We start from the raw sequence: 72,089 nt of genomic DNA, 5'->3' as shown, positions 1-72,089 counted from the left end.
TTTTCCTATCCCCACCATGGTAAAACAATTTGAACCCTAATCCTAAGCTTCTAGCCTTGCTACCTTTTTACCTGGTCTCCTGGATGCACAGTATATCCACCTTCCTTCTCTGCATCATATGAACCAACTCTCTTGTCCCTGTCATAGTCCCAACATTCAAAGTCCTTACTATCACTCTTAAACTCTTGCCTTTCCTTTTCTTTCTGCTTTCGTCCTTCCTCCTCTCCTTTTTTGACCAACAGTAGCCCAATTTCCAATGGCACCCTGTAGGTCAACAGCACCGGTGGCGGTCATTGTTTACCCGCGCCGCGACCGATCCAGTATGGAAATGGTATTTGTGATTCGCATCATTGATTTGGCCATTGATTTCTCTTTCCCAGAAATATAACACATTTATACGTGTTAAATGCATGCATGTACACACTAAAAAATGCTGGGTTGTTTTTTCTACCCAAGCGCTGGGTTGCCACTGTTGGGTCATTTTTCTGGGTTATTTACAGAGAGTTGGGTAGTTTTTGTGTAACCCAGCTGCTGGGTTAAAGTTTGCTTGGCTCCTCCCCCCCGCCCCCCAAAGTTCACCGGTGTATTCAGCGGCTGTCAGTCATCTACGTGTCTTCTCCCACACCGCTGATGACAGTTCATCCTCCTCGGGAATTTAAGGGAAAATGACGTTAAATACAAGGTCTGTATACACATGTTCACTCACCTAAGTCACATATGACTGAAAAATTATTACTATATTTAACATTTATAACTGTTACCGTGTTAAGGTTACACACAAACTTTCCGGCTGGTCTGTAGTACTGTATGATAATTGAGCTGAGAATAGCGTCAGGGCTATTATAATCAGTATGTCACATTTTGCTAGGTGTTGGACTGTGGGCATGGTGTGGCAGGCATAAACGCAGAGGGGGATGATTTTGAACAATTATTTTTCATATAACTTAAACGGCTGAATGAAGTTAAATATACACAATACATTAATAATTGCGTTTGCTTTACATTTGAGCACTCATTGAGCTTTAGTTGGATTTCATATCTTTTTTATTTACTTTATGGGCATTCGCATTATACTTCCTCTATGTTATTTATCTCTCTATATATTCTCTAATTATGACTTAAATAAATCAGCTTACATCGGAGCGCGCTGGCCTGTTGGAAACGCCAGGGTTTATCTATCGAGTAGCCTATATAAGTGCAAGTCGTAGGTTTATAAACGCCGATTAATGAATTTTAGATGGATTTTAAAGCATCCTTTTAGGCCTAAATATTTGTTTTATATGGCGTTATATTCCTGCCACAATTCTGAGCGCGTGGTTTGACATTTTGAGGGCAGACAAAGCACTCTATGCGCGTGCAGTGTCCCCACTGCACGCTCAACAGCTTGATTCTGTGCGTGCAGAGACTTTCCCGCTCGCTTAACATATTCTCCGCGCACGCGCAACTGCTCGATTCTGTGCGCGCTTAATGGCCAGCTCATCAATACACACTTACAAAGTGTGTATTGATGAGTTGTTCTCTGCACGGTGTATCTGCACGGAAAGATTGTGTGTGTGTCCACGGAGAGTTTGTGTGTGTATGCACGGAGAGTTTGTGTGTGTATTTGTGACGTTATCTTCTCCTTCAAACATGCTTCCAACCAACCAACCAACCCTGGCCTCCAAACTCAGAAGGCTACGTGTCATAGCCGATAACTGCTCCTTTGATCTGCTGGTTACGGCGGGGTGTCGACTGCTGATCAGTGTAAAGTAGCCTGTACAAGCCAAGCTCTTCGCCAAAAATAGTGTTAATGTCTGCAACAAACACTAACCATTACAATGTTAGGAATTTAATTAAACACAAATATATAAATTAGATTTTCTTTATACATAATATTTCATTATATATAGACTCATGCTAGGGTACTTTTACTACACTGAAGTACCATTTAAAGCTATTTATTCATTTCTCTTTTATTTGCTTACTTACTTACTTACTAACTAGAGAATGCTTTAGTAAAGAGCTCTAAAACGCCGTCAATATGAATGACAATGGAATAGGACAGAACGTGCGAGTTGACGCTCAAGCACCGATCACTAACCATTAAAATGTTGGATTTAAATTAAAATGGCACTTATATATATTCTTGTTTAATTAAATTCTTAACTCATTGTATTTACCCATGGGTTTACTGCATAAACACCGTATTTTGCATTGAGTTTAATCATGCAGCACTTTTAGTATTCATAGCATAAGCAACCCAACAGTGTGATTAAAGTACCCGAAATAACACAGAATTTTGACCCAGAATAAACAACCTAACGATGTGTTTACAAAAAAAAACAGCATTTTTCCTACTACTAATGAATGGAGGAAGCGCAGTTGAAGCCCGGGGATTCTGCATGCTGTCGTGTTGTACTCGGCGAGTAGCATATATTTTTGTGTTTGTTTTATTTCATGTCTGTAGTATTATCCATAAATCTGCTCATATCTGCGCACGCGTTTATCAGCCCTTTGATTAAAAAGCCGCACGCGCAACTCACTTTCACTTTGCACAAGGCAGTGTTGATTGTTTAGTGTATATTTAAAGCGCATAAACACAATAAAACAATAATATTTTAGGCTAACACATCATACATCTGTGTAGTTTTTGCACACACGCGCGGGTGCGTTAGAATAGTAATAAGAATAATAACAATAATAAATTCGGAGCACTACTACCACTAATAATAATAATAATTCTGAATGGAGAAAGTGCAGTCAAAGAAGTACCATCATCAAAGGAGAGAAGAAAATGAAGAATAAATACATATCAGTTTGAGCTTGACACGTTTATGAGCTCTGTCGCTTGCTGTGAATGGGCGCTTAAGAGACATGACACATTTTTCGGCTTCAGTAGACACACAATACTTCAGACTGAAAGACGACTGCCCCCTACAGGTAATGAAGGGCATTCTCACAGCTTGCGGCAAGTCGCGGGATCCCTTTTCTCAAAATGTGCGTTTTTAAAGGCCAGGGGCTTCATGTACAAAGACTTGCGTTGAATTCATACTAAAACATCGCATACGGACAAAGCTGTAAATGTGCGCAGTAAAAAAATCTGATGTATGAAACACTGCGTACGCGGAATCCCACGCATATTCTCTTTGTACATTCGAATTAACGTGAAATTGAGCGCACGTGCACGAGCGCAAAACCCCTCCCTGCCTCCTCCTCCGTATAAATATGTTAATGACTCCACTTTGGCAAAACCAAATGAAAAAGCAATAGCAAAAACAAGCAAGAAGAGAAACTTCACAGAATGTGAATTGGAGGTGCTCCTACTGGAGGTAGACCGGATATAAACTGTTCTTTGCAAGTTTGTCCTCCAGAATTAATAACAAAATAAAATAAAAACTTAGCTGGAATAATATCTTTAAATACATCACTCACTAAGAAGCCACCCATCGCGCACCCTGCCACCCTGGAGCCTCATCCCAACCATGCTGTTTGTGAGGATAAATGAATCATGGGTTGACCCCGACCACCTTGCCACAATATTTGTTAGGCGCATTTAAGCATCACATATTATTTGCACATTTATTGCTTGGAAATGTTTCCGATTCACGTATGCAAATTCGTCTTCAGATGGCGCCTTTATAGCAGTGTGCGTGTAGTCGATCGCTCCGATTATATCTGGAAAACCAGCGATCGCTGCAAATTGCGCTTTATTGTTTGGCTGGTCAATTGCATGGTATGGAAACCTTATATAACTGCTAGACATGCGGATGATCCCGTCCCATACAGCTGGCATTGCACGGCTTAAAGACGACTGGCTTAACCCTGAGCGGTCTGCCAGTTCCCTTTGGAAAGGACTAGTTGCCAGAACACCAAGCGTTGTCAGCACCTGTAAGGGAACGGGTAATGCGTGGCTCCTCGCTGTCTCTCTTTCCAAATTTGGACCCACCTCAGCACAGAGCTCCAAGAGGATAGCTCTTGGAAATCTGAAACGGCTAATAAGCCAGTCATCATCGTGGGCCAGAAAATCACTGTGATCCCTAAAAACGCGTTCCTTTTGGATTCGGCCATTGACAATGTCCTCTATTAAGGCCAACACTGCCATTGCCATAGACTAAGGGTTGTATACATTTGCAAATGCTTTTATATGTTCTAAATCAAATAATTGGTAGAAAAATATTGTGTTTATTAACCCATTTTATCAATTATAAATTAATAGCAATGTTTTTCACACGTGTTGGTGCGATACTTTGTAGTGTGCAATTTAACATAAAGGAGTCGCCAACGGAAATAAAACAAACGCACACAAGAAATACACGTACGCCAGACATGAAGTTGGCGTGGAAGAACGCGCATTCTCACGTTAATTTCACTGTTAGTAAATCCGGCCATGAGCGTGAAAACTGGCGTAAGCAAAGTTTTTGTGCGTACGCAGCGTTGATACATGAGGCCCCTGTGATCTGTATGTGCTATTGTCACACCTGGTCCACCTCAGCCCTGGGGAATAAGATCTGGCTCGCCGGATTACTGAGCCGCCGCTTTGTCTCTCCCTAGTGTGTCTATGTGTGTACTTGTTTTCCTTTATTTCTTTAGCACGAAATCAAGTTCACCTGTGTCTACCCCGTGTGTCTACCTATTTATTCCAGCCAAACCCGTAGGCCTTTGTCTGTTCACAGTTGTGCACCTGCATGCTTCACGTTGATATGCAAGCATGTTTGTTTCGTCTCTTCCCCAGTACTGAACAGTGTCTGCAGAGCTGGGCTAACGTCGGTTAAGAGGACCAGCATCAAGGGCAAGGTCAAGGCTGAGAGATTCTTCTATAGTTCAATCGGATTTCTCTAGTGACTTTCTTTAGTTTATTTCTTCCGAGCCTGTCTGCAGACCCAGCCTAGGAAGTGAACCGTTTCTTTTGGTTTCTTTTGTGTTTTGGACTCTTGCTCACGCTTGCTACCTTTGAAAATAAATCACTTTTGTCCAAGTCACCCTGCATCTGCGTCCGACCTCATTGTAGACAGACATGACAGACATGTATCCCTTTAAATACGTACAGGGATGCAGTATACAGTATATACAAGCTCAATCAGGGGGTTAAATCATGTCAGGGATCTGAATCAGTGTCTCCAATTTCAGCATTGAAATTGTAAAAGAAAGTAAAAAAAAATAATTTTTAAAAAGGACTGTACATGCTCTACTTTATTTGTAATAAAGTTTTCAATCAAACTTTAATTGGAACATTGGGAATCTTGTTTGAAATTCTTTATTTCTTCAGTGTGCTTTTAGATGGAGATATTTCACACTAAAGTTTGTGAGAGAGAATATTATATACATTTTGTTTTTAATTTTACGATTCTACTATAACACTATAAAAACTTATTTATTTGTATTTTGTATTATACTTGTACTGTGTCACAGTTCTTCAGGTTATTTTTTTCTTTCAAAATAAATATATTACAATCTCGAGTTTTTGTTAACACTTTATTGAACACATGTGTTTATAGGAATTTATAAAAAATGAGTGAAATAACAGGATTTATTTTCTAAACTTGTGTTGTTGCTTCATTTAAAGTTGTTTGATATTATAAATTTAGAAAACCTATAAAATAACAGTTTCTCTGCTAAATGTCTAATGCTGTTGCTTTATTGAAAGTGTTTGTAATAATTTAGGAAAATGAAAGCATGTTGCTGCTAAATGTGTTGTTAGTTTAATGAAGGTGTTAAATTTTATTAATTAAAAAAAATAAAATCTGTAAAATAGCGTCTTTTACCTGCTAAACGTATAGTGGTGTTTTTTCTCGATCTCTTGTTAATGAAGACCCTTCACTGATTGACATTTACAAGAGTCTTCAAGCACAGTACAGTAATAAAACATTTAGCCGCAGTGTAACGGTGCAAACGTTTTAAAGAGGTTCGTACATCCATGAATGATGGTCCCAGTTGAGGTGGATCAGTTGTTCCTGTGAACTGTCAGCAAGAAGAACACTGATCCTTGAAAAGCGAAAAAAAAACTTGCAGCCAACTTGTGGAAGACATGCATCTGTCTACAGGAACGATAGAGAATATCATTCACAAACACCACTAGTACATTACAGGAACTGTTCTGGGAGTTACTGCCACATTCCCTGTACAGTCCTGCCGTTTGGACCATTAAAGGAGTTCCTGGGAGGCCAGTGTTCGAGACATGAAGCAGACAGTCCTGGTGTACGGAGAAATCTTTCTACCTTGATGGTATCCAAGCACTAGTGAAAAGCTGGGAAAAGTGCATTAGTGAATGAGGAGATTATATAGAGAAATAAAGGGAGTTTTTACACTCATAACTGAGGGTAAAACAGTCCCAGTTTGACTTGAACACCCCTTGTGTATTTTCTGTATGTTTTTAGTGTCCAATTATGAAAGATAAACATTTAATTTGATAAACATTATGAGAAAACTGATTTCATTGCACTTTATAGTTTATTTATATATTTTTTTCTTTTATTAAAGTGTTACATCAAATGATCACCTAATGCAGGATTAACATACAAATCTTTCTGATCTTCCAAAAAAAAAAATGCTGGTGGAGGGAAACTTACAGCTTAAAATCTCCTCCACTGCACAGTTTTACACACAACACACACAGCCAGTTAAACATCTCACCCAAGATTAACAGCACAGCGCTAACAAGTACAAATACAGTAAAGACATAAACTTTTAACGTCTGTTTATTATTCATTTGAAAACATCAAAATTAAATAATCAATTTCAGATTTAATTGGGTAGCACGGTGGTGTAGTGGTTAGCACTGTCGCCTTGCACCTGCAGGGTCCGGGTTCGATCCCCATCTCTGTGTGTATGGAGTTTGCGTGTTCTCCCTGTTCTTGGTGGGTTTCCTCCGGGTACTCCGGTTTCCTCCCACAGTCCGAAGATATGCAGGTTAGGCTAATTGGCGATCACAAATTGCCTGGAGTGTGTGTAGGTGTGTGTAGGTGTGTGTGCCATGCGATAGATTGGCACGCTGTCCAGGGTGTACCCGCCTCGTGCCCTAAGTCTCCTGGGATAGGCTCCGCCCCCACAACCCTGAATACAGGATAAAGCGGTGTAGATGATGAGTGAGTAAGTGAAATTGTGTACATCAAAACAGACTTTTATTTTCCTCCTGTGGTTTATTTGGTTTTGAAGCCCTGAACTGAACATTTAGAGGAAAAGTGCTCTGTAGTTATTAAAACTTAATATCACTTTTTTTTTTTATTTAACATCTCTTTATTTTAACAGAGTTAAATGACATGTTGACATGTTAAGTTTGCCCAAGATAAATACATAAAAATAATTTTAAAAAAATAATTTCCGCCATTACAAACATTCTATCAAGCACCCCAGTTTGGGAACCACTGCTGTAGAGGTATAACACCTGTTACATTTGTAACTGTTAAGAACAGCAACATGTGGCACAACAAAGCCTTAAAAGACCACACGAATATTTGTCTATGACAAATTACATTAAACCACAGTAACAATATGTCAAATATAGTAATCATGGTTACTTTGACATCCTCAGTCAATTACAATACACATTTAAATAAGCTATTGTGTGTGTGTGTGTGTGTGCACAATGGAGCACCGAACACTTTGTTAGGGCCTTCCTCTCTCTCTCTCTTTCTCTCTATACATCAGCAGTTTAGTAATAATAAAACCAGCCTGTCTGGCAGATCAATCGTGAAATGGTTTATTAGAATTACCGTAATTGGATTAAAAAAAAACCCATCTAATGCATTATTAAAACCTGGAAAGATAATGAGGAACCTTCAAAAGAAATGTGGTTGCAAAAAAAAAAAAAGAAAGAAAGAAACCCTGAATGATCATGATTGGTGAAGATGCATTTTTGCAGGGAAAAAAACAGACAGTTTTACAATCACTGCTAAACAATCACTACTATGTTGAATAATGAAAGTAAGAGCACTCCACACATGATAAGGAGAGAATACAAAACACAATTAGAAGAAAGAAGTGGAGCTAAATAGTAGTGTGCCCATGGGAAAATCACTTGTTAGTAAGACTAATCAGAAAAATAAAGCTTCAGTTTAAAAGGTAACATAAAGATTGGATTTCGGAGCAATGGAAAAAGATCATGTGAGAGTGATGAGGCCAGATTAACCCTATTCCAGAGTGATGGGCGTGTCTGGGTAAGAAGGGAAGCTCATGAAGCGATGCACCATCATGCATAGTGTCCACTGTACAAGCCTCTGGAGGCAGTATTATGATCTAGTGTTGCATTAGTTACTCAGGTCTAGACTCAGCAACTTTATGTGTCAATAAAATAAAGTCCGCTGACGACCTGAATGTACTGAATCACCAGGTTATCACATCTATGGAGGGTTTCTTCCTTAATCGCCATCTTCTAGGACGCAAATTGTGGGAGCAATGGATTGACCACCACACTGTGTGCAATAATAACAGTTTTGTTTATAATAGCAAAATCTGAGTTGTAAGATTTATGGTTAAGTTAGAATAGGATGACTGAACAAAAATTTTAAATGTAATTTTACCGGGCAGACGAGCAAACTTCTTCTTAAGCTCAGTCATGATGTCCGCAGCACAGACTGGACTTGTCTCTTTTTGCTGTAATTTCATCTGTAAAGACAAACAGAAAGTTATGTTTAAGTTAAAAGACACACACAGCTTTATGGGCAATGATAAAATGAATATACCAAATAAAAGATGACTTTGCATGCTTTACATGACTAATATGTACATTTTATGTAAAGATTTACATATACTGCATGTGGGAGAGAATGTTTCCGTATGTTTTTTTTGTAGTGTGTATTTTGCTCAGAGGGGCTCCCATGCACCACCCCAGACAGCAGGTAAAGATAGGGCATTGTACTGTATAAAGAACACCACCCCTCCTTCACCTCAGGACAAAAAACTGAAGGAGATGCTGTATGACTTGAAACACACCACATTGATTTCTGAATATTTGAATATTTACATGGATACACACACACACACACACACACACACACACACACACACACACACACACAGAGGGGCTCAGAACTTCCATTCAGCTACTGTTACAGCGGTCACTAGAGCCCAGTTAACTGCCTTGAGTAAGTGAGTCTCACAGGCATATCCCTTTTCCTATTCTCATAGACGCACAACCACAAAATGAATTATAACACAAAATTCAAAACTCTAAATATGCATATTTTTCAGTATAGTTTTGAGAGCTTTGTGTCAAGCTATTTTTCTCTAAGGTTAACACCAAAATTTTCAAATTATCAAAATTTCATGGCTAAATATTTTATAGACCACATTCAAATAACAAAACAGTGACCAAAATAATGTGATATGGTCAAATAAGATTTTAGACAAATCACTCACTTGAAAAAGAGAGAAAACCTAAAAAAAAGGTACGCAAATCCTAACTAAAAATAAACAAAATAAATACAATTTAATATTTAAAACCTTTTTTGGTGTGTGTGTACAGACTGGGCAACATAATCCGTAAGCATGGTATTAGTTTTCATTGTTATGCTGACGATACACAGTTATATGTCTCAGCAAAACCTGATGAGAAAAAACAGCTTACTAAAATTGAGCAATGTGTGCAGGACATAAGAAATTGGATGCTAATTAACTTCCTTCTGCTAAATCCTGATAAGACAGAAGTTCTAGTCATAGGACCGCATACAGCAAGGAGTGCAGCAGCGAGAGTCCTCACTAGAACCATAAGATATGAGCACATCACCCCTATCTTATCTTCACTGCATTGGCTCCCTGTGAAATTTCGCATTGATTTTAAAATACTACTCTTGACATATAAAGCATTAAATGGTCTCGCGCCGCAGTACCTGAGCGAACTGCTAGTGTCTTACGATCCGCCACGCCTACTTCGATCAAAGGATGCAGGCTGCTTGTCAGTGCTGCGTATTATGAAAAATACAGCTGGGGGCGGAGCTTTTTCTTACAAAGTCCCAAAATTATGGAATAGTCTTCCAAATAGTGTTCGGGACTCAGACACAGTCTCAGTGTTTAAGTCCAGGCTAAAAACCTATTTATTTAGCCAAGCATTTTTATAAATAGATTTGGAGCAGATCTGGGGGACTCATGGACGTAGAGTATTATGGTGAACTGGTATGTTTAGATGTTGTCCTCCTCACTCTCATTGATCACTCAGGTTTGCTGACGGTGAGGTGATTGTTTGCTTTACATCTCAGTTCCCCCTCATGTCTGTGTTTCCTTCTGGCTCCTCCCTTTTAGTTATGCTGTCATAGTTAGTCCTGCCGGAGTCTCTGCTCGCACTCTACAGTTAATATACATTCACATTATACATTGTGTGACTGTGACCATACCTAACTGCCATCTCTCCTCTTCTTCTCTTTCCTCCCTCTTTCTCTTTCTTCTCTCCCCCTGTCTCCCCCTTTCACTCTTTCTCTCTCTCTGTCGAGCTACACATGTCGTTCCTGAGCTGCCAGTGATCCAGACTGCCCCGCTTCTGGTTGAAGATCTTGTCACATGGATGCCCTGTGTGTCTCTCTGGGATGCGTCTGGTGTCTAGGAATGATTCTCTCTACCTAGAAGACGGTTCTGGCCTTGACTGGTGTTGGCAACTGTTTCTCTGAGGACTTGACAGTTCGATAGTTCAGGACTGGAACTTCTTACAGGTCTATCTGGGTCTTCAATAACTACCTGGACTTCATATTAACATCAATAAACATCAGCTATTATAGCTGAACTGCCTCAAACCCTACACACTGTATAAATGCAGATCATTTACTGCTTTCTGTTTCACCCAGATGAGGATGGGTTCCCTGTTGAGTCTGGTTCCTCTCAAGGTTTCTTCCTATTACCATCTCAGGGAGTTTTTCCTTGCCTCTGTTACCCTCGGCTTGATCACCAGGGACAAACTGACCATTTTGATTCATACAAATTCACATTTCATACAAACTTAAATAATTCTTTTGACTGTGTAAAGCTGCTTTGCGGCAATGAAAATTGCTAAAAGCGCTATACAAATAAAATTGAATTGAATTGTAAAATTTGCTTTATTAGATAAGAAAGCTTAGGAAAGTATATGCAAAAGGGACAAAGCTGTCTATTTGTCCTTTTATAACTTACTGTAGAGGTGACCAGGGGCGCTGCTAAGGATTTTAGGCCCCATGAAAAGAATCTTGACAGGGCCCCCCACACAGCTGAGACTTTTTTCATATTAATTTACATAAAATCATGCGGTTTTATGGTATTTTGACTATCATTTTCATATATTTAAGTCAATCAGACAATTGAACTCCATCCCATATCCACACCCGTAATTTGTCCTCTGTAATACTGCACATTAAACTAATACTAATAGCCGCTCACCTTCTTCTTCATGTGGGAGCGCAGGGGCTGATTCAGGGGATGCTGAGGTTAGGGGTTGGGAGACAGCCGGACCAGTTGCTGCTGCTGGTTCATTTGACTCTGTTTGGAACGAGGCATGATTTTCACAAAGTGCGTTTGACTGCATTGAACGTTTAACTAAAACTGTGTATTGTTATTTTTTCCAGTGTTTTTCTTGATCTAACATGGGGAGAAAATTAAGTTCCCTTATCATGCACTTTTAACACTAGAATGGCCACCAGCAGTCATTTTAACCTCAACATTTAAACTTAGGGTAATTATCTTTAACACTAGAACGAACAAGGCGTCATTTTGACCGTTTTAAATTTGCATATTCAATAACTTTGTCTAAATAAATCACAAAGCCTTGCTGCTCCCTGACTTTCACTACTAAAACTACATGAATTTTCATTAAAACTAGTTTAAATATTTGTGTAAATAAATATTTAAACCGTAGGCTACGATCATTGGCACACGGGCGGTCCCCTAACAATTTAGTCCTACTTACAAACCCACCTTTTCTTCTGAAATATTGGGTAACATACTGTCAACCCTTTGCCTCTTTCACTTGTCTTATTTTTTTCTCTTTACGTTTTCGGCTTCCAGATTTTTCAGGCTGTTACGTCCCTGACGTATGATACACATATTATTTTCTATGTTGCCTGCTCTCTTTGGTGTTTCCCTCTCTCTGTTTGTGAAGCAGGTTTAATTGGCTTCTACCATGGAGTGTGGTGCTGATTGGAGGATCCGTCAGTGGTGTGGACAAGCACTTCCTGAACCTGTGTGCCTTACTCCCGCCTCCTGTGTTGCCATTGGACTAGCACTTTGTGCAGCAGTATTTAAACGCCATCCTGCCTGCTGCTCGAGAGACAACTGCTTGACTTGTTATGGTGTTTTGCTTGTTATATTGGAATTATTGTGTATCGACTTTTGCTGCCCTTTTCGACCTCGATTTTTGTTATTGCCCTTTGTACATAACTTTGTATACTGTGTAAATATCCTGTATATAGTGGTAAGTAGGGAGTCGACGCCCTTTTTGTTCTCCCCCCTTTTTCTCCTGGTTATGCTAGTTAGGGAGTTAGTTAAGTTGATGTATTTTGGTATGTTTTTGGTTGTTAGGTTAGGTAGACTTTTGTGACTCTAGTTAGTGGGTTTGGCTTATTATTTTGGCATTGTCGGCTCCTGAAGATATTACCACGTTTGTAAATATTTGTATATAGAATTAAACTACAGTTGATCTCACCCCGCCCCCCCCCCGGTTATTTCCCCATTATCTTCTTTCCTTTTCCTAATTTATTTTATTGTCTGTTGCGGCCTGACCCTAGACCAGGACGTAACACAGGCATTTTCACTTCTGCCGGCGCTATCAGTGAAGTCAAGCTGTTGCCTGGATACAATTTGGACGAACTGAACCATTTTATGATAATCGAGAGGGGGAGAGGGACTCACAGACGTTTGTGTTACCTAAACAAACACATGTTTTGACACCAGGAAACAACAAATAGAATAATTTTAAGTCAATAATTTTTACTATCAGAGCCACAATTTTATTGGGGGCTTCTATGGGCCCCCTTATAGCGCCCCTGTTGCCGTCACCTCTAGAGAGTCAAGCGGCGGTATTTTTCTGCTTCTTTCAGGGGAATGTGTACGCTTTGTCGTCTGTGTGGTACATCCATCTCTTATGACTGTTCTGCAACTCAAAGCTTCTGGTCTAATATGAAACAGCACTTAGCCACATCCAGCTTGTGTGGGAACTCGCTACCTGAGACAGGTGCTTCAATCTCTTCCTCTCTCTCTCTTCCTCTATGTCTAAATGCTTTTACTAAATGCTACACCCCCTATAATAGGAAACGCTTTTTCCTGACAGTCATTAAAGAATGGACGTCTCTGTGTGTGTGTGTGTGTGTGTGTGTGTGTTTGATCTCATCAGCGCAAGTGATATAACAAAGGCTGGATTCAGGCCATTCAAATGATGTTGTGTGCTGCCTGTGGCGAACATGGTGAAAGTTGCAAACCACAGACTCTTAAACACAGTCCATCTCTTTACTATCTTTTTATTTATTTGTACAGAAAAATAAAATCACAATGGCAAAGTTGTAAGTTGCTGTTTTCCTCTTACCACAAATGTAGTCGATCAGCCATGTTTCACTGGATCCACGAGACTAATGTTGCTAATGAACAAAATCAAGTTTTTCCTTTTTTAGTTTAACTATCTGATACTTTAATTATATTTGGACCAACAACTAACCAATCTAACTTTTAACCGTTGATCAAAACAAGTTCAAAGTATGAAAACCTAGGTTCAAAACATGTCACTTATTTTTATTTTTAGTTATTTATTTTGTTTTATTATAATTCTTTTAGATGCTGCAAATGAACAAATATAGCATGCTACCAATCTAATTAATCTTTTTATTTCTAAAAACATATTTGTTCGAGATTAGTTTGTACATGGGTAGGTGAGATTGTAACAGCACTTATGTCCTTGAATGACGTAACTCAGGGTTATACCGTATATACAGGATATATAACCTTTTGTTATCAGTAATAACTAAGGGATCAATATGCAGAAGTCGCATGTAGAACAAATTCTGTAAAGCGAAGGTGTAACGTTTGTTTCTTTAGTTTAGCTGTCTGACATGCTAATAATATTTGGATCAAACATTAACCAAGCTAGCGCTTAACCTTGGTTCGAAGTGACAAAATGATTTTTTTAGTTTGTTTTTTGTAATTTGTTGTAAATTATCAAATATGGTGTGATACAAATCATATGGTTTAAATATGTGATTTTCTTTATCTTCCTCTTTGCTAAGATTAAACTGTTTTAATAGAGCCTATTATAGTAGATATAAGTTACTGTATTAGATATAATAACTATATTTCTTTGATATCATGGGTGTTTCTTATCTGTTACTGAACGATATGAGCACTTATTATATGAGACTCTTCTTTCTGGTTTATCTTTTAAAGAATACAGCAATTATAAAGAATATATATCTCTTCTGAGAAAAAGAAATATCCTCTGAACTGCATATTAAAAGCTGTTTTTTTTAATCTTATCATGGTTTTAGATAAAATTGTGACTTATAGTGTTTTTTAAAGCACCACTATAAACATATAAACTTCTTATTAGCTGTGTAATAAAAAACAAAAAAGAAACCACCTCAGACACCCTTGGTTGATTGACTGAATTTAATTAAAAAATGCAAAAAAAAATGATCCATTTGATGAAAATCGTGTCTAATTCATTTTTGGTCAAACTGATGATTAAAACTGAAACTGACTGATTGAACTCTGCCTCAAACAACATACTAATAGTAATCAAGATTCAATACGCAATTATCTGTCACTTTTAACGCTTTTCATTTTATTTCGTCATCATTGTTAGCTTTTCTATGTGGGATTGAAGTCATGACCACTGGCTGGTTTAATTAATTCCTGCAGACTGACATTTTCCTATGTATGTACACTTCTGTTTCACTTTAACAGTAGACGCTGTTGTACAGCAGGGTTTGTTTGGTGTTTCTAGTGCTTGTTTTTGGGCCCTTGTTTGCAGGAACCTTCTTCAGTCATAGTAGCTAGAAAGGGCTTATGGCCAGGGGGTAACAATAAGAACACTTTTCAATCACAGCTTCTACATTATTTACCATGCTGAACTCAAGCTGAAAAAGAACTGAATTTGTAAGGATGCAATTTGTCATCTCTAAATCCTCTGTTGCCTGCAAGGTGAATGATATTTTCCCCTACTGATTCCACCAACACACTGTGACTACATTAAGCGTGGCTTTTTTAAGAAAAAGAGTAGTTTTTTTTTTCTCCAACAAACTGTAGAAATAATTATATTGTATGTACAGTATACTGTATGTAACTCTGAGTTATGTGCAATAATAAAGGGACCTATATTCCAAAGATGTGATGAAATTACATGGAAATTAATTATCAGTGGAAAATAATGAAAAAGTAATAAACTATTTAAAAATCAGTTTAGGATGATCACCCTTTTCCTCAAGCCTCTTTTTGAGGAAAAAAAAAAAGGCTGGACTATTACTTTTAATGTTTTAAAATAAGCACTACTCGGTCAACTTTGCATTTCATTTATATGAGTATACAAATACCTGAAGGAAGCTATTCAGGGGAAATTAGTACTTCTCACTCTAATAAGTAACTTCCTTGTGATATTCATATACTGTACCATGTCTATTCAACAAGAAACATTTGATGTAGAGTACAATACAGACTTACCCTTTCCATGTTAAGTTAATGTTACTGTGTTTTTGTTGTTGGTTGTTTTTATTTTGGTTTTTCTCACATAGTTTTGCACTTACAGATGCTGCAGTTGTCCAAGTAGTGACTTTCCTCAAAATCTACTAAACTGTTGTGATTTTAGCACAGGTATAACCTGCATGAGGTGGAGTATAAACATCAGAGAGCACTAGTGACTATACTTTCGTTTTGCATTCTTATATATAATTTCACTTTGTTTTTAATGCGTTCAGTCAAAACATGGTATTGTTGTTAAAAATTGTCTTACCTAAGTAATGAAGTGAATTTTCAGATAGGATCATATAACACCATTTTTCCTAATATTTAATGCTTCTATAAATACGCATATACACATTTATATTTTTATTAGATAAAAAGAAAGACATTTGCTAAATATAATTTCATTCCCTTTTATGTAGTGTTTAATTCAAATCTTAATTGTCATTTAGATGAAACTTGGCCAATTTAGATTTCACATGAAAAGACATAAATCTAAAAAAATTATATTATTCTTAGATTGTTAAAATATTTCAAAATGAATTGGTTACTGACACTACAGATTGTTTGCTTTTTAAGCTTTTACTAAAAAACTACTCAATTTTTACACCATTTTTTGTGTTAATATGAATAATTTGCTTTTTAAATTATTATTGTTTGAAGCAAGACAGTAAAACTATAAATTTACATTTTTGAAGCATATGTAAAATCATCCATCCAACAACTTTTAGGAGATTTAAAAAAAGAAATTTAGGAAGCAAAATTTGTCACTTGTCGCCAGACTATATTTGCTATAGTAAATACCACAGCAACCCATTTACGTTGACAGTGTGGAAAGAAAGACATTATATAGACTTCTAAATAGCACCTGTAGATTCAGTCACTTCTAGATTTTTTCCAATCTGTTATTAGACATCTTGCATGACCCCAAATTCTTTTCCCAAATTCATACTTACGCTGTTATTGAAAGTTTATTAAAAGCAGTTCTGTATTCCCATATACTACAGGTATAACAAAATGTCCCTAATGACCTGTATCTAAATATAAGTGTGACATCATTTAATTCTGACAGTAGCTGTAATCTCACAGTGGGCTTGATTAGCTACTCTCTCTGTGAAAACACACACACACACACACACACACACACGCACACACACGGAAAGGCACACATGAAGAGAATATATATATATATATAAAAAAAAAAAAAACACTTATCAGTTAACATTATTTGTCTGTATTATTTGTCACAGACCACATGGAAATGGAATAAATTCAAGGGGCATGTTTCTTTTTCCAGGAACATTTTATTAATTATTTATTTATTTTAAACACACATCAAATTTGTAATTATATAACAAATACATATATGTTTCTCTGTCAATTTTTAAAACAACAACTATGCCCTTGAATTCATAAACAGAGCTCTGGATGAATACCTAACAGAGACAGAATGTACGTCATAAAAAAGAAAGAAAGAAATACAGCACTGAGTGTGAGAGAGAGAGAAGGGCAGAGACATCTACACACGTAGAGTCCATAGGAAAAGACACGCATGTGCATAAAACCTCAAGAGCACAGCCTGTGATATGGTGCCACCTTTAATACTATAGCTGCCCCTACACCCTGCCTCTGAAAGAAGACAGTAAGGCTTATGGAGATTTTTAGGTCAGATAAGATAAAATATCCAAAATGTTATCATTTTTTTGCACTTGAGTCATGTCTAAAAAGAGTTAGAAAATGAATTGAATACCAGTGGAACCACTGGTATTTTTATATGGATTAAAGTAAATTTACTTTAAATTCAAATTGAAGTAATCTATATAGATTGAAGTAAATTTTAGATAGATTAAAGATCATTCTTAAATGATCATTATAAGAGCCACATAAGAGTCATATGTAAAACTATAAATAAACTTTAAATAATATTCACTTGTATTTTATTAATTTTACTATTTCATTCATTTATTATTTGTCCTTCTTTTGGACAAATAATAGGAGGCCTGAAGCATGTCCAAGGGAATCTAGGGGCAGAAAGTGGGGTGTAAACCCATTGCAGAATATAGGCACCATATTTACTTTAGGCAAGTTGGAAACATTTAAAAATACCTGAAGGTATATACAAAAAAGTATACCATTCAATCTCCACTCACACATACCCCAAATTAAAAGATTAGGCATGGTTTAAATCCCCAACATTAAAGATGTGTGTAGGACCAGGGAGCCTGAAGCCCATCCCAGGAGACATAGGGCCTGAGGCAGGGTACACCCTGGACGGGGAGCCAATCCATCGCAGGGCACCAAAACCCAGACTCTGGAGGTCCAAGGTGACAGTGCGAACTAATTTAAAATAAGTTACTTCTACTCTTTTTCCCTCTTCCTTGTGGACATGTTAAATCTTCCAGCTACCACCTTCCTGTGTCCTCTTGAATCTGATATTAATGTGCTAACTCTTCCTCTCTCTTACTGTTCCCCTCCCTTGAACTAACATTTTGTGGTTTGTATCCAGATGCACATCTGTACAATTTTCAGTCTTTATTCTTTAGGATTTCACCAGGACATTTTAAAATGGTTTATGTTCTTTGTAGTAACAGATGTACGTCATACCAAGCATTTGGCCAAACATATATGCTGTTAATTAATAGAGACCTTTCTGACAGACGTTTGTGTGTTTGACTGTGTCTCCCCAGGCATCAGTAAGCTTATCAAAGCACAGCGGACAGACCCAGTACCTCAGAAACGTTACAGTGTGAGGCAAACATGCTAATCTCCAAGCCATCACGCATCCCCTCTCCAGTTTATCTTACTGTTTAGTCTGTTAGCTTTGGTCATAGGGTGAGTGAGTGAGTGAGTAAGTATGAAATGTGTGAGAAAATATATAATGTATAAATCAGAATTGTCAGGCAGGCCGAGGGCAATGGTGGAAAGGGAAGCTCTCTGAGGTGGAAATAGGAAGAAACCTTGAGAGGAACCAGACTCCCAGCCAGAAGGAAACATAGACATGAGGGAACCCTGAGATGTAAAGCAACCAGTCAACAAACCTGAGGGATCAATAAAATGACAACAAGACTTTATCAGTGTACAGTAATAATATTTATTATAGCAGTCTATTATAGAAGTCTAAAACTTCAGCATTAAAAAAAGGGGAAAAAAGCAGGTCTTTCTGTTAAAAATTCTGTAAAATGTTTCTGCCAGGACTTTGCTGAGGAAGAGAGGCTGAGCTTCAGGTTTAACTACATTCCCCAGAATACATAGCGGAAGTCGTATTGTGTTTCCGGTCTCGCGCGGGCTTCGTTTTTGTGATGGCGGTTTTTTTTTCTTTCTAAACCATCTCAAGGTACAGTACGCGATAGACCTGAGTGTTAACTTAGAGGCTTGGGCTGAATAAAGAGTCGTGTTACCAGAAAAGTTTGTGTAGTAGTGCTAAGGAGCGAAAAGTTGTGTGTTTGGGTTGTTGCTACTGGAGGGTGTGTTTTAACGACTTAGCGGTTTGTTAGCCAGCTAGCGTTGGTTACATGCACGTGCACACATAGAGATCAAAGGGGGCTTGAGCACCTGCCCTTTTTATCCCTGGAGAGAAAGTGCCCTTTTTTCTGGGGTGTTTTTTTTTTTTTGAAAAATAATATATATTCCTGTTTGCGCACAGCTTCCCTGTCAAACAAATATATTTATTGAAGAATAGTCTAAATATCTAAATATCAGGTCAGGAGTTCTGAAGCGAACACTCCCCCGAAAACGATAATAAATCAGTTTGTGTGACTCTGTGTGTGTGTTTCAGGAGTATGTCCTTTCCAGCTGGACCTCAGTCTCATTTTCTGCGGCGCTGGACGGCGAGCAGCTCCCGGGCCGGAGTGTTTCTCAGCGGTTCCCCAGGAGAAGCGGGCTCTGTCAGGGGCAGCTGCAGCTCTCCAGGTGTCAAAGTGTCTTTAGAGGACTCCTTAAGTCACTGCCTGAGTGTGGACGCCCCCTGTCCTTCATCGTCCAGCACTGATCCCTTCTCCGAACCCCCCACTACTGAAGTGGACATCAGACACCTTGCTGCGAGAAACCCCCAAGGTCAGTTGTCTCTCAATTGGCTGAGCACATGAAACAATATTATTGTGATGACTCAAAATACATGAGTGCACGTCCACGTCACCATTCTGTGTTCCACCAGCCTGGAAATACAGTGAAACCTCGGATTATGAGTAACGCAGTTTACGAGTTTCCCGCAAGACGAGCAAAAATTTTTAATACATTTTGACTTGGAAAACGAACAAGTCTTGGTTTACGTGCACCGAGTATCATGTATCACGCATGCGCTTGATACATGAAAAGAAAGAACGAAGTCTTATGGATCCAGCAACAGCAGTAACACCAAGACAACAAAATCCAAGGTGCGGAAAGAAAGGCCATCATCTGAAAATTGTGTGTCAGAAAAATAGAGTTAAAAAAAATAAGTTAATTTAGATTCTTCTGTGTTTCTAGAGCCCGTCCTCCAGCAGCCCACCTGAAAACAGCAAGAAGATGGAAAGCCTACAGGCTCAGAATCCTACTAAAATTCCAGCCAAGTTCTCAAGCACCACATGCCCCACAGGTTTGAACTAGGGATGCACCGAAATGAAAATTCTGGGCCGAAAACGAAACCGAAATTTTTGGATGCACTTGGCCGAAAACCGATACCGAAACCGAAAATGGCTTCATTAAAAAACATGTTTAAAATATTTTTTTTTTTGTTTGTATTAAAAAAATGTTGCATATTGCAACTTTGCTGTCCTCATCTGAAACTTTGAAGTGCTTCCAAACCGCCGACATACTCCGTGTTTGATGCGTAATGACAGCGCGAACGAGACGGGAGGATGGGAGAGGCGTGGCGACAATTTCGGCTTTTATTTTCGGCGCTTTCTTACGTTTCGGCCGAAACCGATAATGCTATTTCGGCCGAAAATTTTCGGCGGCCGAAATTTCGGTGCATCCCTAGTTTGAACGGATGTTTTCTTTTCTGGAACATGTGCAAAAGCTCAGCGGTACAGTGGTTAATACCAGTTTAATGCAAGTATATGATGCATTATAACAATATAATGCTACAAAACAGATTTCATCTAGGACTAGAATGATGCTTTAATATAATCGCATGAGTTACAGAAATATGTCAACTTGCATGGTGTTTGCATATTAATTTTATTTTTTGTGATGCTTTTCTGTGTCTCAGAAAGGGGCAAAGCTATGTGCAAGAATTATTTCTTCTGTATAAATATTTCCACATGGCTGTTGGACGATTCTTAACTGGGGATTCGTTTTTTTTTTTTTTTTTTTTAGATAAAGATTAAAAGATCAGTTTTCAAATGTCTCATAATTGTATAGTTTATTGTCAAGTTAAGCAATGATTTAATGATTTAATTATTTGATAGATGATAATAATGGTAATGATAATGGGAAAATGACTTGGATTTATCTACTAATGGAGGGACACTAATACTGTAAATAATCATAATGATGACCGGTTAATGAATGAATTATGAACATTATACACAGTGGTAGACCAAAAACTGCCTGTCAGAAATTTAAAAACAATGCTTTTTTTTTTTTTTTTTTTTTTTTTTTTTTTAAACTGTGCTGTAGCGGTTTTTTTGTATCACCTCACAAGAATTCCAGAATTTTTTTTTCTCCCTAGAGGAAAAGGACACAAGTAATGTTTAATTCCATGCTTCAGATATAAATATATTATTCATACTTGGATATAATAATAATAATTATAATAATAATAATACTCTTGACATATAAAGCATTAAATAGTCTCGTGCCGCAGTATCTGAGTGAACTGCTAGTGTCTTACGATCCGCCACGCCTACTTCAATCAAAGGATGCAGGCTGCTTGTCAGTACTGCGTATTATGAAAACTACAGCTGGGGGCAGAGCTTTTTCTTACAAAGCCCCAAAATTATGGAATAGTCTTCCAAATAGTGTTCGGGACTCAGACACAGTCTCAGTGTTTAAGTCCAGGCTAAAAACCTATTTATTTAATCAAACATTTCTATAAATAGATTAGCCATAGGTAAAGGAGCAGATCTGGGGGACTCATGGACGTAGAGTATTATGGTGAACTGGTATGTTTAGATGCTGTCTTCCTCACTCTCATTGATCACTCAGGTTTGCTGACGGTAAAGGTGATTGTTTGCCTCTACATCTCAGTTCCCCCTCATGTTTGTGTTTCCTTCTGGCTCCTCCCTTTTAGTTATGATGTCATAGTTAGTCCTGCTGGAGTCTCTGCTTGCACTCTACAGTTAATATACATTCATGTTATACATTGTGTGACTGTGACCATACCTAACTGTTATCTCTCTTCTTCTGCTCTCTCTTCCCCTTCTCTTTCTTTCCTCTCTCCTTCCCTCGCTCTGTCGAGCTACACATGTCGTTCCCGAGCTGCCAGTGATCCAGACTCCCTCTGCCCTCCGGACCTGTCTGACCCATTCTGGTGCTCCGCTTCTGGTTGGAGATCTCGTTACATGGATGCCCCGTGTGTCTCGTGGGATGCGTCTGGTGTCTGGGAATGATTCTCTCTACCTAGAAGATGGTTCTGGCCTTGACTGGTGTTGGCAACTGTTTCTCTGGGGACTTGACAGTTCGATAGTTCAGGACTGGAACTTCCTACAAGTCTACCTGGGTCTTCAATAACTACCTGGACTCCATATTAACATCAATTAACATCAGCTATTATAGCTGAACTGCCTGCCACCCTACACACTGTATAAATGCAGATCATTTACTCTTTCTGTTTCACCCAGATGAGGATGGGTTCCCTGTTGAGTCTGGTTCCTCTCAAGGTTTCTTCCTATTACCATCTCAGGGAGTTTTTCCTTGCCACTGTCGCCCTCGGCTTGCTCACCAGGGACAAACTGACCATTTAGATTCATACACATTCACATTTCATACAGACTTAAATAATTCTTTTGACTGTGTAAAGCTGCTTTGCGGCAATGACAGTTGCTAAAAGCGCTCTTCAAATAAAATTGAATTGAATATAATTTCGTGCCTCAGAATGTTTCAGAAGTTAATGTCTACTCACTTTTTTTTTTCCTTGTTTCATAATATCTAGACTCTTAAAAGGAGCCTTGCTCAGTAGCTGGTCCACACCACATCTCAGACAGTTTAATTGTATCTAAGGCAAAAATCCAGGATCCTCAGCTGATCAAAAACAACACGCACTCAGTGTTGGTGAGTACACGAATTATTATTACTACAGAAGAATCCTGAAAACTGAAATGCGTACTGTTCCATTTCGTATATGTTTATATGGTGGTGTCCCCCTTTAGGAAATGGACCATTCTAGGGACATCACCGGAAAATCTGAACTTGAAGAGGAAGACATCACACATACAGATGGCAAGGTGACGTGAATTCAGAGGGAATGATTTGAGTGAGATTTATTAGTACAAACTTGTTGCCTTCAGCGGTGGGATGGTATAATTCAGTTCAGTTAATATCACTCTTTTAACAATGGTGATTATCGTGAAATAGCTTTTCAGCATCAAAGTAAAATTAGAGAAGTGAGCTTGAAGTGTGTGTATAAATCAGAAATATCTGATTGTCCCTGATGAGCAAGCCGAGGGTGATGGTGCTGAGGGAAAAGCTCCCTGAGATAAGGCAATAAGAAGAAACCTTGAGAGGAACCAGACTCAACAGGGAACCCATCCTCGTTCGGGTGTTCTTAGGTAGCAGGAATTGATTTGTAGTCAGTTGCTCTAGAATGTAAATTACACATTAACAAAGAAGGGAGAGTCCTGCATGATTTAATGTGTTTCTACTACCCATTCTTGGGAGGTAAAAGAGTGCATGGTTGTATATTTTTATTATTTTATAGTATAATTTTAAATGCTATGACACATAATTTTACATTAATAAGTAATATAGTATTTAAAAACAATATAAATGTAATTTTATTATCTTTACCTTTTGTTGCCTTTATCAGATTGAAAAGACGTTGCCTGATGGAGGACAACTTACGGCACACGGATAGAAGTGTCTGCCGACGGACTGTCAGTCAGAGTCGCTTTTTTCAATGGAGCAGATATTGCCAGATCAAAGAGTGGTGAGAAATTATGATTTCATTATTTATTTAGTCTAAAGTTATGCTCCCATGTTGCTATAGCATTTAAAAGTTTATGAAAATGTGCTTATATATTGAATAAGTCTATATAATGGTATATTGAGTAGTGTCACCAATGCTCTTTGAGTTTGAGGTACTTGAGACATTAGAGGATTATTATAGGAGTATTATATTGTAGGTGGTTTGATAGAACTCTGGTGGTTTGTTTGTTATATTTTTCTCATGGATGTTTCTGTATACATCCCTTAATTAATTAATTGCAGATTTACTATTATGCAAAAGCTCAAACCACACACACCACCTACCCTGATGGTATAGAAGTGCTCCAGTTCCCAAACAATGATGATAATGTAAAGTAATGGAATGGTTCAGGTGAAAGTCCAGTTTTTTTTTTTTTTGTTGTTGTATTTCAGAAAAACACTTTATAGACGGTCATAAGGATAGGGCTGTAGCGATACACTAATCTCACGATACGATACGATACACGATATTCAGCTCACGATACGATATATATCACGATATTTAGCCAACGATACGATTCGATATAATTCGATACGATTCTATATAATTCGATACACTTACATCATTTTCTGATCGATTTAAAAGAGACAGAGTGATTTTGGTGACATCATGTGAGTGTTTCATTTACTTGGATTGAATTAATTGAAATAAACTCAAAAAACATCAGACAGCTTGAAAAATAAATGCTGGACAAAATTAATCAAAGATGTGTTGAGAAAATTAGTTCCATTTATTGAAACAGTGCAAACTGTAGCTTACAAGTAAATAAAGTGCAACATTGCAATTTGCAATTAACAATGGAGAGTTAAAGTACAAATTAAATAATAATGTAATTAATAAATTAATAATTAATAAAAAACCAAACTATTGAAAAGTAACCACACACTAACCTGGTAACTACATCCGTCATCAACTTGTGCTCTGGTAGTCGTAGAAGCCTCTGTTTCTCTTTCAGCATGTGGTTGGCTGTGGTGCTCCGTCTGAATAAACTCACAATGCGTCTCACCCTTCCCAGCAGGCGTGCGACTGCTGTGATTTTGAGGGCACGTTGTGCAGCTAGATTTAGTGTATGAGCATAACATTTGACATGAAGTGTGAATGCTGCCTCCTCAGCTGCGATTGTCATATTTGACGCATTGTCAGTGACGATTACTGGATCCATTTCTGCGATTCCCCACTCAGCGATGGCCTTTTTCAGATGTTTTGCCAGGTTGTGTCCGGTGTGGCTCTCGGGCATGTCCCTGGTTTGTAAAACATACGTAACGAGCTCCCATTCCTCGTTGATAAAGTGGGCCGTGATGGTGACATATGCTTCAGTTGTGTGCGAGGTCCAGCCGTCGCACGTCAGGGCAACTCTCTCCGCGCTGGCCAGGGAGGCTTTAACGTGTGCCCTTATCTGAGCGTACAGCCGGGGAACGCAAACCTTGGTGAGGTGTTCGCGGGTTGGAATAGGATAGCGGGGCTCCATCGCGTTCACCATGCGCCTAAAGCCGGGGTTTTCCACCACTGAATACGGTCTCAAATCCTGACAAATAAAGTAGGCAATGGATTCTGTAATTTTCTGCGACCTTGGTGAAGCAGATGGAAACTTGTGGGAACAACCGGCATCGATGTCCAGAGTAGTTTGTTTTGAGTCACGCGGCTGCTGCTGCTTTGGGTCCTCCGTAAGCATAAACTTGTCTAGGTGGTGACGTTTTAGGTGTGCTCGGAAATTTGTGGTATTGCCGGAATATTTAACGTTAGTGCCACATAGCTTACAAACCGCGATGCTTTTATCCAAGTCGTTGCTTTCCTTCTTTTTTTTAAAACCAAAGTGCTCCCACACATCTGCTTTTAAGCAGGCAGGTGCTGGATTTATATTCGCCGCCATTCTCTGAATATAGGTAGACATCTGCGTCTGTGTAAAGTTAGTACGGGTAACTTGCTCTACAGCAACACTAGCGACTGGCTGACCAAATCGCTCTTCCTGCAACGCGAATGGGGGTAAACAACACGGGGGATTTGAATGGGACGTATGTATTGATACTCGCGGCTAAAAAAATCAATACTTTCTTTGGAAAAAAAATATCAATTTATATCGCCAGTTATGCATGGTTGTGATGCATGCAGAGATGGCACTAAGCAGATCCAGTTCAACACGGGTCAGCGAGAGCTCCATACCGCAGAATTTAAGAGAGGAGTATACAGACGACAGGAGACTCGGTACCCCACCGGCCGAGTGAGGCTCAAAAATCCTGATAGGCCTTGGCGTCCATGATGACCTGTCCAAGTCCTGAAAAATTTAGAAACTTTAAAGTTTAGTTTGCAGAAAAGAAAAAAAGAATTGTGTTTTATTGTTTAATGATCGTTAATTTATTTGTAGTTTACATTTTTGTTAAATAAATGTAGTAATAATTAATTGAATTAAGTGTTGGAGTTTCTAAATATTTAACATTAGGAATTGACCTGTTCCATATCAAGCATACAGACGTACAGGGACAAAATAAGCAGCAAACAAGACTAAAATAAAGTCAGAAAATGCAACCTCAAAAAAGTTGCAGTTCCTTGCAAACCGTTTTTCCCTTGTTGATTAAAACTGACCAAGTCTTAAGATAATGAATAACAAAATAGCAAATTAAGGAACAAGAAACAAATGTCCTAATCTCACTTTTTTCACAACATAAAGCTCTTGAAACAAACACCTACTGTAGGTGACATATGTATGTTTGAACAGTGTAAACTATTTCCAGTGTAAGATATACTGTATATTCAGTTGCCCTGCAAATGACTCAGCAGCAGATAGAAAATAACAGAACATGTACAAGAGGTCTCACTTTACCATAAACTGTGTCCAGTGTATATGAGGCCAGGGCTGTTTATCCTCTTCTGTTGTAGCATTAAAAACACTGTCTCAAGATGTCTGCCATTTTTATGCTTTCATTTGCAGTCTACCACGGCCACTTTGTGTGTGGTCATGTTATTGCGGCGTATTGGTTCGAATGGAGTCATGTGATTATTGTTGCTATGTCTGATTGGTGAAAAACACTCATGTGGTAGATAATATCCACCAGCTGCATTTCTCTGGCAAAAATAAAGAATATCTAATGTATAGAGTAAATGGTTAAGGTCAAAAGTAACAAGTCAAGTGTAGCAGAGTAAGAGTAGCGTTGTTCTTCGCAAATCTACTCCAGTAAAAGTACAAAGTATGGTGCAGGAAAAAAAACCCTCATAGAACTACATTCTTTTTTCAAAAAGTTACTTAAGTAAATGTAACGGAGTAAATTTAACTCATTACTACCCACCTCTGATGATGTGGTAGGCATGCTGGTTTTACGTGTTACCTCAGTTTTGACACTATCCTCTTTCAATTTACACCACGTTCCAAATTATTATGCAAATTGGATGCAAGTGTCAAACATTAAATGTTTGTTTTTTAAATTAAACTCATGGATGGGGTTGTGTCTCAGAGCTCTTTGGATCACTGAAATGAATCTCAGACACCTGTGATAATTACTTTGGCAGATAAGCCCAATTAAAGGAAAAGTACTGAAGAAGGTTGTTCCACATTATTAAGCAGGCCACAGGTTTCAAGCAATATGGGAAAGAAAAAGAATCTCTCTGCTGCCGAAAAGCGTCAAATATTGCAATGCCTTGGACAAGGTATATAAACATTAGATATTTCATGAAAACTTAAGCGTGATCATCGTACTGTGAAGACATTTGTGGCTGTTTCAGAGCACAGACAGGTTCGTGCAGATGAAGGCAGAATGAGGAAGGTTTCTGCCAGACAAATTCATCAAATTAAAAGAGCAGCTGCTGAAATGCCATTAGTTCAAGTTCAAGTAGGCTTTGTCACTTCAACCATATACAGTTAGTACACAGTGAAACGAAACATAAATTAACTGAGAAACTAAACTAGCTAACTAAGAGGCCTAGTTAGCTGGCTAGCGGAGACAAGAGAGATAGTCCTAACATAAATTACAACATAAATTAACAAAAAAATTAACTAACTAAGGAAGACTATCTACAGGTTTTACAGACAACATAAAGTGCATGTGCAAATGTGCAAACGAGCAACAACAAAGTGACAGTGTGACAACGACATATCAGAACATAAAATATGGTGTTGAGGTAGTAAACATAGCAGCAAGAAATGAGGAATTAGTGCAAAAAGTAATGAATATTGTGTAAAAGAAACAGTGAAGCATTTACAGATTGATGTGTACGATAGTTTGGTGGTGTAGGTCAGTGTGTCTGCGCTTGTGTTGATTAGTCAGTCCAGTCTCAAAGTTTTGATGTTTTGAGGTAGTTGAGTTAAGCTGAGTGATAATGTTTGTGTGTGTGTGTTTATCAGTTCAGTCCCTTTTTGTTGAGGAGACGGATGGCTTGTGGAAAAAAGCTGTTGCACAGTCTGGATGTGTGTGCCCGAATGCTTCTTTACCTTTTTCCAGATGGCAGGAGTGTGAAGTGTGTGTGAGAGGGGTGTGTCCGATCAGCCACAATGCTGGTGGCTTTGCGGATGAAGCGTGTGGTGTAGATGTCTTCAATAGAGGGAAGAGAGACCCCGATGATAGACCCTCTCTATCCGCTGTAGGGTTTTTGCAGTCTGATATGGCACAATTCCCAAACCAGACAGTGATACAGCTGCTCAGGATGCTCTCGATAGTCCCTCTATAGAAGGTGGTCAGGATCGGTGGTGGAAGCTGGGCCTTTCTCAGTCTTCTCAGAAAGAAGAGACGCTATTGGGCTTTCTTTTGCAGGGAGCTGGTGTTGAGGGACCAGTTGAGGTCCTTATCCAGGTGGACACCCAGGAATTTGGTGTTTTTTTTCATCAATTTCCACAGAGGAGCCGTTGATGCTCAGCGGAGAATCTATGAGGGTGGGAGGCATTTCACATCAAAACAGCAGCTCTGGGAGGCTATTTTGACATCCTGCAAAAAAATTCAAGCAGAAACTGTCCAAAAGAGAGATATCATTTGCGTAATAATTTGAAACACTGTGTATTTCTAAACAAACTTGGCAAATAATTCACTCCTAACACACGGATCAGAGTGCGCCACCTGTAGGATAATATAGATACAGTGATGCTTAACGCGGGTTAAATGCCTAAAAAACACGCGATTTTAGACTAATTTGCGCTCGCTGTGTCCGAGACTTATGTAAGCATGTGTAAGTGGGTTAGTGACTAACTTGGGATTTTCGATGATGTAATGCCATAAAAACGTTACTTGTATTGTCACATTTGTGTGTTACAGGTGCGATATGTGGACCAGGGGACTGTCAAGAATATTCGAATGTGCCATGTGTATCCATTGGTGCTTTGTAAGAATGTTCCTCAGCTGTGTGTGCCTTGCCAGATAAATGGAATACTTCCTGTGAGCAAATCTAGCTATCTGTCTTTCTGCCTCAGTGTAGAATTTGTTGACATGGCATTTGCTTCTCACCTGATTCTCACCAGGCTTGGTGACCGTGGAGATAATACTGGGTGGGATGCCACTAAACCAACTCATGGTGCACCACCAGCACGCCACCTTCGACCCGTCTTTCGGAAACACTGAGGTCTGATACTGGGTGTGAAGTTGAAGTCTGGATGTGTAGATTTAAAGTTTTTTTACATTGTGTTTGTACATCTAGAACTATGTGGAACATTGAGGTGAAACTTCAGTACTTTTGTCATTCGTTCATTAATAATGAGCACAGCTGAGATAGAAAAAGTATTTGTAAATGCTTTTATAAAAAGTTCATTTCTATATATCATTAATAGATAGATAGATAGAAATGTATGTATTTATATATACTCGTTATAAAACATTATATTATATAAAATCAATCAGTACCCACAGACTCAACACAATAAGCGTAACGGTTGCTCCTAAGGCATTTGACCTGTTATGTTTAATGAGAGAGAAATAATGTCATTTTTATTATATTATATCTTCACAGGGCTTGGAGAAACCGCCAGCCATTTTAAGGGTGTACACTGACCTCAGACTTCCAGACAAGGGGATGTCCTGCTGGGTCAAAATTAAGCACGTTCGCACCCCTAACGCGGTTAGAAAGATGCTTTCAGAGATATTGTTGGTGATAATTTAAAAAAATGTTGATATAATACGGGTCCTCATTATTGTTTTGGGGTCTCTTACAGGTGTTTTTGAGTGTGTTGGATGCAGTGGAACAGGAAGCCCCAGAGGAAGCTTTGAGCCAAGAGAACAGTGATATTGATTTTTTTTTTTATATATATATATATACACACATACATTTATTTATTTATTTTTATTTTTTTTTAAACAAGAACTAGTGTTAATACAGCAGACTGATAACCAATTTGACACATGTTTGTGTGATGAATGTCCAGGTTCTTAAATTTTTTTGTAATTTCTCCAACATTTTTATAATTCTCTCAGCAATAAATATAGAAGCGTCTACGTTGGAAACAAACAAGAAATTAACTTTTGTAACAAGCGTATTCACAATACAAGCACATCTGTAACAACATGGAACATGTTTTCTAAAAACTAACTTTTTTTCCAAACTTGGGCAAACAGTTTTATCTTAAAGAATTAACATAACATAAGGGAAATAATGGGAAAAAAGGACGGAAATAAACAAAGCTAGACACTAGCTTATACAGTGCTTTCAGCAGTTACTTTAAGGAAAATATGCCCACAACTTACTGGATTAAGTAACCTACAGAATACGGCCTCTTCACTTTTGCTGCATTAGTAGGAGCATCCAGCAAAGGCATTTTTACAGACTTTATAACTTAAATGTAAACAACACAGGGAAACATTTTGGTTCAACTTCCTCTTACACTAAATCCTTTACTGTTTATGGACAAAAGTATGTGGACATCCTACCATCAAACACAAATGTGCTTTCTAGAAATACCTTTTGAAAACCATGGATTTCAAACTTTTAGCTAGTCCTCTATGCTGGGAAAACAGCATTCATTAGTTACACTGTTAGGATTTGTGCCTATTCAGCCCCAAAAGCTGATGTTTGGGGAAAAAAATGCCCTGAGTGGAATCAGAGACCAAGAGATGCTTAGCGGGGTTAAGATCAGGTCTCTGTGCACATCTGTCACTCATGCTGCTCCACACCAACCAGTGACAAACATTATTTCTATTAGGGATGCACCAATACCACTTTTTTGGAAAACGAGTACTTGCATTTCAGTACTCGCCGATACTGAGTACTTAATAAAAACATGATTTAAATTTACAGAAACAGACGCGGAATTGTTTCGCATGTAATATGGCTCGTTGTGGCGTGAAACTCTCGTGCTTAATTAAATTACTTGTGTTAAATGCGGTACCTTTTGAGCCTCCTCTGGACAAGTTCGCTGAGCACAATTTGCAGTCCGCCTTTGTTTTCTTGTCTTCATTCACTTTGAAATAGTTCCACACGGCTGACATGTCTCAACTAACCTTTCCCCGCTGAGCTGGGGGCGGGCTCTCGGCACCTGTGATTAACCCCTTACACGCCGCTCAAACATAGACATTTTTTAGACCGTGGTATTGGGGGACTTTTAACGAGTATGAGTACTTTACAAAATGTGGTATCGAGGACGATACCGGTATCGGTGCATCCCTAATTATTATGTATGTTGCTCTGTGAACAGAGGCACTGTGATCCTGGAACAAGTTTGGGCACTTAGTTTTAGTTGAACAGGTCCAGAGCTTACATTCTGCACTCCTACTCTGATATTCTGATGACCTCCATGAACATTAGCTTTCGCAACAGCTTTTGTTATTGGTGCTGAACACTTCTGAGAAAAGGAATTTTTGTTCAATACAGTGCTCTTACAATGAGTTACAATGTTTGTTGAACTTAAAGAATTGGGAAAAGTTCGTTTTGGCTTAGAGCTCTGTTGGGATCTGATGGTCGAACACTGAATGGCTGAATGATTGATGCCTGTTGTGGGTTTGGTGTCTGACCATGTTGCCCTGGCTCTGACTGAGCCTTTAATGAATCTGGCCAAGCCTTCCCCTCGCCTGAGAAACGGCCTCTTCACTTTTGCTGCATTCTTGGCTGAATGGTTGATGCCTGTTGTGGGTTTGGTGTCTGAACATGTTGCCCTGGCTCTGACTGAGCCTTTAATGATTCTGGCCAAGCCTTCCCCTCGCCTCAGAAACGACCTCTTCACCTTTGCTGCATTAGTAGGAGCATCCTGCAAAGCAGAATGTAAAGGCATTTTTACAGATCTTATAACTTAAATGTAAACAACACAGGGAAACATTTTGGTTCAACTTCCTCTTACGCTAAATCCTTTACTGTTTATGGACAAAAGTATGTGGACATCCTACCATCAAACACAAAAGTGCTTTCTAGAAATACCTTTTGAAAACCATGGATTTCAAACTTTTAGCTAGTCCTCTATGCTGGGAAAACAGCATTCATTAGTTACACTGTTAGGATTTGTGCCTATTCAGCCCCAAAAGCTGATGTTTGGGGGAAAAAATGCCCTGAGTGGAATCAGAGACCAAGAGATGCTTAGCGGGGTTAAGATCAGGTCTCTGTGCACATCTGTCACTCATGTTGCTCCACATCAACCAGTGACAAACATTATTATGGATGTTGCTCTGTGAACAGAGGCACTGTGATCCTGGAACAGGTTTGGGGCACTTATTTTATGTGAAGGGGAAATAAGCATGATGCATATAAAGATGTATTGTACATAATTATGCGCTTCTACCTGTTATAAGTGTGATGGTCATGTGTACACATAGGTCTTGGAAACAGAAACTGAAAGTTATTCTTGTCGGATTAGGCAAAAAAGTTACTCTGGCATATTCTGCTGACAGGAAGCCTAATTTATGTCTTACAGATATCTTGTTCATCTTTTCATTCTCCAGCTTGAGCTGCTCTTCAAACATTTCTTTCAACGTCTTTCCACTTACACCTAACATGATCTTCCTGGAGAGACAATACCACGTCACAATCACACTTGTATGTCGCTATTTTTATATTTTGTCCACACTGATAATACCTACCGGTCATGTGGATTTGTTTTACTGTCTTGTCTGCTCAAGCTTTTGTGCTTCTGTTCGAGTAATAAATTGATTGTGATGTTTTTCTTTGTCCTCAGTACACTAAAATGAGCAGGTCAGTGGTAGATCACTGGACTGAAAAACACATCAAGTATTTTTAAGCAGAAAACACACTGAGAAAGTAATTAATGCTTTACCAATCGTCCTTTCCACTTCTTTGGGTTGCTGATGTACCTGCTGAACTGGTGAAACTCTGGTCCTTGTGTGTGAAAATGTGGATCCTGACTGACCAGGCTGCTCAGTAGTTTTGAGACATGACTCTCTTATATTGTTATACCCTGTTAAAAAACACAAAAGTTACAAACACATGAAATACAAAGGTCAGAGGTGTATTAAATTGAACATTGAAGTGAGGCAGTGTATTATACCTGTGGCAGCCGGCACCATTCCCACTAGCTTTGACTGCTCACGCTGCAGTTTTTGCAGCTGCTCCTGTTTGAGGGCTTTTAGTTGCTCTTGCATGCGCTGCTGCAGCTGCTTCATCTAGAAGAACATTGGATGCATATTTCAGTCTTACAATACATGTCTAATTGGGACAAACTGACCATTTTGATTCATACAAATTCACATTTCATACAAACTTAAATAATTCTTTTGACTGTGTAAAGCTGCTTTGCGGCAATAAAAATTGCTAAAAGCGCTATACAAATAAAATTTTATTGAATTGAATTAATTAAAAAATAATAATCCCTCCATTTTGTAAGTGACCTTGCAAAGTGCTAGTAAGAAAAACTTTTATTATTATTAATTTGTGGATTTTGCACAATTCTCTCCATAATTTAGTTGTAGCCTATTCCCAATCACCCACCTACCAATCAGAGAACACAAAGAACAAGCTTTCTCTGAGACATCAGCTGATTGCATCTTTTCTAATCTTTTTCCTTGATCCTGTAAAGGTGCTTAGTGACAATGACAACTGTTATATAGCAAGTGCTATACAAATAACATTGAATTGAATTAATAGCTGCTAACAAAATGTTGGGGACATTAGGCACAACATACTCAAGGGAAAGGGGTATCTGCTCCTTCCACTTGCTCAAGCACACAGACACTCACGATTGGCTAGTGTTATGATGATTATGAAAAGAGTGTGGGTGCACGGTCAATCGATTACTGGCTACAGCTGGCTGTCACATCACCCAACTGAACTCTGAACCTGCCTAGAACAAATGACAAAATCTAAGTCTAAGTATCTGATGGTGACAACATACTTTAAATATTTGGTCTTGACATCTTTTTTTTTAATCATATCTCACCTTTTTCTTCTTAGTAATATCAGATAGTCCAGTGGGAATATATAGAGGGTCTATATATATAGAGATCTATATATAGAGGGCAAAAACCTTAATTTTGCTATTTTTCCTTGACTACAAAGAAAGATTAGCGTGTCTTTCTGCATGACTGTGTATGTGATAAATAAAATTTTAATTTGATTGTATTTGACAGGTAAAAATCAGCTCGCCGACCGTAACAGTAGGCAGCATCAACAACTTTTATGTCATACAGTGACAGGCATTCGTTGCCAAAGTAACATTAGGTAGAATCATCAGCAGCGAAAACGAGTACAGTCAGACTGCAGAGCATCTACAGCGACAGGCGCTCACGCCAATCAGAAGTAAGGGTCGCCGAAACATTGGAGCAGCGTGATGAACGGCAGCAAGTTGACCGCACACACTGTTCCTTCTCCATTCCACGTAATTCCTTTTCTTCCGTTCGTCCACTATTAACTGCTGTCTTCCTATACTTGCTATATAAAATATATATTTATTTGTATGTGGAAGCCAGTTTGTTCCTCCATAACTTGCTAGATACTTATTTATTGCTCTTGAAATTCATAAATTTTGCTAAATATTAGCCCAAATGTAATATAATTGGGCCGAATGTTCTAATGTGTATTTGATTAAGGGGTCCCTCAATCAGGCTTTTTGGGACAGGTCACGGATCCCTTATCATAGAAATAAGATCAATACTGATCACAATTGTGTGATTGTGATCTATTTAAAGTGTTTTTTTTATTGTGTAGTATTGTTTATTAGTTTTCTATTTATATCTGTTAAAATAACTATTCTAAACCAATAGAAACTTATTTAAAAACTGAAACCAATAGAATAGCCTATGCTTGAATGAGAAAAAATTACATCAAGGCACTCTCACACATGCCGAAATGCTTATCTAAAATGCGACTGTCCTCGTTATAACATGCAGCACAAGGAAAAGGCTGCATCAATTATAAACAAATGAAAACTCTGCACCGAACGTTCGGTCACTTTGCCTTTGGTGAGCTAATCATGGCTACTCATTAGTAAGCATCGAAGGCAGGCATTTCTTTATAAAGATCAGAATGTTTGCATTTTTAAGAGACAGTCTATTCCTCTTGTCATCCAGAATGTGTGCAGTCGCGCTGAACAGTTGCTTACCGCCAGCCTGCCTGAATTCGAGCAGTAAGGTAAACTTGGGCTGCCTTGGCCAGAGCTGGCAACCACTCTTTATTTCTCTCTTCATTATTATTTTTGTGATAACAGTTTTTGATGGGTTCACACGATTAAGCTGCTGCCTTTGCATATAACTTTTCATACTCAAATTATTCTTAAGCTAGCAAATTACGTGTGTTCTGTTAAAGCTTTATGATGTAACCCCACATGGTTTTGCTTCAGGAAAAAGTCTGACATGGTAATACCGTGGAACCTCGGATTACGAGCATAATTCGTTCCGAAGGTGGGCTCATATTCCAAAACACTCGTAAACCAAATTTAATTTTCCCATAAGAAATAAAGGAAACTCTTTAAAATAAAACATTGTTCGTTCTACAGCCCAAAAAAAAATAAATACATAAAAGTAATTAACATAAAATATAAAGTAAAAATAAAACAAATGAACCTGCACTTTACCTTTTTTAAAAAGTAAAAAGAAATCCAGACAGATAAGTGTTAAGCGTTTAAGCGTTTTACGCTCTGTGTGTGTGTGTGTGTGTGTGTGTGTGTGTGTGTGTGTGTGAAGCCCCTCCCGTCCCGAGAGAGAATGTATGATACCAAGTGTATCAACGCGCGAATTTAACATAAACACACATTAACAGAGACTGTTTTGTCTAAAAAATTAACAAGGAACATCGCTAAGACACTCGTGTGAGCGCTTAACGGAATCACTGCTGTAAAGTAAAACAAACGAACCGCATGTTACCTTTAAAAAAAGCAGAGTTTCTGTGTGTGTGTCTTTCACACACACACTCTATATGCGAGCTCGAGAGAGAAAGTGTGTGTGTCACACACACACTCACTCACACTCTCTCTCTCCCACGTTTAGAGTGTGTGCACACAGCTCCTCACAGAAACTGACCCCCAGGCACGGTGTTAAATTACGCGCCGCACACACATAGGCTCACACAGGCTGAGGGAGAGAGAGGGGTACACACGCGCTTACAAACACAAAATTGAATGTTTTAAACACACACGTGGTCACAGTGTTCTAGTAAACAGTACACGTGTGCACGGATGTTGATTATACCAGTAAGAGACGAGCACTAAGACCCAGCAGGGGAGATGGATACCCACAATTCCGCAGCTCGGCGTCAAATCAAGAAGCGCATGCGTGATACATGATACTCGGTGCTCGTAAACCAAGACTTGTTTGTTTTCCAAGTCAAAATGTATTAAAAATCTTTGCTCGTCTTGCGGAACACTCGTAAACTGCGTTACTCATAATCCGAGGTTTCACTGTATTTCCAGGCTGGTGGAACACAGAATGGTGACGTGGATGTGCACTCATGTATTTTGAGTCATCACAATAATATTGTTTCATGTGCTCAGCCAATTGAGAGACAACTGACCTGTATAAATGAAGAGACTATATTTCACATTGACTTACTTCTCGGAGCCGATCAATGAGCGGTTGGGGGTTTGTCGCAGCACGGTGTCTGATGTCCACTTCAGTGGGGGGTTCGGAGAAGGCATCAGTGCTGGACGATGAAGAACAGGGGGGGTCCACACTCAGGCAGTGACTGCTGCGGGACACAGGTAAAAGGGAAAACGAGTCACTGAAGGAGTCCTCTAAAGACATTTTGACACCTGGAGAGCTGCAGCTGCCCCTGACAGAGCCCGCTTCTCCTGGGGAACCGCTGAGAAACACCCCGGCCCGGGAGCTGCTTGCCGTCCAGCGCCGCAGAAAATGAGACTGAGGTGCAGCTGGAAAGGACATACTCCTGAAACACACACACACAGAGTCTCACAAACTGATTTATTATCGTTTTTTTCTGGTTAATTGGATAAAATCATTTTGGTGTGTACAGTGTACATGTCAGTGTGCTAACGCCATTGAAACCAACCAGGGACTTGCACAGACATTTTGAGGGGCAGGGGCTCAAGTGAAATAAAGGGCACTTCTCATAATTACGTTTTTTTTTGTTTTTTTTTAAACAAAAAAGTATATATATTAACGCAACACTGACTTCCTTTTTTAAAAAATAATTTAAAAAGTTCATTTTATCTTCCTCAAACCCATGCAATTGTCCTTGCATGGCCCTGCACTGCAAGCATAATTAAAATTAACTGTTTAAATACTTTTTGTTTTACAAGCAAAAAACCTTTTAAACTTCACACAACCAAGCATCAGAATACTGCCTTAATGTTTTAATCAAATACATTAATATTATTATTGCTATGCATGTACACATACACAATAACTGATGGTGACTGACATGGACTTAGTTTCACATTTGAGGGAGGACTGTATCACCATCATCAAATAAAACCTTCAAAATCCACATTTAGATGGAGTTTGTTTTAAACCTACTAAACTCTAAAAAATATTCTGTAGCTTAGTAAATATTAGAGAAATATTTAACTTTATTAACTTAACAAAATCTCCGAAAATCTTACTTGATTGTTTGAATTAAACTTACCAAAATAATTGAGAAAAATTCAATAAAAGCCAATGTCATGTATGTATTTGTGGTTGTATGGACTACTATTTTATAAAGGTTTAGAGGAAATTAAAAGTTAAATTACTCATAAATAAAAAGTTAATTTATAAATATTGTTATTTTTAATGTTTAATGTTAACTTATTTCTACTTAGTTTTATTGATTAATGTACCAGATGCAGTTACTCAGATTTACTACATTTTTTAGAGTGTATCTATTCTCCATCTGTTTGCATCTGTAGATTTCTTCTAAATATGCTTATTAGTAACTTTATTAAGCTTATTACTAACTTATTGTAGCGTTTTTCACTGCTACGAAGGAACTTTGAGAGACGAGTGAGCTTCCTTGCTGCCCAATGCAAATAGCTGGGAGTATTTTATTCAGCACGGCACGAAAATCACATAAACAGCACATTCACAAATCTCACACACACACACAAATCACACACACACATGTTCGCTTCAGAACTCCTGACCTGATATTTAGGTATACTATTCTTCAATAAATATATTTGTTTGACAGGGAAGCTGTGCGCAAACAGGAATATATTATTTTCTTTAAAAAAAAAAGAAGAAAAAAAAAGCACTTTCCCTCCAGGAATAAAAAGGGCAGGTGCTCAAGCCCCCTTTGATCTCTATGTGTGCACGCGCCTGTAACCAACGCTAGCTGGCTAACAAACCGCTAAGTCGTTAAAACACACCCTCCAGTAGCAACAACCCAAACACACAACTTTTCTGTTAACACGACTCTTTATTCAGCCCAAGCCTCTAAGTTAACACTCAGGTCTATCGCGTACTGTACCTTGAGATGGTTTAGCCGCTCCTGGATTTACTTCTTCTTCTTCTTTTGGAGTTTTACGGCGGCTTGCATCCGAACTTGTTGCACTACCGCCACCTTCTGGTTAATTTTCCTGTGATGTTTCTTCACTCTATTTCCAGATTATTTCTTTCATCGCTTATATTCTATCCATCAAACCAGTTGCAACTAAGAAGTTACAGATATTATTCTTTCCTCGCCCAATCATCCCACTTTTCAATACCTCTTTTATCTCTGTCCCAACCAATCCACCTTTTCTTAGTTCTTCCATCATTTTCCTCCTTTGTTCTTTATATCTTCTGCAATTTATAAGTACATGTTCTATGGTTTCAAGAGTCTGACAAACCTCACAAAAACCTGTGGGATGCTTCCCTATAATGTATAGTGTACTATTCAGGTTGCTGTGTCCAATTCTTAATCTTGTCATTATTGTTTCCTCTCTTCCAGTCCCTCCCCAGTTCCTCTCAACTTTATTTTGAATGCCATATAAATGTCTCCCTTTAATTTCTCTATCCCACTGCTGTTGCCATTCTCTCACAGCTTCTTTCCAAACTATGCATTTCCCTTCCGCCTTTGACATTTTTATATTTACTTCAATTCTATCTTTTTTAATTGCTTGCTTGGCTAATTTATCCACCCTCTCGTTTCCCAATACACCTATGTGGGCTGGCGTCCAAATAAGCTGAATCTCTTTACCTTTTTCTTTTATTCTCATATATGTTATCAATATTGTATATACCAAATCCTGACGGCTATTGGATACCCCTGATCTGAGACTGATCAGAGCAGACAATGAATCACTTCCAATTAAGTATTTGCTTATTTTTCCTCCTTTCCAATCCATTCTAATGCCATCACGATAGCATACAGTTCAACTGTATACACACTCAGATTATTCGATGTTCGTTTGCTTTCTTCATTTCCCTGGTTACTTATAACATTTTCAGATCCAGTCCTTCCAGTTTCAGGTTCTTTTGATCAGTCTGTGTAAATCTGAATATGGTCTTTATACTTTTGTTCCACATATCTATAAAATTCATCTACTAGGTCTATATTATTATTTATTGACTTGATTTGACGCAATTTAAAATCAACTTTCATGGTTTCCATTTTCCACACTGGATAGTCAGGCCATATCACAGTTGGACAGAATTCTTCTTCACTCACCCCCAAATCTCTAGCTGACTCATCTCCTACCCACCCAAAACTATTCTTTTGTACTTTTTCCTTTTCCCAACAAGTTCGTAATACTTTCTTAGTGGGGTGATTGTCTCTGTGTCCCTTTAAATTAATCCAATAATTTACCAGCAGTTGCTTACGTCGAATGTTTAATGGCATTTCTCCTGCTTCCACCTGAAGCGCACATACTGGAGATGTTTTTACTGCACCTAAGCATAATCTCAAAGCTCTAGCCTGTATTTTATCAAGACTTGTAAGTACAGTTTTGGCTGCTGATCCGTACACCATACTCCCATAGTCAATTCTTGATCTTATTAAACTTACATATATATATTTCAGTGATTGATAGTCTGCACCCCATTCAAGTCCTGTTAAACACCTCATTGTGTTTATTACTTTTTTGCATTTATCCTCCACCTTCCTTATATGTTCTGCCCAGGTTAGCCTTGGATCAAAATGTACTCCCAGAAAGCAAAATTTATTAACCTTCTCCAGACCATTTGCATATAATTTTAAATTAATCCCCTCATAAATGTTCTTTAACAGAGAATTTAAAGCCCCATTTTATTCCCCACCTCTCAACCTGCTGGATACCTTCTTGCATTTTCTTAACTATATACTCCACATTTCTTCCTCTTTTCCATATTGCCCCATCATCCGCAAACAAAGATCTCCCCATGTCCCCTTGTACATTTTCATATATATCATTTATCATAATTGAAAATAACGTGGGACTTATTACACTCCCTTGAGGGGTTTTATTCTCTGCCACATGTTTGCTAGACATTACTTCTCCTATCCTAACCTGTATTGTTCTGCCTTTCAGAAAATCCCTAATCCATTTAAAAATTCTTCCTTTAATTCCCATTTTATATAATTTAATCATCAACCCCTCTTTCCACATCGAAAAATACAGCTACAAATTTCTCTTTATTTATTTGAGCTTTCCGTATCTCATCTTCCAAGCATAACAGCTCCTGGATGTATAAAGCTCTCAGCAGCTTTATACATCCAAAAACCGCCATCACAAAAACGAAGCCCGCGCGAGACCGGAAACACAATACGACTTCCGCTATGTATTCTGGGGAATGTAGTTAAACCTGAAGCTCAGCCTCTCTTCCTCAGCAAAGTCCTGGCAGAAACATTTTACAGACTTTTTGACAGAAAGACCTGCCTTTTTTTTCTTTTTTTTTTTAAATGATGAAGTTTTAGACTTCTATAATAGACTGCTATAATAAAAATTATTACTGTGCATTGATAAAGTCTTGTTGTCATTTTATTTATCCCTCAGGTTTGTTGACTGGTTGCTTTACATCTCAGGGTTCCCTCATGTCTATGTTTCCTTCTGGCTGGGAGTCTGGTTCCTCTCAAGGTTTCTTCCTATTTCCACCTCAAAGAGCTTCCCTTTCCCTTTCCACCATTGCCCTCGGCCTGCCTGACAATTCTGATTTATACATTATATATTTTCTCACACAAGCTAACAGACTAAACAGTAAGATAAACTGGAGAGGGGATGCGTGATGGCTTGGAGATTAGCATGTTTGCCTCACACTGTAAAGTTTCTGAGGTACTGGGTCTGTCCGCTGTGCTTTGATAAGCTTACTGATGCCTGGGGAGACACAGTCAAACACGCAAACGTCTGTCAGAAAGGTCTCTATTAATTAACAGCATATATGTTTGGCCAAATGCTTGGTATGACGTGCTTGGTATGACTCTGTTACTACAAAGAACATAAACCATTTTAAAATGTCCTCGTGAAATCCTAAAGAATAAAGACTGAAAATTGTACAGATGTGCATCCGGATACAAATCACAAAACGTTAGTTCAAGGGAGGGGAACAGTAAGAGAGAGGAAGAGTTAGCACATTAATATCAGATTCAAGAGGACACAGGAAGGTGGTAGCATGGAAGATTTAACATGTCCACAAGGAAGAGGGAAAAAGAGTAGAAGTAACTTATTTTAAATTAGTTCGCACTGTCAACTTGGACCTCCAGAGTCTGGGTTCTGGTGCCCTGCGATGGATTGGCTCCCCGTCCAGGGTGTACCCTGCCTCAGGCCCTATGTCTCCTGGGATGGGCTTCAGGCTCCCTGATCCTACACACATCTTTAATGTTGGGGATTTAAACCATGCCTAATCTTTTAATTTGGGGTATGTGTGAGTGAAGATTGAATGGTATACTTTTTTGGGGTACCTTCAGGTATTTTTAAATGTTTCCAACTTGCCTAAAGTAAATATGGTGCCTATATTCTGCAATGGGTTTACACCCCACTTTCTGCCCCTAGATTTCCTTCGACATGCTTCAGGCCTCCTATTATTTGTCCAAAAGAAGGACAAATAATAAATGAATGAAATAGTAAAATTAATAAAATACAAGTGAATATTATTTAAAGTTTATTTATAGTTTTACATATGACTCTTATGTGGCTCTTATAATGATCATTTAAGAATTATCTTTAATCTATCTAAAATTTACTTCAATCTATATAGATTACTTCAATTTGAATTTAAAGTAAATTTACTTTAATCCATGTAAAAATACCAGTGGTTCCACTGGTATTCAATTCATTTTCTAACTCTTTTTAGACATGACTCAAGTGCAAAAAAATGATAACATTTTGGATGTTTTATCTTATCTGACTTTAAAATCTCCATAAGCCTTACTGTCTTCTTTCAGAGGCAGGGTGTAGGGGCAGCTATGGTACTGAAGGTGGCACCATATCACAGGCTGTGCTCTTGAGGTTTCATGCACATGCGTGTCTTTTCCTATGGACTCTACGTGTGTAGATGTCTCTGCCCTTCTCTCTCTCACACATTCACACTCTTCCTTGCACTCCTTTCCCTTTGTGCTTTGCAATTAGCTATGCGAGACTGCAATACCAGTATTTAAGGTACAGCAGGGTGCTTTTTGCTCCGCTTTCCTCTTCCCTTTGCATCCCATCCTCCTCTCTCATCTATTTCTCCTGGTCTCGACTGGAGGATGGCGATGGTCTGGGTGAACACTAAGAAGGGGGTTGTGCAAGAGCTGTTGCGTAGACTGAGCTATTTCACTCATAACATTGGTAAGGATGTCTATGTGGGAGTTAACATCACATTTTCTTGTGTTGTGCTGTATTTCTTTCTTTCTTTTTTATGACGTACATTCTGTCTCTGTTAGGTATTCATCCACCCTCTGTTTATGAATTCAAGGGCATAGTTGTTGTTTTAAAAATTGAAAGAGAAACATATATGTATTTGTTATATAATTACAAATTTGATGTGTGTTTAAAATAAATAAATAATTAATAAAAATGTTCCTGGAAAAAGAAACATGCCCCTTGAGTTTATTCCATTTCCATGTGGTCTGTGTTTTGTGGCTACAGACAAATAATGTTAACTGATAAGTGGTTTTTTTATCTATATATATAGAGTGGAACCTCGGATTACGAGTAACGCGGTTTACGAGTGTTCCGGAAGACGAGCAAAGATTTTTAATAAATTTTGACTTAAAAAACGAGTGTTGTCGTGGTTTACGAGCTCCGAGTATCATGTATAACGCATGTGCTTCTTGTTTTGACACTGAGCGTCACGTCATCACATCTGAGCCAACAGTTTTTCTCTCTCTTGCGCTGCGGGTGTTCATCTCCCCTGCTGGGACTTAGTGCTCGTCTCTTACTGGTATAATCAACATCTGTGCACGCGTGTACTGTTTACTATAACACTGTGACTACGTGTGTGTGAAACATATTTTATTATGTGTTCGGAAGCGCGTGTGTACAGCGCGTGTACTGTTTCTTATAACACACGTGTGTGCGCGCGAGTAAGGCAAAAGAAATTCTCAATACAGAGGTTAAAAATCTATTTTCTTCCTCATCGCGGTGTGCGTGTGCGTGTGTGCGTGCGCGAGCGTAATTAGACACTGTGCCGGCTGTGTGTGTGTGAAACCCCTTATTCACAAACACACACGCGCGCACAGAAATGAAGACAAAAGACACACACTCTGCTTTCCGGAGATACTCCGTCGCAAATCTTTTCAGAGGTGAGGTCCTGGGTCATTTGTTTGTTTGTTTTACTTTACAGCAGTGATTCTGTTAGTTTGCGCTCACACGAGTGTCTTTAGCGATGTTTATTGCTTTTAAACGGTGTAGCGGGAAAGAGACGTTGATTTATGACCCCTGTTTACGGAAGTGTAGTCCAGTGCGGGAGATGCATTGTGGGTAATGCAGTTCGCTGTGTGTAAACGCGAATGTAAAATTTAGGTCAGGATATAGACCGTTTATAGAGAGTTTTGTTCTTCAGTAGTTTTTTTAGTTGGATTTAAGTGCAGGATCCACCCGAAAGTTTGTACTATAACCTGACAATGCAGAAAATAAAAGAACGGGCATCAAGCAGTTTGTCCATCTCATCATTACACGAGCATGGATTAACGAGCTGTTACGCTGTCGCGAGCAACATTAAAACTTTCATCTGTCCTCATCCTCCTGGACCTGTCAGCTGCATTTGACACGGTGAACCACAAGATTCTATTATCTATTCTTACAAGCCTTGGAATTTGTGGAACAGCGTGGCAATGGTTTGCTTCTTACCTAAAAGATAGGTCATATGAGGTAACATGGAGGGGATCTACATCTGCCCCACGTAGACTCTCTACTGGTGTCCCGCAGGGCTCAGTACTTGGTCCTCTTCTGTTCTCCCTCTATACCCGGTCTCTTGGTAAGGTCATATCATCGCATGGATTCTCATACCACTGTTATGCAGACGACACCTAACTTGTTCTCTCCTTTCCTCCCTCTGACACTCAGGTTTTCACCCAGATCTCAGCATGTCTGGCAGACATCTCATTTTGGATGGCTGCTCATCAGCTGAAGCTCAATCTCAGTAAAACTGAACTGTTGTTTATCCCTTGTGACTCATCTCCAGGTCAAGACCTTGTGATATCCATGGACAACAACCAAATCACTCCTTCAGCCACCGCCCGCAATCTTGGGGTAACCGTGGACAATCATTTGTCATTTTCCCCACACATTGCTAACCTTACTCGCTCTTGTCGATTTCTTCTTTACAATATCAGAAGAATTCGCCCATTTCTTTCTTCACAGGCTACTCAGGTGCTTGTTCAGTCCCTTGTTATTTCAAGACTGGGCTACTGCAACTCACTCCTGGCAGGTCTGCCTCTGTCCACAATTCGTCCTCTGCAACTGATCCAGAATGCAGCAGCACGTCTCGTTTTTAACCTCCCCAAGTTTTCCCACACCACCCCACTCCTCCGTTCCCTGCACTGGCTTCCCGCATCAAATTAAAAACACTGATGCTTGCCTACAAAGCTAAAAATGGCCCAGCACCCACTTACCTCTCTGCGCTAATTACACCACGCACTGCACCACGTTCCCTCCGATCCTCCAGCACTACTCGCCTCATCCCACCATCTCTCAGGGATCGAGGGCGGCATTCATCCAGGCTCTTTTCTGTTCTGGCACCTAGGTAGTGGAATGAACTTCCTCTAGATGTCCGTACATCAGAGACTTTGATTATCTTTAAACGATGACTCAAGACGCACTTATTTTTCCAGTACTTGGACTAACCCCCCCGAAAAAAGAAAAAAAAAAACTCTTCTCAGATGTGTTGGACTAATGGCACTTAGTTATTAACCTAGTTAACCCAGTGTAAGTATGTATCCAATGATGTAAACATTAAAGCACTTTTTGTAAGTCGCTCTGGATAAGAGCGTCTGCCAAATGCCTAAATTTAAATGTAAATGTAAATAAAGCGGAGAAGCTTTAATAATTTAGACCAGAACAACAGTCTTTCCGTTAATGTGTGTGTGTGAGTGTGTTTAAACGAGAGAAAAAAGTTTTAATGTGTAAGATGAGGAAAGAGAGACAGGAGGGGCTGAAAGCAAGAGTCTCCACTTACTCTAGCCTCACACACACACACGCGCACACACACACAGCGCCTGCATGCCCAAAGGAAAACGCTTATCTGCCGGGATTTATTTTTAACTTTTTTAAAAGGTAACGTGCAGGTTAATCTGTTTTATTTTTACTTCTATTTTGTTTTATTTTTTACTTTTATTTTGTTTTATTTTTTACTTTTATTTTGTTTTATTTTGTATTAATTATTTTTATGTATTTATTTTTTTGGGCTGTAAAACGAATAATTTAAATTTCCATTATTTCCCATGGGAAAATTACATTTGGTTTACGAGCGTTTTGGAATACGAGCCCACTTCCAGAACGAATTATGCTCGTAATCTGAGGTTCCACTGTATATATATTCTCTTCATGTGTGCCTTTCCGTGTGTGTGTGTGTGTGTGTGTGTGTGTGTATGTGTGTGTGTGTGTGTGTTTTCACAGAGAGAGTAGCTAATCAAGCCCACTGTGAGATTACAGCTAGTGTCAGAATTAAATGATGTCACACTTATATTTAGATACAGGTCATTAGGGACATTTTGTTATACCTGTAGTATTTGGAGATACAGAACTGCTTTTAATAAACTTCCAAAAACAGCGTAAGTATGAATTTGGAAAAAGAATTTGGGGTCATGCAAGATGTCTAATAACAGATTGGAAAAAATCTAGAAGTGACTGAATCTACAGGTGCTATTTAGAAGTCTATATAATGTCTTTCTTTCCACACTGTCAACATAAATGGGTTGCTGTGGTATTTACTATACTACAGCTATACTACTATACTATACTACTGACAAATTTTGCCTCCTAAATTTCTTTTTTTTAAATCTCCTAAAAGTTGTTGGATGGATGATTTTACATATGCTCCAAAAATGTAAATTTATAGTTTTACTGTCTTGCTTCAAACAATAATAATTTAAAATGCAAATTATTCATATTAACACAAAAAAATGGTGTAAAAATTTTTCCTTGAGTAGTTTTTTAGTAAAAGCTTAAAAAGCAAACAATCTGTAGTGTCAGTAACCAATTCATTTTGAAATATCTTAACAATCTAAGAATAATATAATTGTTTTAGATTTATGTCTTTTCATGTGAAATCTAAATTGGCCAAGTTTCATCTAAATGACAATTAAGATTTGAATTAAACACTACATAAAAGGGAATGAAATTATATTTAGCAAATGTCTTTCTTTTTATCTAATAAAAATATAAATGTGTATGCGTATTCATAGAAGCAATAAATATTAGGAAAAAATGGTGTTATATGATCCTTTCTGAAAATTCACTTCATTACTTAGGTAAGACAAGTTTTAACAACAATACCATGTTTTGACTGAACGCATTAAAAAAAAGTGAAATTATATATAAGAATGCAAAACGAAAGTATATTCACTAGTGCTCTCTGCACTATGAGTGCATCTGTAAGTGCAAAACTATGTGAGAAAAACCAAAATAAAAACAACCAACAACAAAAACACAGTAACATTAACTTAACATGGAAAGGGTAAGTCTGTATTGTACTCTACATCAAATGTTTCTAGTTGAATAGACATGGTACAGTATATGAATATCACAAGGAAGTTACTTATTAGAGTGAGAAGTACTAATTTCTCCTGAATAGCTTCCTTCAGGTATTTGTATACTCATATAAATGAAATGCAAAGTTGACAGAGTAGTGCTTATTTTAAAACATTGAAAGTAATAGTTCGGCCTTTTTTTTTCCATGTAATTTCATCACATCTTTGGAATATAGGTCCCTTTATTATTGCACATAACTCAGAGTTACATACAGTATACTGTACATACAATATAATTATTTCTCCAGTTTTCTTTACAGAGTTGTTACAATCTCACCCACCTAAAAAATCTTAAACAAAAAAGTTTTATTTTCAAGTATGGCCCAACTGCCCAACTGAAAAAAAACTACTCTTTTTCTTAAAAAAGCCACGCTTAATGTAGTTAAATATCATTCACCTTGCAGGCAACAGAGGACTCAGAGATGACAAATTGCATCTTTACAAAGTCTTTTCAGTTCTTTTTCAGCTTGAGTTCAGCATGGTAAATAATGTAGAAGCTGTGATTGAAAAGTCTTCTTATTTTTACCCCCTGGCCATAAGCCCTTTCTAGCTGCTATGACTGAAGAGGGTTCCTGCAAACAAGGGCCTAAAAACAAGCACTAGAAACACCAAACAAACCCTGCTGTACAACAGCGTCTACTGTTAAAGTGAAACAGAAGTGTACATACATAGGAAAATGTCAGTCTGCAGGAATTAATGAAACCAGCCAGTGGTCATGACTTCAATCCCACATAGAAAAGCTAACAATGATGATGAAATAAAATGAAAAGTGTTAAAAGCGGCGAATCAAATGGCGCAGCTACAGTATGTACAGTAGAAGAGTTTCCTCCTATGACGTTAACACAGGGTCTGGGTGAGTGTTATTAAAATGCATTTACATTATTTCTACACCACTTTAAATGTAGTACTGGTGCATAGTTAAAGTATAAAAACATGCACAAAGAAGGTGAAAAATGATCACTATATCAGAAAATATTGATGTGCCCATTGCTTAAAAAAAACTAATGATGCCATTTCTACATCTAAGCAATTTGTCACAGTTTTTTTTATTACCCTATATACCATGGTCACATTTTATTTTTCTTGTTAGTTTTCTTTCTCTCTCTTCCTTTTATCCTTCTATGTTGTCCTCTGTTTTTATCATTATAAAATCCCAAATCATCAGTTTGACCAAAAATGAATTAGACCCGATTTTCATCAAATGAATAATTTTTTGGCATTTTTTATGTCATGATTATGGTGGGAATGAACGCAAACGCAGGGCTAGAAATAATGAGAATATTTATTAAGTCTTAAAGACCAAACAAAACACAGAACATAACGAAACCAAATATAACGAAACTGAATGGGGACGAGCTTCCCCAGGCCGGGTCTGCAGGCGGGAAATAATGAAGAGTACTTAGGTCACACCAAACGGCTGGATTTACAGCCTTGCGAGGAACTCAGCGCTGCCTCAGGGTCAGCCTTGAACTTGAACTTCCCGTGAGCGAAACAAAAAGGTCTTCCGCCTGCAGACTCCCTCAGTCCTGGGTTGACACAAAAATACACAAAGGTTAGACACATGGGGGAACACAAAGCATGATGAAACAGTGAACAGACGAGGGACTACGGGTTCGGCTGGAATAAATAGGGACACACACGGGGTAGACACAGGTGCAGGTAATCTAAGAATTAGGGAGGACATGTTACACACGCAGACACACTAGGGGGAGACAAAGCGACGGCTCAGTAGACGGGTGAGCCAGATCTTACTCCCCAGGTCTGAGGTGGCTCAGATGTGACATTACCCCCCCTCCCAGGACCGGCTGCCCGGGAGAGGTGTGGGCGCGCTCTCTGCGTTACCGGAGGGAGTCGGGACCCACCGACCCGCTGGATTTGCCGGCGGGGGGGTCGGCCCGGAGGTCGGGGTGCTGGGCGATCCGGCCGTGTCAGGTGGAATTCTGTAATGAGCTCTCTGCTCAGCACATCACGGGCCGGGACCCAGCTGCGCTCCTCCGGTCCGTACCCCTCCCAATCTACCAAGTATTGCAGAACACCTCCTCTCCTCCGGGAGTCTAGAAGTTTTTTGACTCTAAACGCAGCGGCGCCCGCTATTTCCACAGCCCCGGGGAGCGAAGGCTCTGCGACGCCTCCGTCCAAGGGCCCTCGTACTACTGGCCTGAGAAGGGACACATGAAAGACAGGGTTAATACGCATATGTGCAGGTAGCTGTAACTTAAAGGAGACAGGGTTAATGCATGTGACAATGGGAAAGGGGCCGATGTATTTAGGGGAGAGTTTGCGGCATGGGAGGTTGAGGGAAAGGTCCTTTGTCGAGAGCCACACTCGATCTCCTACCTGGAGCGGAGGACTTTCCCTTCTCCGTCTATCGGCGAATTTTTTAAAACGGCGAACTGCTTGGGAGATTTTTGTGTGCGCATCCTCCCATACTTTTTCCGCTTTCTTGAACCACTGATCCACCACGGGGATATCGGTGGGAGTGGCATCCCATGGACAAAGCGGTGGTTGGTGCCCCAGTACACATTGAAACGGCGTTAAGCCGGTCGAGGAGTGTTTCAGTGAGTTTTGTGCATATTCCGCCCAGAATAAGCAGTCTGCCCACTCATGTTGTCGACTACTACAATATGCCCGGAGGTACCTCCCGAGATCCTGGACAGTCCGCTCTGCCTGCCCATTAGATTCGGGGTGATAACCCGACGTTAGGCTAACTGTGGTCCCCAACTTCTGGAAGAAAGCTTTCCAGACCCTCGCGATGAATTGGGGACCACGATCTGAAACAATGTCCTCCGGAATACCGTAGTAGCGAAACACCGAATCGAATAGGGTTTCTGCCACCTGGAGGGCGGTTGGAAGCGAGCCAAATGGGAGAAATCTGCATCCCTTAGAGAAGCGATCTACCACGACTAATATTGTAGTGTACCCTTTTGACACCGGCAGATCCGTTACAAAATCCACGGCGACGTGGGACCATGGTCTGTTCGGTGTGGGCAGGGGCATTAATTTTCCAACTGGCAAGCATCGAGGGGTTTTGGTTGTTGCGCAAACAGCACAAGACGAAACTACTGTTTTCACGGTTTCCCGCATGTTTGGCCACCAGAACTTTGGTTCCAGGAGATGGTAGGTTCTCAAAACGCCGGGGTGTCCTGAAGAAAAGTTGGAATGTGCCTCTATCGTCACTCGTTCCCGAAGTGATTCCGGGACGTAGGTTCGGCCCGGTGGACACCCCGGCGGCACGGGTTGGGACCGCGTCGCCTGGGTGATCTCCGAGTCGATATCCCACAGTACCGGAGCCACGACAAGTGACGGAGGCAGTATGGGTTCAGGATCCGAATTCGGATCCGGCGCCGGGAAACAGCGGGATAGCGCATCCGCTTTTATATTCTTTGAACCGGGACGGTACGTGATGGTAAAATGGAAGCGCGTGAAAAACAGCGCCCATCGGGCTTGACGAGAGTTAAGTCTCTTTGCTTGTTGGAGGTACTCTAGATTCCTGTGATCTGTTAGTACCACAAATGGATATTTGGCCCCCTCCAACCAATGCCTCCACTCCTCTAACGCCGCTTTGACTGCTAGCAGTTTGCGATTCCCGATATCATAATTGCGCTCGGCAGGTGTCAATTTCCGCGAAAAAAAAGCACAGGTGTAGAGCTTTTCTGGGTGGCCGTGGCGCTGTGACAGCACTGCTCCCAATCCCACCTCCGACGCATCGACCTCGACTACAAAGGGCTTCTCTGGGTTAGGCAGTTTTAGAATAGGCGCAGAGGTGAAAGCGTGTTTTAGGCGCTGGAAAGCCGTACGTGCTTCCAGCGAAAACGCGCGTAGCCGTTGTGGTTTCCCTTTTAACAAACCGGTGAGCGGTGCTGCCATTGTGCTGAAGCCCCTAATAAAGCGCCTGTAGAAATTAGCAAACCCAAGAAAGCTCTGTAGCGCCTTTACTGACTTGGGTTCCGGCCATTGTTGCACCGCCGTTACCTTGGTCGCATCCATTTCGACCCCCTGTGGCCCTATGTGATAGCCGAGGAATGCGATCTCACTCTTGTGGAATTCACATTTTTCTGCCTTCACATAGAGCCCGTGTTCCCTTAGTAGATGAAGGACGGCGGTTACATAACGGACGTGTTCGACATATGACCGCGAGTATATTAGGATATCATCTAAATATACTATGACAAAACGGTTCAACATATGTCGAAACACGTCATTCATGAACCCCTGAAACACCGCAGGTGCATTTACCAGTCCATAAGCCATCACGTTATATTGGTAATGACCTGATGTCGTGCTAAACGCAGTCTTCCATTCATCACCCTTGCGAACACGAACGAGGTTATAGGCGCTGCGGAGGTCGAGTTTGGAAAATATGGACGCGCCGCGGAGCTGGTCGATAGCGGCCGGTACCAAGGGCAGAGGGTGCTTATATTTTACTGTAATTGCATTGAGCCCTCGATAATCAATACATGGACGAAGACCCCCGCCTTTTTTTTCAATAAAAAAGAAACCCGCCGACGCAGGTGACGTGGACCTGCTGATGAGCCCCTGACTGAGAGCCTCAGTCACGTATTCCTCCATGGCCCGCGTTTCCGCCACGGACAATGGATAAATGCGTGAGCAAGGCGGTGTTTTCCCCGGCAAGAGATCAATCGCGCAGTCCCACGGACGGTGAGGGGGAAGTCGTGCGGCTGCCCTAACACTAAATACCTCTTTAAACGAAGTGTACTCAGATGGCACTGTGGTAGATACCTGGGCGGTCGGACTTTCAATAGTGGTGGTTTGGACCGTTAACGTGGACGGTGTACAGAATTTAGCGCATCTTGGGGACCAGGAAATGATGCGTGAGCCTGCCCAATCGATATTGGGATTGTGAGAACTGAGCCATGGTAAACCCAGTACGACGGCTTGGTCTAGCTGAGGAATCACAAAGAATTTTAATTCCTCTGCATGACCGGGAAATTTTAACCGGAGGGGCACGGAAAGATGTTCAACAGGTGAATATACTAAGGTTTTGCCATCTAGAGCTTTAATTGTGATCGGGTGCGGAAGCTTCGACACTGGAGCTTGCAGCGAGGAAAGGACTGCAGATGAGATGAAGTTTCCAGCCGAACCAGAATCTATGAGGGGAAACACAGAGATAGAATGGTTATTAAATGATAACGTGGCTTGTACACAAAAATGATGGTGTGTGCGAGGTGGAGTGCGTGCAGTTACTTTGCGTAACGGACAGTTTCGTAGCTGATGTGTACCCCCCCCACAGTAAAAACATAACCCCGACGACAGCCTTCGGTGTCTCTCCTGGGCCGACAGGCGGGATGTGCCCACGTCCATTGGCTCTGGTGGGCTCTGTTCGCGCGGTTCGACGGGGGTTTTGCTGAGGCTGAGCTGTCGACGCGGTTCGGACCCTCCGCTGGCTCCTTTCGCTGGATACGATCTGCGATGTCCGCGGAGGTGCTGGTCCAGCTTAATCGCCAGTTGAACGCTGTCATCTAGCGACAAGCCCGCGTCCCTGCATGCCAGTTCCAGTTGCAGGTCGGGGTGCAGTCCATCTCGGAACCTGGCGAGCAAACTCTTGTCGCACCAGCCACTCTCCGCGGCGAGGATCCGAAATTTTACGGCGTAGTCCGCTACTGTCGATTGTCCCTGTTTCAGCCTCAGCAGTTGTTGTTCCCCCGTCCTTCCGTGGTCAGGATGGTCGAACACCGCGCGAAATTCCTGGAGAAACTGTTGGTAACTGGACGTGGTGCTCCCGCCGGCGTTCCATACCGCAGCGGCCCAGTCCATCGCCGGCCCCGTTAGTTGTTGAATGACGAAACTGACCTTCTTCCCCTCTGAAAGGCCAGGGAAGTCGGCCAGATAAAGTTCACAGGCGAGAAGAAATTTCTTGCACCCCTCGGGGTCTCCTGCGTATCTCTCCGGTGGGGCTGCGCGTGGTGGAGAGCGTGCGGACCGGCGTTGGGGTGAGGACGGACCAGTGGCGAGGCTCTGGACGCCGCGCGCCAGGTCGAGAACTGACCTCGCCAGCGCGTCAATCTGTCCTTGCTGCCGTCGGACGTAATCAAGGTAGGGGGGTTCATCTTCCGGGAGGGGTGTCCCTGCTGCGTTCAAAAAGGTCTGTTCATCTGTCATGATTATGGTGGGAATGAACGCAAACGCAGGGCTAGAAATAATGAGAATATTTATTAAGTCTTAAAGACCAAACAAAACACAGAACATAACGAAACCAAATATAACGAAACTGAATGGGGACGAGCTTCCCCAGGCCGGGTCTGCAGGCGGGAAATAATGAAGAGTACTTAGGTCACACCAAACGGCTGGATTTACAGCCTTGCGAGGAACTCAGCGCTGCCTCAGGGTCAGCCTTGAACTTGAACTTCCCGTGAGCGAAACAAAAAGGTCTTCCGCCTGCAGACTCCCTCAGTCCTGGGTTGACACAAAAATACACAAAGGTTAGACACATGGGGGAACACAAAGCATGATGAAACAGTGAACAGACGAGGGGCTACGGGTTCGGCTGGAATAAATAGGGACACACACGGGGTAGACACAGGTGCAGGTAATCTAAGAATTAGGGAGGACATGTTACACACGCAGACACACTAGGGGGAGACAAAGCGACGGCTCAGTAGACGGGTGAGCCAGATCTTACTCCCCAGGACTGAGGTGGCTCAGATGTGACATTTTAATTAAATGCAGTCAATCAACTAAGGGTGTCTGAGGTGGTTTCTTTTTTGTTTTTTATTACACAGCTAATAATAAGTTTATATTTTTATAGTGGTGCATTAAAAAACACTATACAGTAAATCACAATTTTATCTAAAACCATGATAAGATGAAAAAACTGCTTTTAATATGCAGTTCAGAGGATATTTCTTTTTCTCAGAAGAGATATATTCTTTATAATTGCTGTATTCTTTAAAAGATAAACCAGACAGAAGAGTCTCATATAATAAGTGCTCATATGGTTCAGTAACAGATAAGAAACACCCATGATATCAAAGAAATATAGTTATTATATCTAATAACTTATATCTACTATACTTATAATCACATATTTAAACCATATGATTTGTATCACACCATATTTGATAATTTGCAACAAATTACAAAAAACAAACTAAAAAAATCATTTTGTCACTTCGAACCAAGGTTAAGCGCTAGCTTGGTTAATGTTTGATCCAAATATTATTAGCATGTCTTTATTTCACTTGAGCCCCTGCCCCTCAAAATGTCTGTGCACGTGCACTATATAACAGTTGTCATTGTCACTAAGCACCTTTACACGATCAAGGAAAAAGATTAGAAAAGATGCAATCAGCTGATGTCTCAGAGAAAGCTTGTTCTTTGCGTTCTCTGATTGGTAGGTGGGTGAGTGGGAATAGGCTACAACTAAATTATGGAGAGAATTGTGCAAAATCCACAAATTAATAATAAAAGTTTTTCTTACTAGCCCTTTGCAAGGTCTCTTACAAAATGGAGGGATTATTATTTTTTAATTCGACATGTATTGTAAGACTGAAATATGCATCCAATGTTCTTCTAGATGAAGCAGCTGCAGCAGCGCATGCAAGAGCAACTAAAAGCCCTTCTACAGGAGCACTCGGTGGAATTGAGACTGCGATTGAGCGCTTCAAGAAAGAAAATGCAGTGCTGAATCGACTCAAGCAGGACAACCAGGAGCTTCAAGAAAAATTGCGGTATGGGATAATCCAAATTCACAGTGTGTGCTTTACTCTTTATTAGTTTGCGTCTTCATTGATTTGGTTATATGGTAAACATATTTAGCAATAAAACAATTGGCTGAGGTGTATGCAGGCCTGAAAATGCATATGTAAACTGCTCAGAAACACGGAGGAATGCACTGAAGAAAAAATGGTTATAACTAACTTTTTCATGAATGTGTCAAGTTTGGGAAAAAAACAATTATCACTATGTTTCTTGTATAAATGCTACATTTCTGGCATTTTTTCATCATCTGGCTTTTTCATGGGGAACATTGAACTTGGTTTCTGCACCCCACTGTTGTGTTTATCTAAGTGTCTGTAGGTTCTCAGTCAGCTCAAACCATTCCCCATTGACCTCACTCATCAACAGGGTGTTTCTGTCACTCCCTGGAAGTTTTGTTTAATCGCAACATTCTATGTATAATCTAGAGACGCCTGTGAATGAAGATCTCAGAAGATCTGCAGTACTAGAAGTGCCACAGTCAGTTTTTGCTTGAGGATTTCCCCAATTCTGATGCTTATGAATGGTACTGTACCTGGAGCAGCTGACCTGTATCTGCAAGTTATTTTGCTGCCACACATTTGGCTAATTAAATAATTGCAAGAATAAGTAAGTGTTCAGGTGTTGTTCTCTGAACTCTCTCCAATGTTAAATTATAGTTTACCACTTTAATTACCTCACCAATTGAGTGTGAACATATCAGATAAGGAATATACAACATTGTCCTTGGCTCTGGACCTGTAGGACTGGAATTGAGTACAAACAATGACTTCACCAGCAGTTATGGAAAAATATCAAGTGTTCATCCATTCTTATGTATGAGTGAAGCTTTGATTTATATTTAAGGTATATTTGAGGATTGGCCTGTTTTAGTTTCCTGTCATTTTTGTCACATTCTTTTCATATAGGAAGGAGCGAGCAGAATTTGAAAAGACCATGACAGATGAACTCGCCAAATGGGAGGAGTTCAACGTGAAAAGAAGTGGGTTGAAAAACATGCAGCAGCTGCAAGGGCAAGATCTGACAAACAGGAACGAGATGAGATACAGGTTTCCATCTTTACAACCTCTTTCATTTCATACAGAGCACAAGTCATCCTACAGTACTCTTGAGTTTACATGTGTGAAATGCAAATCACAATGATGCGTGTGTGTGTGTGTCAGTCTCTAAAACAGCAGCTAAAAACTCTCCAGGAGGATTTAAGAAAACGAGAGGCTTGGTGGACCAGTACACACCGACTTTTCAGTATACGACAGCGTGTACCAGTTCCCACTAATATCCAACAACTTCGCACAGCCATTGAAGAGGATTGGACCAACATTCCACAGGCCACAATTGACAATCTGATAAACTCTATGCGAAGATGTGTTGCACTGCATGAGGCAAATGGTGGTCACACCAGATACTGACCGTCCCTAGACCCCCAATAAAGCAAAAAACTGCACATTCCAGGGTGGCCTTTTATTGTGGGCAGTATAAGGTACACCTGTGCACTACTCATGATGTCAGATCAGCATCTTGATGTGGCACACCTGTGAGGTGGGATGGATTATCTCAGCAAAGCAGAAGTGCTCACTATCACACATTTAGACTGATTTGTGAACAATGTTTGAGAGAAATGGTAATATTGTGTATCTGGAATGAATTTTAGATCTTTAAGTCCATCTCATGAAAAATCGGAGCTGAAACAAAGGTGTTGCGTTTATATTTTTGTTGAGTGTATAATAATAAAAAAAAAATTATAATTTTTTAATGAAGTTCTTTCATTTTTGTGAAGCTGCTTTGAGACAATGACCATTGTTAAAAGCGCTATATAAATAAAATTGAATTGAATTGAACACACACGCATACCGTATCACACACACTGCACTACATACCACATCACAGACCACACACACTGCACCCCAGACCACATTAACCTCCACACACACCACATTACATGCGACATGCCACCCTACAGCACACCACTTTACACATCCATACACCACCACACCATGTGGCCAGTGTGTTACTTGCACTCTCTTACTTTCTCTCTCTCTCTCTCTCTCTCTCTCTCTCTCTCTCTCGCTCTCTCTGGTGTGTTAGATGTTGATAAGTGTGCACAGTCTCCAAGTCCGTGTGGGTATCAGTGCCGAAACGTACCTGTGGTTTCCGGTGTTTGTGTCCCCCAGGGACTGTCCTTTTGGTGGACGGCCAGTCGTGTGCTGGACTCGAGAGAGAAAGTGTGTTTAGTAATCGAACTTGGGTTCGAGCTGGACTTCAGCCCCAGTTGGTGTCCACAAGGGGTCAAACTCTAAGACTGCCACAATACACACAGCAGGGGGCACCGTGGAGCAACTTACACACCTGCCCTCCTGGTTATACAAGCAAAGCCAGTACCTGTGTGGGTAAGTCCTACATAATACAAATAGAACAAAGAGGGAGCATGGACTTGTTGCATGATTTTTTTCATGTATGTATTAACGTTCTGTAATTCTGCTCCTCCTTCTGCTTAGACATTGATGAGTGTGTGATCAGAAAGCCAACACAAGTGTCAGAACTCAGTGGGAAGTTTTCTGTGTTTTTGCCCTTCAGGGTGTCAGCTGATGTCCAACGGTCAAACATGAAGAGTTACTCCATTTAGGTCATGTGACCAGGCAAAGTTCAATATATTCACACATTCATTTGGTAAATTACATTTACCAAACCAAATGTACTTTGACACGAGGGGAATTATCAGTGTTTGGACACTCCATGTCCTGCCAGCTATCACAGAGGAGGTCCAGTGTAAAAACAATATATATATATATATATATATATATATATATATATATATATATATATATATATATATATAACTATTTTAACAGTTAATAACGTGTGTGTGAGGTGCAAAGAAAGTAAAATAAACTTCATCTGACCTTGCCTCAAATTTAACCATGTTTAAATTAATGGTGACGAGCAGTGTGTTAGTAAAATATTAGAAAACATTTACAAATCATAACCACTATAACCTGATGAAACAGATTAAATCTTTATCTAAAGTCCATAAGTCAACAAATTAATCAAAACCTGATTGGTCCTCTTCTCATCCACAGACTGTGCTACAAGCCATGTTCTCATGGGTGTGCTGCAGGATCGTCTCTCCTCCTTCAGTATAACTCATCACACATCTGACTGTCAGCATTTTCCAAGTCTGGTGTTCTTCATGAGAGAACATTGCCATAAGATATGCAGGTTAGGCTAATTGGTGTTACCAAATTGCCTGGAGTGTGTGAATGAGTATGTGTGTGTGCCCTGTGATGGATTGGCACCCTGTCCGGGGTGTAGCCCGCCTCGTGCCCCAAGCCTCCTGGGATAGGCTCCAGGTCCCCACGACCCATGCAGGATAAAGCGGTATAGAAGATGAGTAAGTGAGTTCTTAACCCAGTGTTAGTAGACATGGTAGTAGCTACACCCACTGCTGAAATGGTTGTGTAAGAAATGAGAAGCTCCTCACTGCATCAGTTAGGGTTAAATAACTTGTACCAGCTGAACTGTATTAATTACAGCAGTACTTATCCAACGGAAGACTCTTATTCATTAGCTTACTTACATCCAGGTGAGTTGTTTTTGGTGTATTTTTGATCCTGCAGATTAATATTTCTGTTCGACTGCAAAACCTCCATTTGAATATAAAAGATTGACAGTTGACAAAATCATGTTTTTTATTTTCCAGTTTCTGTGGCGTCCAGTCTGAATTTGTACTTTATTATGAATGGAGCTGTTTATCACAAAACTAATAACTGCGAGAGACAAACAGTTTTTCCCCTCACTTTTAATCAAATACAGAAATAATGATGGACTCGGTTTCTCACATAAAACATTTAAATAAAATGTTGCATTATTTAGTCTCTGTCCTTTTTTTTTTTAACAAATCTGGTGATCTACATGGAACTCTGATCTTCAAGCACATATCTGAGTGATTTCTCTGTCATGATTTCAGTTCCAGCTTCTGTGATCACCTTATTGTTATTGTCGCAGGTGAGATTACTGACTGTAAAAAAGAGAAAGCAAGAAAAGATTGTGATTCATGTGGGAACTGATTCATTCTGTCACTCGAATCATTTAGCTATTCTGTGTTATGGGAATTCACCAATTTCCTCATTTCTACACGCTGCCTTTGCACTATGTAAAATAAGATATATTTTTATATAACTATTTATGGTTTGAATATGGTTCTTTTTATTTATGTTTTAAATAACTAACAATAACCGAATCATAGAAATGACGACTCGGAGGAATCGGTTCACTGCAAAGACTCGTTCGAGAAGAGTCACTCGGGGGCGTGGTCATAACGGAATCTGCGCGCGCTCGTATAATCCTGTCAGAGCAGAAGATGGCAGACGTTGGGGAGCATTCGGTGAGTTTCAGCCGGTAAAAAAATAAAAATAAGAGTGTTTGTGTAGACTTTAATGATTAAATTTAAAAAAGACTTTAAATGACTAATATAGTGTGTTTCTTACAAAGATAATGGTTTATAATTACCTCAGCAAGAGCACGAGGCGTTAGCTAATGATTTATTATTACCTCAGGAAGAGCACGAGACGTTAACTCTGAGGCTACATACCTATCTAGCTAATTTAAACTAGCCTGAGTGAATGTGTGTGTGTTTTAGTATTTAAGTACAGTGAAACCTTGGATTTCGAACATAATTTGTTCTGGTGTTCTATCAATTCATCATACTCAACTCATTATTTCCTACCCAGGTTTTCTGCGCATGCGCATTAAAAAGTCATGATTAGCTATCTTAGCATCCTGTCCATAAATTCATTCTACTCCTGCAAGTGACGAATTTGTTGAATTATTTCATAGTTTTGTGGTTTTAGTTCACATTATATTTGATTCACATGCCTTTATTTAACCCTTAAAAACTTGCATTTTTTTCTGGTAACCGAAAAAAGTGTAGTACATCATTTGAATCTGTAAAGGGTCTACTTTTATTCATGTAAACTCACAACATCCACAAAACAATGTGCTTTTGTAAAATAAAGAAAATATACAGGGTGCGCTTTCAGCCTTCTCGGTCTCCGCGAAAATCTTTTTAAAACACGTCAATAAAATGAACTGAAACTCCACGAATAACCGCCAAGACCGACATGAGAAATATAGCTATAAAAAGATTAGTGTATACTTTTAAATAAAGCTATTTAAATGACAAGTAAATATTGTGATTTTATGTAATCCATGTAAAACCAAGGAGAGACACAGAATTTCAGTCGCGCTGAAAGGCGGGACACGCCCACACGTCAATCACACGGAAAACAGTCACAGGGTAATCTACATACGAGGCCACGCCCCCCGGACACCGGCTTAAAAATACACACAGACAGGCTTGAAAACACAGAGTTTACACACAGATTCAGTGAGTTTTCTGAACGTTTGGAAGATGGCACTTCGGAATGTCCTGCACAACCAGCAAGAATTGACCTTTTCCTCAGAAGAAGACTGTTTGACTCCTACCACGAGCATTTTGAAGAGAGAACAGATCCAGCAGAGGTCATTCAAGCAAACTGCTGTGACAATGTGTAAGTTATTAAGTCTTATATAACTCTTATTCTGATCATATTAAACTAAAATTAGTATTTTTTCCTTACTTCCGCTACAGTAGCTCTTGTCAGCTTGTGTGAAACATTGGCTCTTAATGCAATTTACACAGTTTAGTGTAGCATGTAGATAACACTGCTAACATGTTGGCTTATGTAGCAAATTTTCCCAGTGGCTAAGCTAATGTCTTATGGAGTTTACAGATGTTTATAAATGTTCTATTGTATTTCACCTCGTTTTGGTTAGCTTTAGATTATGGTTGCTATATATGGCTCTGTTTTGATTAGCTTATAACATTGCTATCGGTAATGTTATTAAACACAAACAAGCTAGCTCCAGTTGGCTAAAACACTGCCTTATGTAGCTCAGAGATGTTTATGAATATTTCTGTATGTATGTGTATTTACAAATACCTACCTTGGTGTAAATGTTTAGAATGTGTTAAATATGTGTGTAAAGCATGTCCACTGAATGGTGTTTGCTAATGTCTCAGGTGTAAATGTTTGATATGCACTACATGGTCTATGGCCCATCAACAGATATTTGTCCAGTCTATCGTCCATCAACAGACACGAAGGGGCACAAAATGTATACACACTTTCACAATTGTTATCTATGGCCTTTTTTAAAACTTAAATTGAAATATGGCAGCAGTGTGTAGTATTATCTTTTCTCTAAAAATGTCAGGTGTATCACCATCATTGATGCTGTCACGTGACCTACAGAAGACAGGTGTATATTTTTCATGTTGAAGTCTGGATAAATTTTTTTGGGCCTCTCTGTATATATTGTTCATCCAAACCTATTAATTGCACATCCATTTACTCTGAACAGAATAGACTAATTTTTTTTTATTTATTTGTTTTTAGGAATGTGTTTGCATCACCCTTGCCTTCACCAGCACCTCACATCAGGACACGCAAGCACAGGTCAGATGGACCTCTTGTATTTGTGAAGTGGATGGACACACAAGAAGTATCTCTGTTCCACCATCCATTCTGCTTATACAGTAGACATGGTGAAGATGAGGGTGAAATTACAAGGTACATGGACTACAAAGACATTTCCACGTCTTGCACCTGTGACTGTGTACAACCAGCACATGAGGGGCGTTGATCTCTCTGATCAGCTATTAGAGTACTACACTGTATAGCACAAAACAATGAAGTGGTACAGAAAGATTTTTCTACACTTCTTGGACATCAATGCTTACCCTGCATGTATGTTTTTGCACAGTTTTTTTTTATTTTACCTTGCACTGTTTTACCCTGAATGTCTCTTTTTTTTATTTTTTATTTTGTCCTGTTCGTGATGCAGTTTTACCCTGCATGTATGTTTTTGCACATTTTATATTCTACACTGTTTTTGGTTTGCACCATTTTTCCCCTGAATGTTGTTTGCACATTTTTATTTTTATTTTCCCATTTATTTTGAACTGTTCCTGGAATTTTTGCAAGTGAATCTTAAGGTATTCTAAATAAACCACAAAGAAAGAAATATGTTTCTGTCCTCAAACTATTTTCTTGTAGCACTTTCCTCGGTCCCAGACCTGACTGAAAGGGGTAATTATACAGTTTTTTATGCAAGTTTGTGTCTTCTGTGGTGTGAATTACAGCATTATTCACGATTGCCTCCTCGCATACGGCCTTTCTAAACAAAAAGTGTCTTAGAAAATTTAAATGAGTGTATTGTTTTCTGTAAATGAGTGATCAAGATGATTGTCACATCATTTTAAAATAAAACCTCTATACTACAAGATCCAGGTCATAAAGTCTTGTACATAAATGTCATGAATGTGTTTTGTGGTCTTATATACTTTGCTTCTATCATTATTATTGTAGCATGGAGACTGCGCCATTGTGGTCATTTTCAAAGTTTTTCTCCGGTTCAGTGACAAAGCAGATTTTTTTTTTTTTTTTTAAACATAATTATTGCACTGTTTGTTGTTTACAGTCAAGCCATCAACATACAATAAAATTTAAACATGACTGTTATTGTGAAAATATATATAAAATAAGTAATGTTTTGTAACAAAATCAATTATTAAATAATCAATTTACAGTAACTGCTCTATGTAAAAAAAAAAAAGTTACGTTACTTGAAATGCAGTGTAAAGTGATAATGTTGGTTCTTAAAGTGTGACTGACTGTTCCCCTTGTGCTGACAGGAGGACGACCCAAGTATTGACTCCGCTGGTGGCAACGCTGAATGCACAGGTAAGAAAGGGGAAATGTAACGACATGATAATATAAGGTTGTATTGTGTGGGTTGTACTGTACTGTCAATGACTTGTTAAAACGAAAATATGCAACTTCAGAGAAATAGTAGTAATAATTTAAAAAATGCACAACCGAAGTAGAAAATTTAATGTCCAGTGTAGTCCCTATCAATGATTCTTTTTGTCTGTTTTTTAATACCCAGCCCCTGCTCATACCCTTTCAAGTTGCCCATCATAACAGGCAAAAAACAAAACAGAAAACATAGGTGAATCTTTTAGACTGCATTTAAACATAATTAATATCTGCAAAGGAGATCACTTCATATTACCCTATCCCATAGTACGGTGGCCCTGAAGTGCAAAACAAATTAACAAAACTGAAAACAAAATAACAAAACCCAATACAAAATAACAAATTCAAAACCAAATTAACAAAACGGAAAACAAAATAACTCATATCTGACTGGCCGAAAAGTTCAATACAAATTAACAAAACGGAAAACAAATTAAAAACCAAATAACAAAACCCAAACAATTTTTTTTTTGGAGGGGGGAAGTTTTGTTGATTTGTTTTTGGTTTTGTTATTTTGTTTTTGGATTTGTTAATTTGGTTTTGAATTTGTCAATTTGTTTTTTGTTTTGTTAATTTGTATTGCACTTCTCGGCTAGTCTGATACAAACCGGAAAAGGTAGGTATAGTTAGCGAATGAAATGCCCACCACTGATTGGATGAGACATCTGTCACTCAAGATATACAGGAAGTAGGAACTTGTTTCTTTATCTTTGTTTCTTGTGTGTTTTGCTTCACTTTAAACCATGATGGCCGTGAAGTGCAAAAAATTTAACAAAACTGACTTCAGGGCCACCGTAAGTGCGCCATATTTGAAACCACAATAATGTTGCACATTCATACACACACAAATCTACCGCTACTACAGTACTTCCTGTATATCTTGAGTGACAGATGTCTCGTCCAATTAGCGGTAAGCATTTTATTCGCAATCTATGCCTACCTTTTCCGGTTTGTATTGGACTGGCCGAGAAGTGCAATACAAATTAACAAAACGGAAAACAAATTAACAAATACAAAACCAAGTTAACAAATTCAAAAACAAATTAACAAATCCGAAAACAAAATAACAAAACCAAAAACAAAACAACAAAACTCCCCCTCTCCAAAAAAAATTGTTTTGGGTTTTGTTATTTAGTTTTTAATTTGTTTTCCGTTTTGTTAATTTGTATTGCACTTCTCGGCCAGTCAGATATTAGTTATTTTGTTTTCCGTTTTTGTTAATTTGTTTTGCACTTTAGGCCACCGTACCATAGCCTATATTTGGTTGGTTTCCCCTTTTACCTTAATAATTTCAGACCAGGGTGTAGCCTAAGGCATCTAGGACATGTCCCCTTCAGTATAGAAACGGAGCATGTTCATTGATTTCAGTAGTATGTAGAGATCAAAGTCAACTTTATTGTCGATTCTGCTATGTGTACATATAGAGAATTGAAATTGTTATTCTCTGTCCCCTTACAAACAACATGTTAGGTTTAAAATAAGGAAGAAGACTTGTGTCTGAACTAAGTTTTAAGCTAAGAGAAGAAGAGTTAACTTGTTGTGTCCGTTGCACTCTGATAGACTTACCGGTCTGGGCCTGATCGACCGGGAGAGACAAACACACACACACACACACACACACACACACACACACACACACAGGCATGATGTCTGAAGATCTCTGTTTATTCTCAGTAAAGAGAGCACATTTAAACGGTGCTACGTCCCGAACATCAAAAGAACCATCAGTAACATGTCAGTCATAGAGGGACCCGGAGACAGACAGGAGAGAGGAGATGCATTTGCATTCTCCTGATTAAATAAAAGGGTTCTTGCAGACAGGAGACATTTGGATGTATCCTCGTCTAGATTCAGGATATAGAAGGTGTTACCACACAAGGCATGAGGAAGCACAGTGAGAGGTCTGTTCTCAAGGCACAGGAATCTTCTTATTAGATTACCATGTCTTACAATATTATAAAACCTTACACAACACTAAGTACAAAAAAAACCCCTTAAATAACACAAACTAAGACAGTGGTAAGACAAATGACCAACTGTCCTGCAAAAAGGGACAAACAACATGACAGAAGGCCGATATGGTGCAAAGTGGAACAGTGCAAATAAGAGTAGTGTAAATTAGCCTTTTAGTTTGTGTAAAGTGACATAAGTTTACAGTTATTTATCGCTGGGCTGAGGTACTGAACAGTCCAATGCTGCACAAGTGACCGGTGCAGGTGAGTGTATGTGAAATGGGGGATTCTGTGTTCAAGAGTGACCTGTGTGCTCAGTTCAAATAACATAAATAGAAGACATTCAGAGAGAAAAATTGTTTAGTTAAAGGGTTTTTTAAGGTGTTTATCATGGCTTCGTGCTCGTCCTGCATTAGACTGTATTTCTGGTGCAATGTTTCCCAGGGAAGGTGTCAGAAAGTCTGTACCGCCCCTCATGCCACTACCATCTGCATTGATTTAACTTTTCTGTTGAGTTCTACTACAACCACAAAATGACCAGTCACTAGCTTTCTCGTCTGTTTTTATCTACAGCATGCAACTAGATAGACTATCACTCTAATTGTTGTCAGTCTGATTCACTGAGTGTCATTAACAAAGTGTGATTGTCAGTGAGGTAAAACTGCATCTTGCAGTGCGAATAGAGATGTCTTAAACAGTTTCAGTGGACACATCATCACTGTAGGTAAACACAGTGAGTTTGTTTGTAGTTATATTTAGGAGTAATTTTATCGCTGTATTAAAATGAACTCGTCATGTTGAAGCTTTACTGGTTAGACTCCAACATTTCTACTAAAGGATTGAGTCAAACGCTAAAGTCATGTTTTCCACCTGCATGTGCTAAAAAAAACGTCTGTTGTCTCTTGTCACAGCAGCAAGGATTCACTTCATGCCTGTCCCCTTTGCTGTTTGTCATTCCCTCTTTCTGTTCAGTCTGTTCTGTCTCTCTACTCTCTTATCCAATATAACATGAAGCTAATAATAGTTTAGAAATACAAGGGATTTGACTTTACAGTGGTGAACATTTTTAAACTCTGGTTTCTTTGTTTGCAGGCTCAAAGTCGGCACTGATGAGTCGCCTTGAGAGACTCAGAACACATCATAATTTGTGTCTGCAACGTTCTAAGAAGAGTTTAAAAGATAAATACAAAGGTTAGTTGTGCTAAAACTTTTAATAATGTACTTAGTATAATATAGTATAATAATGTACAGAACTATTTTCCTGTCGTTACATGCTTTTGTGTGTGACATTAGTAAACATAATGTCTATCAGTAGTAAGTATGGCTTGAGTTGTCACATTCCACCAAAGCCCAAAACGTTGCAGTTGGTTTGTGAGGTGGAGAGGCTCGCACAGGCTTTCAAGGTTTGTGAAGTTACAGATGCAATTAAATAAATACAGAATCCTAAATGAAATTAGATATGCCTTTGTTTAGGTTGTAATAATGTATGATTGTGTTTAGTATGAAAGAAGATTTTGGTTAAGGGATAGCAGTATTAATGTTAGCTACATGATCCATTAGTGTAACATTTAAGCAGTTACATATCTACTTTGGCTGTTAGCTAGATTAAAGTATATTTTGCAAGAGACGCCGAAGAACAAAATATACATTATGCTGGTTATTACAATAAAGCAGTAAGTGTATTACTGTACACTAATGCTCAAAAGTTTGGGATCACTGTCTTAACTTCATGGTCGCTCCTAGGACTGGGCGATAAAACGATAACGATATGTATCGCGATAGACATGTGATTGATATCAATAAAAAATGTGTTCAGTAAAACGTTTGATAATTTTTATTCTTTGTCGGAAGAAAACAGGTTGCGAAGATAGTTTGGTTGCTGTCATGCGCACTCGCTCCGCGGCAGGCACTAGGACCCTGACGTAGTACGGTCGCGATTCAGAAAGCATTAAAGAAGACAAGATGGCGCTTCACATCGCTCAGTCATTGAGTCTGCCCATGCCATTTCCGGCGCTTCGCCGGATCTTATGTGAGTACTCACCATTTTGGGTCCAATTCCTAATTGAGTGTGTTTTGCTAGAACGCTGGTTTAATTGTGTAAACTCTTGTTCTCGGCGTGAGAGAGTTCTTACAATAATTCGCGTGTTTATCCTGCCTGTTTGCGCTATTTCCGCATTTGGGTTTATCGTCCACGCTACAAGGGCTAACTGCTAGTCTTCTGGTCCTCCATTTGCTCGTGACAGTTGCATTAACGAAGGCACTCAGTCTCTGGTAACCTAGCAACGTAGGGAGTGATACTGTTACATGATTGACGTTAGTGTATCACGTTTGGTTGCGCCATGTCATAATTCCATGTGTGTTATTTCATGTCTAGTGCTGGTCTGCTGGATTCCTCTTCATAAGCAGAAAATGCACTTTGCACTATTTTATTACACTTTATTAGGCATTTCTTACTTTTTCTTTCATTTTGCACCTTAAATGTTAAGAGATAATTAAGTGTTCATTGTGACTTTAGACTTATGTTTACATTTTAATGATTTGAGTTTTCCATGGTTATTGACATTTCTGTCTTAATAACTGAGGGGACTATGATCAGAGGAAGATTAAGTTTAAAATAAAAATGTTTAAATGTAATATATTTTTCTCCTGGTCCTTATTTTAAATGGGTCATAAAAAATATCAATAATTATCAATATCGACCGATATGAAACACTCATATCGTGATACAGTTTTCAGCCATATTGCTCAGCCCTAGTTGTCCCTGATGTTTATTTCTTTCTAAACTGTAAAACAATACTGAAGGCGTTTATGCAAAATCCACAATAATCTCCTCTGAACAGTTGATATTGAGATGTTTATCTGCTACTTCTGCTCTGTAAAGCTTCATAACGGCTCTAATCTGAGGTGCTGGTTGTTAATTGGTGATTTCTGAGGCTGGTAATATAATCTAATTGAACTTCTCCTCTGCAGCAGAGCTCAGTTTTGGTCTTGTTCTCCTGGGAAGGTCTTCATGAGAGACAGTTTCATCATGGAGCTTGATGGGGTTCTTGCAGGAACTGTTCCAGAAGAGCTGATTTTTGTTTCATAAAATAACAACTGACTGTTGTTACTGCTGTTGTTACATAATTTCATAATTCCATATGTGTTATTTCATAGTTTTGAAATCCTCAGTATTGTGGCAAAATGTAAAAAATAAATCACTAAACAAAAACAAATAAATTTGCAAGTGACCCCAAACTTTTGAACGGTAGTGTATGTGATCTTTAGCCTAGTTTAATTTTACCGTAATTTGAAACATTTTTCTAGTCTCTTCTGTGTAGTGGGGTGAAGCTGTGGAAACTTCAATGTGAAAGGGTTGTCTCAATATTGATTATTGTATGCTTGTAGAACATCTCAACTATTCATTATAATGACTTCTTTCTGTTTTTGAATCAACAACAATTAACCATCATATTTTTGCCAGTTACTGATTATTTTGGCAAATCTGACAGTCCCCACATGTTTTAAAATAACAAACAAGTCAGTTAATGAATGTGCCACTAAAGCTGTATTGTCAGTCTGTGGGAATTCACAGCGAATCCAAACTGATCAACTTTTTTGCTATTAAGCTTTTGTCTAAAACATTTTAGAATGGAAAATAATAGGAGTGCACATGACCACAATGTCAGTGGTCAAATCCCAACTTGCTGCTGCTACCACAACTACTTCTCTTACTATTACAGCTGCTAATAATACCACTACTACTGCTGCTACTACTAGTACTGCTGCTAATATTTTTGCTCTTTAAATGCTTGATTGTGATTTTACAAAATAATTAATCACAACTTCACTCCTTTTTTTTGTTCTTTTTTTAGCTAGACAGACAAATGCTTGGATAGACAACAGAATAATCACCATCACGTTCTGAGGTCAGCGACAATGAATATATTCCTCAATTGGCTAAAGAAACAGTGACAGTTGATCAGAAAATATCAAACAGCACAAGATTAAGAAACAAAAGGTACAGGAAACATTTTCAGCTGCCATTTGGAAAGTAGATGTTCAACCACTCAAGAGAAGGTGTACGACAAATTCCAGTTCGCCGACTGCACCTGAGACGAATCCTCACCTGATGCAAATGACTCCTGAGATGACTCCTCACCTGATGCGAATGGCACCAGAGACTCATCCTCACCTGATGCGAATGACTCCTGAGATGACTCCTCACCTGATGCGAATGGCACCAGAGACTCATCCTCACCTGATGTGAATGCCACCAGAGACTCATCCTCAAACCAGCTCTATGTAAATATACTGAGCCAGTTACAGACGGTGTGAATGCACTGTAAAAATACATAATAAAATTACAAAATAACTGGTGTTATAGAATGTTCAGCAATGATCTGTAGTAATGAGAATGCCATTCACAATGTGCTCATGTTCAAGCAAATCTGTGACACCAAATGGAGTGAGTGTGTCATCCAAGGTCAGGAATTTGAGTGAGGCAAAGTTGAATGCTCCCCAACTACTTCCTTTTGCTGTAGATGTGAAGAAGATGCACCAGTACCTGAGCATACAAAGGCTGGAGTGCAAAACAAAACTTAGAAAAGAGCCAAGTAAGAAGCACTGGACAAAACTTGCAAAAATCACATGTTGTGAAGCACATGGCCACAATGTCTATGGTCCTCAACTTGAAGGACAACGAAAATAGATGATCTTGCAGACTTTCTTGGGCATGATATTAGAGTACATCGCGATTATTACAGGCTGCCCGAAGGGACATTCCATCTGGTGAAGATAAGTAAAGTTCGCATGGCCCTGGAACGAGGACAGCTGTCTGAATTTAAAGGAAGAAATCTTGATGAGACCAACATTAATCCAGAAGGTAAAACAGGCCTGTGTTAATAATTCATGTAGACACACATATATACAAGTTAAACTCGAAAAATTATAATATCAAGCAAAAGTTCATTTATTTCAGTAATTTAACTTAAAAGGTGAAACTAATATATGAGAGAGACTGTCATTCGAGCCGTGATTTGTCATAATTGAGAGGATTATCGCTTACAGCTCATGAAAACCCCAAATCGACAATCTCAGAAAATTAGAATATTACATGCAATCAATAAAACAAGGATTGTACATAGAACATATCGGACCTCTAAAAAGTACAAGTATGTGTTTATACTCAGTACTTGGTTTGGGCCCCTTTTGCAGCAACTACTGCCTCAATGCGGCGTGACATGGAAGCTATCAGCCTGTGGCACTGTCACACTGGACTTAAAGCATCTTGCGTGATGCCTCTCCATTCTTCCTCCAGACTCTCGGTTCTTTGTTTCCAAATGAGCTCTCAGTTTTGACAAATCACGGCTTGAACCATCTTGCTTTGCATGTAATGAGTCTATCTCATATATTAGTTTCACCTTTTAAGTTGCATTACTAAAAAAAAATGAACTTTTGCACGACATTCTAATTTTTTGAGTTTCACCTGTAGATAAAATTTTTAAATGCAGTAATGCAACCCACAAATGGTCTATGATAGAAGGGTGTTTCCTTTAGTGGAGAGAAGTTAAGACAGTTTCCCCTTTAGCATTGCATACTGCAGACCTCCAAGGACCTACGGTTTTAATGACCATAATAGTCGGTCAATTTTTTCCATTGTCATAGTGGTATACTCCTTCTGGTAGTGAAGTATTGTTCAAATAATGCATCAGATGGTATAACACAGTTTGTTCTAACAATGCTTTTATGAAAGTACACACACACACACACACACACACACACACTTTCCCAACTCTAGCTCCACGCCTTTCCCTACACCCTTTAATGTGATGTTGCTTTCTTAACAATGCTCATGTTCTAATATTTTTATCCATGTGGTTGCTGTGATTTCCAGAGGATTTAGCTGTAGACAGCGGTGCATTAGATACTTCAACCTCACTTTCATCTACACAATCATCAGGTATGCAAAATAATCATAGAACTTTTACTTAAATAAAGTATATGATTACTTCATTTACTACTGAGAATACTGCAATACTATGAGACCATGATATTTTACCGTTGCGACTATAATGTTTTGATTTCAGCAAGCAAACCAAAAATAATGACAATATACTGTACATGCAAGAAAATACATACTGTACCTTTGACAAGCACAGTAATAACAGTCATTAGGCTCGGCTTAATTTATTGTGTGTGTACACATACAAGGAATTTGTCTCTGGTTTTGACATTATTCTCAGTGCACTTACATTGGACTTATATCTCAATTAAGAACAAAGAAAACATATATAGGTATAGAAATATTATAAAAAGCACTAATGAATAAAACTGCTGCCTTTGTAATCTCTTTCTGTTCAATTTGGTGACTGGTCTAAACAAAAACAAAGAAGAAATTATTGCAGCATTGATCTAGATCAGCCCGACAATAGTAGACGATATTAGTAGTATTAATAATACTCATACAGGCAAGTCAAGGGGAAAAGGGAAGTCTACTCCTGAAGTTGGACAAAACAAATATCCACATCCAACCAAAATTAATAATATTTCTAGTATGTGGAAAGAAAAGTGATGATTATGGAAATGTTTTCACTAGGGATGCACCGAAATTTCGGCCGCCGAAAATTTTCGGCCGAAATAGCATTATCGGTTTCTGCCGAAACGTAAGAAAGCGCCGAAAATAAAAGCCGAAATTGTCGCCACGCCTCTCCCATCCTCCCGTCTCGTTCGCGCTGTCATTACGCATCAAACACGGAGTATGTCGGCGGTTTGGAAGCACTTCAAAGTTTCAGATGAGGACAGCAAAGTTGCAATATGCAACATTTTTTTTAATACAAACAAAAAGAAAATATTTTAAACATGTTTTTTAATGAAGCCATTTTCGGTTTCGGTATCGGTTTTCGGCCAAGTGCATCCAAAAATTTCGGTTTCGTTTTCGGCCCAGAATTTTCATTTCGGTGCATCCCTAGTTTTCACTTGTAAAGAGAGCACACAATGTACAGTGCCATTACTTGCCTTTATTATTTGGATTCTTTTTATTTAAATTTTATTTACAGTCCCTAATATAGTTCCTGTGGTTTAAAGACACTATACCACAACTGTCTGGTTCCCAAATTTACCAGACAGTAGGCATACAGTGGTGTGAAAGTGTTTGACTAATATTTAAATTAGTTTGATGATGAAACATTTAAAGTGTGACAAACATGCAAGAAATCAGTAAAGAAGCAATGATAACACATCATGCAGTTTTTTTATTAAGGGAAAACTAAATCCAAAACTGTGAAAGTGTTTGCCCCCTAAACCTAATAACTGCTTGGGGCCCCCTTAGCAGCAACAACTGCAATCAAGTGTTTTCGATAACATTCAATGAGTCTGTTACAGAGCTGTGGAGGAACACTGGTCCACTCATCTTTGCAAAATTGTTGTAATTCAGCCACATTGGAGGGTTTTCTAGCATGAACCGCCTTTTCAAGGTCACGCCACAGC

The 72,089-nt window shown here is 39.2% G+C and overlaps 1 protein-coding gene and 2 long non-coding RNA genes across 5 annotated transcripts; 2 read left to right on the top strand and 1 right to left on the bottom strand.

Annotated features, from left to right (window-relative positions):
- Positions 1-18,872: 18,872 nt before the first annotated feature.
- Positions 18,873-32,224, top strand: LOC128524596 (uncharacterized). 3 transcript variants are annotated; one of them, XR_008360549.1, is made up of 11 exons: positions 18,873-18,925; positions 19,367-19,644; positions 19,745-19,964; positions 20,056-20,164; positions 22,664-22,782; positions 22,881-22,955; positions 23,537-23,656; positions 28,930-29,049; positions 29,133-29,233; positions 29,618-29,725; positions 29,820-32,224. It is a non-coding gene; the product is annotated as an uncharacterized LOC128524596 (long non-coding RNA). The 3 variants fall into 3 exon arrangements; XR_008360548.1 differs by having other exon boundaries at positions 28,930-29,233; XR_008360550.1 differs by lacking the exon at positions 19,745-19,964 and having other exon boundaries at positions 28,930-29,233.
- Positions 32,225-33,045: 821 nt separating this feature from the next.
- On the bottom strand, positions 33,046-38,470 carry LOC128524595 (centromere protein J-like). Its single transcript, XM_053497236.1, has 3 exons — positions 38,441-38,470; positions 36,586-36,919; positions 33,046-33,207 (listed from the first exon to the last, which is right to left on the bottom strand). The coding sequence occupies exons 2-3, from the start codon at positions 36,913-36,915 to the stop codon at positions 33,046-33,048; spliced, it is 492 nt and encodes a 163-aa protein (XP_053353211.1). The 5' UTR covers positions 36,916-36,919; positions 38,441-38,470.
- A 28,057-nt stretch (positions 38,471-66,527) lies between these two features.
- LOC128524555 (uncharacterized) lies at positions 66,528-70,679 on the top strand. Its single transcript, XR_008360538.1, has 3 exons — positions 66,528-66,651; positions 68,477-69,486; positions 70,498-70,679. It is a non-coding gene; the product is annotated as an uncharacterized LOC128524555 (long non-coding RNA).
- Positions 70,680-72,089: the final 1,410 nt, after the last annotated feature.

Source organism: Clarias gariepinus, chromosome 5 (assembly GCF_024256425.1).
Source record: "Clarias gariepinus isolate MV-2021 ecotype Netherlands chromosome 5, CGAR_prim_01v2, whole genome shotgun sequence".
Classification (NCBI taxonomy): domain Eukaryota; kingdom Metazoa; phylum Chordata; class Actinopteri; order Siluriformes; family Clariidae; genus Clarias; species Clarias gariepinus.
The sequence above is the reverse complement of the archived record's forward strand: the minus strand, read 5'-3'. Positions and strand labels throughout refer to the sequence as shown.

What these genes read in the sequence shown, in the direction of transcription:
- LOC128524595 (XM_053497236.1), bottom strand. Translation starts at nt 36,915, where the DNA reads ATGTCCTTTCCAGCTGCACCTCAGTCTCATTTTCTGCGGCGCTGGACG. An exon ending in TCATTGATCGGCTCCGAGAA is followed by an intron (nt 33,208 to 36,585) that starts GTAAGTCAATGT and finishes ATGTTCTTCTAG; the next exon opens with ATGAAGCAGCTGCAGCAGCG.